This window comes from Juglans regia, chromosome 7 (genome assembly GCF_001411555.2).
Source record: "Juglans regia cultivar Chandler chromosome 7, Walnut 2.0, whole genome shotgun sequence".
Taxonomy (NCBI): Eukaryota; Viridiplantae; Streptophyta; class Magnoliopsida; order Fagales; family Juglandaceae; genus Juglans; species Juglans regia.
The window spans coordinates 3,561,598-3,633,686 of record NC_049907.1 but is presented as its reverse complement, the minus strand read 5'-3'; the positions used below and the strand labels follow the sequence as shown (position 1 = coordinate 3,633,686).

Sequence of the window (72,089 nt, the reverse complement as noted above, 5' to 3'; positions counted from 1 at the left end):
AAGTCCAACCACGCCCATAGCATGGGGCTAATTCTTAAAAGAAAAAAAAAAGAATCCCACTTATCCCAAAGCACCTTTTTAAAACCACCTAGATATGTGCCACTGCCCCATCAATTCATTTGATAGATGAAAAAATTTTCTTATCGATAATTATTTATTATTTTACATTTTATAAAAATTACTCTTATATTATATAAAAAAATTATAAATATTAAATATGAGAATAAATAATGACTGATGATTAAAATTTATCTAGATAGATATGAGAGTTTATTGTGTAAATATCGACGCCCATACGAGATAGCAAAAAATCATAGTAAAACGACACTTAAGTTGTGTTTGGCTGCTGAGACCATCTCATATTACTTTATTACTATTTATAAACAATTTATTATTATTTATAAATTATTTTATTATTATTTATGATGATTTGAAATACTCTTAATAACATTCAAATATACCTTGACCCAAGAAGCAGTGTCATTTTGCCAATATTTTCTTAACCGAGAGTGTAAATTAAGAAAATATAGGTAGTTAGGGTGTAAATTGAAACTTGTAATATAGGATGCAATGTGAAAAATAGGTGATAGTTTGAGGGTAAAAGGTGTAAATTTGAAGAACATTCTGATTGAGCTCAGTTATTGCATATTTTATACATATAGAATCAATATATTTTAATTATTTCATTATATTATTATTAATTTTAGATGAAAAAATAGTTATACATAAATCCGAGTTGTGATTTAAATTAATTTATAGCATAGTTAATGCTTAGTTTTATAATTTGTGATTTAATTAGGCAATATTTCTTCACATGCATAACATATTTTTTATATTTTATTCTTTCTTTTTATTTTTTTTCTGATTTCTATTTTATTTTTCTTTTCAAATCAAAAAATGCAAAAGCATAAGAAAAATCAAAATTCTCTTGGTGTTTAAATTTTGGATGGAAGCAACAAAAGAAATGAAAAATATGAAAAAAGTCAAAAAAGCATTCTCTAGTGTCTGGACTTGACACACTCAAAAGAGAGTCTTTTAGCCTGGGTGGGATGGACTCACACAGAAAAAGCAAAAGAAAATAAAATGCATGCACGCGAAAAAGAAAGAAACGCCACAAGGAAAAAAAAGAAAAAAAATGCAGGGCTTTCTGTTTTTGGACGAACACAACACCGCACAAATAAAAAATGAGACGGGTTTCTTTTCAGCTGGGAGAAAAAAGAAACATATTTTTGGAAGCGCCGCATGCATTTGAAGAGCTCCTTTAGGGGTTCAACTGCCACAACCCAGCCTTCCTCTTCCATTGCCACCATCCATCCTCATTCATTTGACATGTTCTTTCTACTTTTTACTATTTATTTAATTTTAGTTTAAAATTTATGATGTATTTTTTAGATATTTGGCTTAGACCTTTAGACATTTTATTTGCTGTTTATTTACTTGATATTAGTTATTTTTCTTGCTTATTTAATCTTCCATTAAATAGATATTACGATTGTTATGAATTGATTTTGAGAATTTATAATTCAAATATAAGGATGAACTCTAGAATTTTGATTTTAGAGCTTTTCAATTTTCAGTTCATATTGCATTAATTATTTTTTAATCTAACTTGGTTCTTAGTTTAGTTTTATTAATCTTTTAATTCCATTGCAAATTAGGTTAATTAGGACTTAATTAATTTCAATTTTATTAATTAATTTTCTGATCAATTGAGATTGTTTAATTAGCTTATTTAGTTTCTTGATTGTTAATTTCAATTTGTTAGTCTCTGATATTTCATTTCGATATTCAAAAAATCTAAAAATATGAATCTAGTCCATGACTAGTGCCATTTTTATTCCCATTGCACTTTTTCATTTATTGCACATACCACCACTTTTATTTTCTCTTTATGAATATTTTCATCATTTTAAACGAGTTTAATTTTAAATAATTTTTCCTAAGAAGACGATTTAAGAATTTATTCCTAATTATTACGCGACATATTCCTGCACTTGGGACAGTCTTTGTGCTGCTCATTTTTTAAGGAGTCACATTCATAGAGAGAACTAAATCCTTTTGTTGAAGTGGTGTTCAACCAACATGCTCATACATGGTCAGTGCCATTTTTATTCCCATTGCACTCTTCTATTTATTGCACATACCACCACTTTTATTTTTTCTTTGTGAATATTTTCATCATTTTAAACGAGTTTAATTTTAAATAATTTTTCCTAAGAAGACGATTTAAGAATTTATTCCTAATTATTACGCGACATATTCCTGCACTTGGGACAGTCTTTGTGCTGCTCATTTTTTAAGGAGTCACATTCATAGAGAGAACTAAATCCTTTTGTTGAAGTGGTGTTCAACCAACATGCTCATACATGGTCAGTGCCATTTTTATTCCCATTGTACTCTTTCATTTATTGCACATACCACCACTTTTATTTTCTCTTTGTGAATATTTTCATCATTTTAAACGAGTTTAATTTTAAATAATTTTTCCTAAGAAGACGATTTAAGAATTTATTCCTAATTATTACGCGACATATTCCTGCACTTGGGACAGTTTTTGTGCTGCTCATTTTTTAAGGAGTTACATTCATAGAGAGAACTAAATCCTTTTGTTGAAGTGGTGTTCAACCAACATGCTCATACATGGTCGAATCTGCCTCTCTCTTGCTTTGCTTATGAAGAAACCTATAAAGGTAACGAGAAGAGAAGAGAATGGATCTAACCAACACAATGGTGTGGAATACTTTAGAAGAGTTGCTTCAAGAATCTTCACTAATATGCAGCTCCATTTGAGTCGAACATGATCAACTGTAAATCCACCACAAAAATCAAATTGAAGGTAATATGAAACAGCACAGGTCAGAGATTTCCACAAGACATCTAAATAAACTCAGATTTTTTGTTTAATATGTAGTTGAAGTATCACAGTTGTCAAAACAAGAGGTGCATCAACAAAAGGATAACATAATATTATGGACACTCACATTCCCCCCAAGAATAATGGATGTTGCTATGATATCATCTACACCAGAGCCAAACAGATACTCAAAATAGGAAGGTGGTCATCAAACAGAAGAAAAGAGGAACATTGGTTCGATTAAGAGCTTTATATTAGTTCTCTCATTTCCATTAATTTTGTATTCTCTTTCTATCCAGAGTCTTATACTATGTTCAAACCATAATGGTAATTCAGTTGAGAATCTGTCTAGCTTTGAAGGTAAAATAATACCAAGGAGAGAAATGTTCATCCCGGCTCTACCTTCTTGAGGCTCTTAGGATCTTCAATCTCAACCACCTTGGGAGGCTTGGTCAGTTTTGAACAAAACTTCTAGAGGAAATTATGGATTTCCATGAACTGTGGATGGGATTTTGGGGGTTGGGGTGGTAAGATCTTCTGCAAGGTCCTGAATGCTAGGTCTTTCATTCTGAAAGTAAGAGCAACAGTCGGTTAAATGTTGTAACCAAATTATTCATAAATGATTAGATATTTGCTTCAATAGCAACAATCAGGTTGACGGCCACGTTTGTTTTCACAACCATTATCTTTTTATTTCATTTTATCTCATATAATTATTATAATTTTTTTAAATTTTCACGTAAAATAAAATAGACAATTTAATTTTTTTAAATCCTAAAACAAAAATAATATTAAAAAATATATTCAAACAATATTTTATTCAACTTTCAACTTTTATCTCAATTCATCTCATCTCATCTCTTCTGCAAAAACAAACGAGACAACATATTTATTCTGGCACGCTTGGTCACTCTTAAAAAAAAAAATGTAGTTACTACGAGATAAGTATGGAATGGCATTCTGTATGCTACGTACTTTTACTGTAGCATATGCTACCAGCATGAAGTAGATTGCCTTGAACAAATAGTCTTCGTGAGGAGCAAATAATTTTGTATACAAACAACATCATCTTTCAATTGCTTAATTATTAAAACTGAGGTGGTCTAGATGTGAAATTACTACTTGTCTCAAAAACTTAAATTGATGGGAAGATGTAGATTTTATTATTTATTTTATATCTTAACACTTTCCCTCATGATTTGTATGCCAAACTCTCACTCAATGGGTGATCAACACATAGAATATTTAATTAAATAGAGTAGAGTGTAAAGTCAGGATTCGAACTCAGAATTTCTGATCTGACACTCTGTGAAATCACCACTTGACCAAAAAATTTAAACTGATGGAAAGACGTAAATTTTATTATTTATTTTATATCTTAATCTAGGCATGAAAGATATAATAATAACAAAAATAATAATAATAACAACAACATAAACAGAATGAAATTACATCATGTTTTGGTAGATAAATGTTGTTATTTGTTTTAAATTTTTTCATCCCTCAATCATACCAGTTGATGTGTCACATTTTAAGCAGATATCTATTTAAATGATTGAAATATAAAACTACTTCTCTCCCTTCTCTCTCTAGAAAAAAAGCTCTTTATTCTCTCTAAACTCTCTCCTCAGATTCGGCTAGATGGGGTGGGAGCTTTGGCTCCCTTCCCCCTCCCTCCCTCCCTCTCTCCCCCTCCCTCCACCTCTGTGTAGTGGTTCGTTTTGTGTTTTTGTATTTTTTCAGCATGCGCCCTTCCATGGTGTTATCTAGCCGTTGATCTTCAAGACCATTGAATATGGTGCCAAACGAAGCGGTGAGTGGCCCGCATGCGCGGGTTGAAGTTCTCGAAGACGTTCGGCACGTGACTTTCACGCGCCATTGGGAAACCCTTTGTTGATGCCACGCGAGGCGCTTCTAGAGCCCGTGAGTCCAGAACTTCCAAGATCGGTCGTCAGTTTTCCTCCCAGAGTGGCACGTGTACTGCACGCGCCACAACAACCTCTTGGTGCATTGTTTTTCCAATTTTGTGTAGTGTTCACCATTTTATTTTATTTTGTATCTTGTCTTTACTTTTTAGAAAAATAAAAATTCAAAAAGAAAAATAGTACCTTCGAACCTTAGTTCAAATGGAGTGGTCCCCCCTTCCGCTTGGTAGTGCTTATGGTGGGATAGTGCTCCATACTCCACTTAGTCGGGATATGAGGTTTTGTTAACTCTGTCGTGGACAGAGTTGTGCACGACATCTCTTAGACTTAGATCTTCAGAAATCTGTTGTATGGACTAGATTATGTCAATCACGGAAGTGTGCTGGAAAACTATTAACGTTTTGTAACTGACTTGTTTTTAAGTCAAATTTGTATGTCTTCTATTATAAATAGAATGTGGTCTGTTATTATCAAAAAAAAAAAAAAAGAATATAAAACTAATTAAAACTTGCCCCACTGGCAAGCACGACTGGAATGAGGGAGTCTAAAATCAAGAGAAGCATTGCTCTAGATAATGAAGTATAATGCCTTCACAATATTTTCATGTTTTACCTTGATAGGAACATAACCTATCTAAAATTCTTCCTTGCGTTCATGATTGTACATCCGATGTTCTGTTTGGTTGTATGGCCTTTACGGCAATGACCTTTGATTCATACCTGAATTCAACCAGCATCAATATTACAACTCCCATATTGGTAATTCCTTAGTCGTAGCAAGAACAACAACTAGTGGTTGAACAAAAATCAATAACCTATCTAGTGTTTGCCAGCATGTTTCCTGCTATGTTTGGTTGGTTAAGTGATCTCAAACCATCTCAAACTAATCATTGATATGACTCACTATTTTTTTAACTTTTCATAAAAAAATTAAATCCATCTCAATCTACAAAAGAGACCACATCTTCAACAATTGATGTTTCAAATGCCAGTATATGTCATTTTTTTCCTCACAATGGCACTGATCAATCTAAAAATTTTCATTCTTACTATGCTCATGCATTGAAACCAGAAAATTGGTTGTACCCAAACCAATACTTTTTTACAGTTTTTTTATTTTCATGAGGAATCTTCCCCACATAACCCAAATGTCCTAGTTAAGAACTACTACATATAACTAGTTTAAAAACTAGACAAGCAGTCATTCAAATTAATTTGCACATTTCTTGTACTAGGAAATTTTCCCAAAAGCAGGAACTTTTAAAATAGATCGTGAATATTAATGCTACCACACATTTAAAAAATTATTAGATATTCGAGAGTACTAGTGACAAGGTACTTTCATCCTGTAATAAGACGATGTGACATTAATGACATGTCGTTTTATGATAGGTTGAGAGCTTCACTTGTCTATACTCTGAGACTACTTAATTATTTTACTCCAAACATTATGAAACGCTAAGAAGATACATTTGTCTTTTGGTTGACAATGATTATAATCAGTCTATTGTAGAAAAGTATTGATACTGCAAACCCTAAACTACCATCGTATCTCCAAATGTACATTGACAGAAATTACCAAACTTGCAAATCACATGCAACATTGGCAATTTGCTGAGGAAAAAAAATAAAGCAAGTCATGTCTGCTAGTGATAATCACTTTCAAACTTGGCATGACTAGCTGCAATATATTCTCTTTTGTGCCTACAGACCAGTCGGGTGTTTTCCTTCAATTTACACACACAAATTACAAACTGTCACGTAGGCAGTTCAGCAAAATTCATCATACACTTGCACACAGGCGAATTTTTTTTTTTTTTTTACAGCTCTTCCCTCCCTCCCCACCCCCCACCCTCCGCATCACCTGCTCTCCCTCCACCTTCCGTCACTCTCTTTTTTTTTTTACAACAAAATATGATCTGTGTAGAAGCTTGCTTCGAAACAAAGCATAGATGGGAAAACCAAGCACCGAGAGATCTGTGTAGAGGGGAGAACCACTTGTATTCATAGATATCTGTGTAGAGGCTTTCTCCCCTGTGGCCATTGACAAGAGATTTGTGGCCATCGACAAGAGTTTGATTTTTGGTGAGTCCTTTTCGGTCAGTCCAATTCATCCTAAACAATAAACCTTGAGTTTTATTTTTTTTTCTTATTCCTGTTTGGCTGCCGAGAAAGTTTTATTCAATTGAGCATGTTGATTAGAAAAAAAATGCTGATGTGTGTAATGCTGTGTCCAGATTTTGCAATAATGCGTGTAATGTTGATGTGTGTAACACTGTAATGCATATATTGGCCTAGGTTCGAAGAACAATGGGTTCGAGGGAGACGAAAATGGCCTCTGTTGAAGGAGAAGAAAATGGATGTGAGAAGAGAGAAGAGGGAAGAGAGAAGGGAGAAGAGAGAAGAGATAGGGTAGAATGTATTTGATTTCACCGTAACTTCAATAAGTCACCTATATGTTAGAACTCTACTTACAGGTGTAAAAGTTAAATACACACCCGACCGGTTTGAAGTTAATCTATTATCTTTTTCATCCTCTCATGCTAAGAACATTCCCAGCAAGTATCACAAATGTACATTTTTCCTATAATTTGAGAAAAAATTTAGAGATCTGGTTAAAATCCCCTACATCGATCTCTATTTTAGGGAAATGGTTTAAGGGATTAACAGTGGTTTTCCAAATATAAAGAATTACTATTCATCCCCTAAATCATTTTTTATCAATATTTTATTCTAATAAATAAAATAATTATTCTTCCAATTATCTACACTTTCTCTTATACTCATATTTGTTACAATTTTAAATAATAGTTTTAAAAATAATTTAAATAATTACAAAAAATATAAAAAAATTAATTTTAAAAATATTATCCTACCCGCAAAAAAATAATTTAAATTTTTGTTTAAAATATTTACTGGAGTAATAGTTCAAAACATATGAAAAAATATTGAATAGTTAAGTTTGTAAATAGAAGTGAGAGAAAAAAATTAATAAAGAAAGAATAGAGAAATATTATTTTAATAGAATAGAGAAAAATGATAGGGAATAAGATGTATGAGGTTTTTGAAATATTAGTAAAATTTAAGAAAAAATTTTAGAAAATCTAGTTTTTAGCTAAATTATAGAGAATTTTAAAGGAAACCGGATGTGAATGCTCTAATAATAAGGAAATTCCAAAGTCCCGAAGTCCTAAAAAAGGAGGCAATCACCCCATTTGAGAGGGCACTTGGCCTAACCAACCACCCTGGGTGGCAAGAACCATCTGCGTAGGTGTAGGGCTGGGCTCCGACTCCGACGGAGTCGGAGTGCTCGTTTCCGACCTCCGACTCCAACAAGAGTCGGAGCCAAATTGGAGCTCCGACTCCGACTCCGAACTGGAGTCGAAGTCCGACTCCGATCGGAGGTCGGAGCTCCGACCTCCTATAGGAGCTCCGACATAAGATCAGAGCTCGACGTGTGCTCGACGTGCGCTCGAGGTTCGCTCGACTTCCGCTCAACTTTCGTTCGAGCGAACCTCTCTGGAAGAGGTTCGCTCGACTTCCGCTCGACCTGTCGCTCGAGCAGAACTCTTCCAGAGAGGTTCGCTCGACTTCCGCTCGACATGTCGCTCGAGCCAATGTTCAATACAACGTATCCTCGACTTGCGCTCGACACCTCGCTCGAGCGAAAGTGTACAGTAAAAAAAATTTCGGAGTCGGAATCGGAGCTTCTTGGAGCTCTGACTCCGACTCCGACTCCGAATAGATATTCGGAGCTACTCCGAATTCCGATGACTCCGACGAAGTTGGAGTCGGAGTCGGAGCGGAAGTCGGACGGAGTCGAAATTTTCGAAATTTTGCACACCCCTACGTAGGTGGTTCTAAAGCCACTCCTTGTTTTTTTTATTATCCTTAGATATGCTTTACTTTGTTTTGTCATTAATTTTAAAGAAAAATGCTAAATATACTTCCAAAAAAACTTACTTCTCTATATGTCAGTTAATGATATGCTGAAAATTATGAAATTTAAAATTTAAAAGAAAACTAACAACATGAATCTTGTAAGTAAAATTGTAAGTACATGTAGCACTACTTAATTTTAAAAGTCATAACAATAAATTTTAAGCTTAAATAAATTTGAAGGAAGGGTTAGGATCTCTAGAAACTTAGAGCACTAGCATTGGATTCATCAAATTTATCTTCAAATTTTGATAAAAAGTATATGTTTTCCATATATCTAAAACCTCTTTATCCATAACTCCATATTGAATTAGCTATTGGATTCATCAAACTAATAATATAATATTATTTTTTTAATAATAATATTTTTTATTTTTCTTTCATATTTTACAATTATACTAACCACATGTTAATTAATAAATTAAATTATTGTTTCTCAATTAATTTTTTTCCTTAACCTAATTATCCAACATCATGAAGAGAGAATGAGTTGATGCTTCCGAAATGTATCATGAAGAGAGAATGATTGTCATATAAACAATTTTGAGCAACCACATAGTAATACTTCAAAATTATAGAAAATTGCCTACACTGATTCTCAACAACATATGATAATCGAGTACAAATGCAAAATAATAATAATAATAGTCACAAAGTTGAGCCTGATTTTAACAATCACTGCTTGAATAAATACATTGGCTACACAACTCAACAATTGACACCATGGAGTCATATAGGCTGCCTAGACCAAGTAAAACATCAAATGAACAATTCAGATTACAAGTCACAATTCCCCTTCCAAAATCAAGTCACAATTTCATAAAACATCAAGTAAAATTCAGATTACAAGTGGCTGCCCAGATCACAGTTCCCCTCAACAAAATCAGGTCACAGTTCCACAAAACATCAAATGAACAATTCATATTATAAGTCACAGTTCCCCTCAATAAAATCAGGTCACAATTCTACAAAACATCAAGTAAAATTCAGATTATAAGTCACAGTTCCCCTCAACAAAATCAGGTCACAATTCAGATTAACCTTTCAAAAATACAATCATTTATTTAAAACAAAATAAATTCAGATATCATAGTGGCTGCCCAGCCACATGTTTTGGAGCTAGAATTTTATTTTATTTTATTTTTTATTATTTTTATCATAACCAACAGTTAAGGTGTGGATGGAGATGTGTTGAATGTCGAGTAGCTTTTGGAGCCTCGAGGATGCTCGACATTGTGTCATGATCTGTCAGAGCAATAATGTTTACCTGTTATAGGCAAATTTATTAATTAAATTTCAAACATCTTATGATTATTCAAGACAAATATAATAACAGAATAGAAAATAAGAACTAAAAAGCAATCAAATAAAAAATCGATTTAACAATTATAAGTACTACCAAATAGGCTGAAATTTTAAAATCAAGAATAACAGTTCTTGAAAATAGTTTGGACTTCAATCACACAATGCAAGGGTCCCATAACATTAATAGGCGGCATTGCAGGATATTACCAGAGGTTCATTGTGTGGCATCTTCAAGTTGATTCAAGTCTCTAAATTTTGTTATAAAGAAATTGAATTAAATATTCCTTTAATATTATTGTTGTTATTGGTAGCTGTAAACCAGTGGTATTCAAAATCATTTTGCTGACTATAAGCAAGTAGACATCATTTTGCTGACTATAAGCAAGTAGACAATCTTCTTGAAACATATTTTCTGGGTCATAGTTAGATATCATCTTTATCCACCATGCTGACATCGTATGCCTCAAAAACCATATAAAACTGAAGTAGTTATACGACCTAATCAAGCTGTAATACCAATTAATTGGGGTTTAGCTTTGTGGATCCCAGTTATTTATGTCTAATCTAAAATCATACAAATGTAGTGCAAAATTTCTCATACATGCATATATGATTCATATATAAATGAGAGAGTGAACTTATGGAGATGGAGAACGTTAGGAGCAGAAGAGAAAGGAGCGGCAACGGTGCACCTATGGAGGTGATGGAGGTCCTCTTCCACCAGAAACACCTCGTATGAACTTGAACATATGCTTCACAAAGATGAAATGACCACTTTCTTGGCAAAGGATATGATACAAGCGTTGAGAAAAATAGGAGAGGAAATAGAGGGAAGAAACGGAGAGGAAAAAAGGGAGAGGGAGAAGGGAAATCTAGGAATCGGGAAGAAAGGGAGAGGAAGAATCGAAAAGGGATTTGAGGATTTTGGGGTAGAGAAGAAAGCAGAGAAGAGAGGGAAGAAAGAATGAAATCCCAGATTCGGGAAGAAAGAAAGGGAGAGGAAGAATCGAAAAGGGATTTGGAGATTTGGGGATTTCGGAGTAGAGAAAGAAAGCAGAGAAGAGAGGGAAGAAAGAACTGCTTTGCGTGCGAAAGAGTGATTTTCGTAATAAAATAATCCGATGGACGTTGAATAGTAATTCATCAAGTTTGAAGATAAATGAGACTCCACTGTAGCTGAAAGCTTCACATTTAAGTAAAAGGTGAATCCAATGCCGTGTGTTCTGAGCGAAATTCATCAAATTTTAAACATTGGACTCATCAAATGAGTCCAATGTTTGGTGTAGGTAAATTTAAATGCAAACTAAGATTTAGCTAATAATCATACCAAATTGTCAACATTGGAAGAGGCAAATGCATTTTTTTTGCTTACAAACTACAATAAATCTATATATTTGGAGGGTTACTGTTTCACATCTATTAAATATTTTATGAGTTATTTCTCTCTCCTCCGAAATATTATTAGGTTGGCAAAAAAAGATAATTGGCAAACAATAATTTAATTATAAATTAAATTATTAATTAACATATGGTCAGTATAATTACAAAATATGAAAAAAGAACAATTTAAGAAATTTTTTTAATTAAAATATGTTTTTCGAAATGATAAATGTTATAAAGAAGCCTTATACCATACACTTCCATATAATTAATATGTAATTTGTCATTTTTACCATTTTATTTAAATAGACACGTATTTAAATATTAAGATATAAAAAAAATTGATAAATCACATGTTAATTAGGTGATGTGTGGTGTAAAAATTTTACGTAAAATTTCTCTTTCAAAATATATATAGCACATCCAATTGCTCACCATTATTAAAGAAATGGAAGGGACCCTATAGGCAGAGAGCATTGTTCTTGAAAATGGCACCAGAAGTCAGTATTAAGCATGTATGAGCATGAGATCTCCCATTTTTTTTTTTTTCCTCCTCCTCCTTTCTTCCTTCTTCTTCTTCGCAAAGTGTTGAGAGGCTTGAGCTACATTCAAGTACATAGTGTATTACTCAATCTTTTCGAGTGTTTCTACTAGAGAGGAGGGTGGAGCTATGTCTCTCATACTCCTCTCCAGTCCCTTTCCAAAACAATATAGTGTATATATTTTTATAGTAGTGTTTTGTTTTCCTCCTCCCCTCCATCAATTTGGTTTTGGTCAAATGTATTATTCTCTGGCAACCACTTGTTGACACACGCCTCACTATGCAACTCTACAGCTGCTTATCTACTAGAACGATGTGGAACCGTGGTGAAAATGTTGGCACGTGACCCGCACACGCGTGCTTCTGCACGTGGCACTCACGTGTCGCCGCTCTTTGATGAGTCTGCCAGTTACACGCGTCACACCACCATTTTTCCCACCTCGAGATCTTTCATATCTGTCCCACCTCACCTCCCAATCATTGATGATCGCTTTCCCTAATCGATAATCTTGAAAAAGAGACTATGATCTCTCTAAAAAATATCTAAAGACAACAAACTACAATGCACCCACAGCTTATACCGTCTCCAGCGGTGACTTACTTAAAAACCATCATTTAAGATGGCGCCCTCTTTGTAGGGTATGGGTGAGGACCAAGAAATTGATTACAAAATCCATTTTAATTTTTTTTTCCATTACTTTTACATTGTGGTTATAGTAATAGGGTGTTTATTAGAGAATCCTATCCTTCCTTCGTGTATTATTTTTTTTAATAAAATTTGCTTGCTTAGGGAAAAAAAAAAATATTACAGCGTGTATAACACTTCCTTTTTCTCAGTTTTTGGAAGAACCGTCCGTGCTATTCTTCTATGGAGAAGTGAGTTTTGTCAACACACTCGATTGATTTATTTTTATTAGGCACAACACACTCAATCTAAGAATATAAGAGATGCAAGACGAGTGAATTTCGACCACCCCTTTAACTAAAGTAAATGCGCATCTTCCTTCATCATTACTGGATGTTTTCAAGTAATCCAATCAATATCATGCACTAACAACCACTTTCACAAAAGTCAATAAGGTCCGTTTTTAAATTTATCTGAATTTAATTCAGTTTAATTTAATTTTAAATTAAATCTAACATCTAAATACTCAATTCTTAAATTATTAAATTTATCTAAATTCAAAACCTCTTTATACGTAAGATCCATAACCTATTTTAATTCAATACTTATTTATATATATAATCCACAACTTTTTTCAATTTCTTATAAATATATCTAAATTTATCTTAACATTTAAATACATTTCATTTTAGGTGGATCTTACAGAACTCACTCTACCATCTTAACTTATTACTATTTATAAATAACTCAACTCAACTTAAGAGCTTTGCTACACAACTTCCACCACACTTCACACTTCACATTTTTTTAAATTTTTTAAATTTTTAATATTTTTTTAATATTTTTTTGAATTTATTCTTTTTAAATTATTTTAAATTTTTTATTCATTATTCATATAATAAATATTTAATAAAAAAAAATTAAAAATAATATAAAATGTGGAGTATTAGAAAGTTGCGAAGATTTTTGGTATCTATTATATTGGCATGAATTCGGGAAATTCAGGTCCTCACCAAGACGGCTCCTTTGCCTTATCCACGTAGCGTCTGAATTCTTTTTTTTAGAAAAATATTTTAATTATAAAAAAATTATATATAATATTATTTTTATATAAAAATAAATTTATAAATTAAGTAACTAAATATGATATATCAAATTTAATGAATCATATAAAACTATATCAAATTGTGAGTTTATTTTTATAAAATTTATTTATATATGTAGCACTTATCTTTCTCGTATATTTTAAATAAAAAACATCTTTATAAAATAAATTATAAAAATATTATTATCTTATCAAAATATTTATATTTTAAAGCACGATTGGGAAAATATGATTAAATAAAAAATTGTGCGTTTGTTTCATCTTATCAAATTATAAAAATATTATTATCTTATCAAAATATTTATATTTTAAAGCACGATTGGGAAAATATGATTAAATAAAAAATTGTGCGTTTGTTTCATCTTTATTTGATCTCTTTTCGTTTAGTGATAAAAAAAAAAAGTAGAAATAATTTATATAAATCTTAAATAGATAAATTTTGTGCAATTCATTTATAAAAAAGTGGGCACTACTTCAAAAAGTGTAAAAGAATATATTCATTTTGAGTAAGATTTAATCTTTTACAAAAGACATGTGTAAAATTTATCTATTTAAAGTTTGTATAATTACTCTAAAAATAATCTCTCATTAATAGAAAGAAGCCAATATCAAGGAATAAAAAAGTAATACGTGACTTATTTGAAGCCACTTGATGCCACATGATTTATTAAAAAAAGTAAAATATATTTAAAATAAAATAATGTTCAAAAATATAAAAAGATTGAAGATTGAAATCCTATATTTTATATATATTTCTTGTTTGTATTTTTAACTTTTTTTTAATAAGTGACGTGATATCATTACACCATATAATAATGTTACTTCAATGAGAAAAAGTGAGCTGTACAAACAGACATGCATTGCTCTTAAAAAAAAAAAAAAAAAAGCAAATTCAAATTACTGGAAAACTCTACTCCCATGGCGGATTTATATCGAATTTTTCTACTGAATTATCTTTTATTTATTATTATTATTATTTTTTTACTTAAAGAGAAAATATTTTTTAATAATTTTTTTAAAAGAATATTTAAAAAGACTTAAAAAAATATTTGAAAAAAAAGAAACCATAAAATAAAGAAACAAACAATTTACACTAATCGGTACAAAATTCTGTAGGCATCTTCGGTGGCTCTAGCGCCGCTCCTCAGATAATCCACTTAGATATACACAATATTCAAGAACCAGTCCTACTTGGAAGGTAGCCAAATTTAGATTCCACAATTCAGATCCGAAGCTCCACCAATCCGAAATGACCCAAAGCTTACTCTAAATTCACATTGTCAAGAAGCATTTTCAATTTCCAGAATTGGATCAGAGTTTTTCCAGGTTTGGTTCGCATCTGCGCTCATTGGAAATTCCTTGATGGGGAAAGGAGGCGGCTGCGTTCCAAGCAAGAAGAAAGTACCTTCAGCCGTCGCCGCCGCCGCCGCCGATTCCCAGAGCGGCTCAGCACCGATCGCGGTTGAGGAGGAGTCTCAAGATGCCGAGCCCAACTCCGCGAACGAAACTACGACCTCACTTCCAATTGCGAAGCTGAAAATCTTCGTAGTCTTCTACTCGATGTACGGACATGTTGAAAGCCTGGCTCGGAGGATGAAGAAGGGCGTCGACGGGGTCGACGGGGTCGAGGGAGTTCTGTACAGGGTTCCGGAGACGTTGCCGAACGAGGTGTTGGAGCAGATGAAGGCGCCGCCCAAGGACGACGGGATCCCGGAGATAACAACGGCGGAGCTGGCTGCGGCGGATGGCTTTCTGTTTGGGTTTCCGACGAGGTACGGGTGCATGGCCGCGCAAATGAAAGGGTTCTTCGACTCGACGGGGCAGCTCTGGAAGGAGCAGAAGCTCGCTGGCAAGCCTGCTGGCTTCTTCGTCAGCACGGGCACCCAAGGAGGCGGTCAAGAAACCACTGCGTAAGCTTACTTTTACCAATGGACTAAAAATGCTGCATTATCGTATTGGTGCCTATAATCTGTTTGAAGGACTGCCTCTTTGGTGTATGCCATTATAAGCTTCACTTGGATTTTGGAATCGAAGACCATGATGATTGTTTGCTTATGCATAATAGGGTGGGGGTAGGTCTTTATATGATAATATGTTTGTGTAAAGGAGAACAATTTCAAGCGAGGGAGTTTGGTGGAGGATATGATACGAGAGAGGAAAATGGGAAAAATGGCTGACTGAGGTGGAAAGGAGGAGTCATGTGTGAAACAGGATTAACATATTATCGGTATAGAATTTTACTTCTCGGTAAGAGAGTTATTGCTTCCAGTTGTAGATGTTTACGTAAGGTGTCCGGGACATCACTTCTTCCTTCACCGGTGACTGTCTGGTAGGCATGATTTGCTCAATTAAGTGGAATTATGAAATCTGTATTTAAGGAGACATGGGAGTGTGATTGATAGTGTTCAGAAAATGGATCTGTCCTGTGCTGTTAAAGTTTGAGGCCGATCTTAATATGTGCTCTTTGAATGCATTGCAGTTGTGTCTGAGAAAGAGATATATTGAAAAAATATAAGTTATATAAATTGTTGATTTGTGTAAAATTGGGGTCATTGGCTATTCTTCAATATGGATATAATATAGGCTGGCTTTTATTCATATGCAGCTATGCTTAGTGTTTAGCCAGCTTCCTGTGAAGAAGAGGTTAATCCGATTTCCATCACCTTCATGACTTATGGGTTTCGGTTCAACATAAAAATTCCTGGAGGAAAATGTGCGAGTTTTGGAATAAAAGGCATCAACTTACAACTTCAATAAATTAAGTGCCATTCTGTTTTATGGCATTAACCCACAGTTGATGGCCTGCAGTAGAAATCATAAAAATCCACATACGATATTTATGTACTCCACACATGCATTTAAATTTTAATGTCTATGTATACTCCTGACATAGGTTGAAATCATCCATACATATATATGTGTGCGTGTGTGCGTGCATGCGCACATAAGGGTGTGGATAAGGGTACGGACTTTATAGGAAAGAAGACTAAACAGTACCAGCACCCGACCCCCAGAATCAAGTCCATCTAACATACATGACTTGTAGGTGATAAGAATTATTTTTTAGTGTCTTAATAATCGCTGTTTTTTTTTTCTTTCTTTGAATGGGATTTTGCTCTCTATATGAAAGAAAGCTGCCACTTGATTCTGCTTCACAGAAGGTTTTAGACTTTACCACCAAATTCCAAATTTTAAGGATTTTAAGATGTACTTTTTGGTTTTAGCTTGAACTTTTATGTGCTTAAGCTGTGGGGAACCACTTCCACATATAATTTTGCTTGTCAAAGTATTTCTACAAATAGAAATTGAACTATTGTTTCTTTGTTTAAAGGAGTGCATCTGTGCATTCTCTCCTTGGTTTTGATGGTTGTCAAGACCAGCAGAAATGGTTGAAAGAATAGATTCTAAGTCTCTCCATTTCTCCTATTGGCTGCAGCTGGACAGCAATCACCCAGTTAGCGCACCATGGAATGCTGTTTGTTCCCATTGGATACACCTTTGGAGCCGGTATGTTCAAGATGGACTCCATCCGAGGGGGTACTCCATATGGTGCTGGAGTTTTTGCTGGAGACGGCACAAGAGAGCCAAGTGAAACAGAGCTGGCAATTGCAGAGCATCAGGGCAAGTATATGGCTGCAGTAGTGAAGAGGCTCAACGTAGCATGAGGTCCCATACCACAATTCATATGTATAGATTAGTTCAGTCTTTAAAATTTCTGGTGTTCTTGACAGTTCTATGGCTTTCTGTCTGCTGCTACTCCTCCCGAGGTGTCTCTCTCCATTGTTCTCTTTAGCATGTTCTGAAATTCTTCTGCTTGATTCAATACAAAAATAATGCGAAATGAGTCCCGATGGCTTCGCATTTTATACTTTTTCTATGACATGAAATTAAAGTTAGTAGCTTATATAAAAAAGCTTTACTTCTTTTCAAATCACCAAAACTAGGTTTGTTTCGTTTATGTTTCTGAATGATAACAACTGCAGGATGATAGAAGCAGTTGACGTGTTGACGTTGTGATGACGATATGGCATTTACTAGCAAAATGAACAAATTTTTTATATGGAAATTAAGAACTAATCATGTCTTTGCCTTAATTATTATTTGGAAAATTATTTTTACAAGCCAATCTGGGAGAAATACTCTCCACAGGCATGATATGATTTTATTGGTAATAAGATTTAATTTTAAACTAATTAAATCATGCCATCTTAAATTATAAAATTTAAGTAAAAATTAAATTTGATCATTTAAGTGATATTGATAGTGTGCTCTACATACCGACTTAAGAATATGATATTTTCTTTTTTCCTTTTAAATGGCATGACTATTAATAAATAGGGATAAAAGGAAAAAAAAAATCATTTTAAAAAGATTATTATTGTATTTTTAAAATTTTTTTAAACGTATGAATTTGTATGAGTAGTTTTGATTTAAGAACTGCATATAGACTAATTTAAAAGTAGCCAAAAAAAAAAAAATTTCCATCAACTATTTTTATTTTTTTGATGTCGAAAAATCTCTTTAAGGCAGGACTTTTCGAACTTATCCTTACAGAATAAATTTTGATTCGTTACACTATATTCTCAAAAATTTTCTTATATAGAATTAGTTATATCGCTACATTTTATTAAGAGGTGTGACTCTACATATTATTTACATTCAAGAGGATTTGAATCTGGTACCTCGGAAAGCGTACCCCAAGCCTAAGGACTTTACGACTTGAGCCTACCACCAGGTTTTTCGCGTCAGTTGTGCATGGCATCAAGGCAAAAATGATATAATTTACTCCCTGCAAATAGCAATATATGTGTGTATATATATATTATATGAAAAAAATCTATTCTTCATTCCTGAACTCGCTCAAAAACTCTTCATCCGAGAACGAAAAAGCTCGTCAAGATCGCGAAGAGAAGGGAGATCGGGAAAAGTGCGAGAGAGAAACAGAGAGATGGAAGACACTCTGGGTGCTTTGAGGTCTCTAATGGCTTCTTACTCTCCGCCTCTCTCTGCCTTGGTTGTACCTTCCGAAGATTATCATCAGGTTTTGCCTCCTTTTTCTCTTTTATTTCTCTCTTTCCCTAAATCTCATTTCCGTATAATCTTTAGTGATTCCATCATTATTTTCCTTTTTTTTTTTGTATATAATTCTTTATTCATGACTTTCCGATGACTTGGAGAGGAAATCTTATTCAATAATTGGCTGTAGAAAACACATTCTCATTATTCGTGAATATTTGCTATAACCTTCCTGCGAAATCTCTTCGATAGTTATGTATGATATATTATTTATACACTGTGGATATAACAACGGTGCAAAATCGCTTGGCGCCGCGGAATTCGCCTTTAAATTTGAAATTTTCATGGGGATTAGTCGGGACTTTGTTGTCAGACACTCGGTGCCAATAAAAAAAAAATTGAAATTTTCATGGGATAAATACATTTATAATAAGAATCGTAAATTGAAGCCTCCAATTTCATCCAAATCCAATTCCATGCTGCCACATACAGCTCTAGTCTTTTCCTTTTTAATGCAGTCTCAGTTGTAGACAATGTCACTGTTCTTGGCTGTGTCAATAGCACCTTTAGCAGTTCAGAAGTTTGATCTTTCATCATTTATGATACTATTTTTGTAAATCTGTTTCTGGCAGTTGCTTTTTACTCTTAATATCTCTACTGAATTTGACTTTTTTTTTTTGTTGTACACAATTTAGCAGTACGGTATTTCAATGTAGTGATTTTACTTTATTTTTTTTCAATGTGTAATTTGTTTGTTGCTGCAGAGCGAGTATGTGTCTGATCGAGACAAGAGGCGTGAATTTGTTTCTGGCTTCACTGGAAGTGCCGGTCAGTTTTAAGTTTAAGAAACAATTACCACTATAAGTTGGGTTATATATATATATATATATATATATATAAATGTATGTATGCATATGCAATCAGTATGCACTACCACCATACTCTCTTAAGACAAGCTCGTTCATAGAAAAGGCATGATTTTTTTTCATATATATCTTAAGATGTACTGGTTGGGGTTTTTATTTTTATTTTATCATAGCATTAAACTCCTTGTGAATGACGTTCTAATTACTATAGGTAGATGCCTTTTGCATCAAATTCACTAACTTTATCGATTTCATTCAGGTTTGGCTCTTATAACGATGAAAGAAGCACTGCTATGGACAGATGGGCGTTACTTTTTGCAGGCAACAAAAGAACTTAGTGATCAATGGAAGCTAATGCGTATTGGAGAGGATCCAGCTGTAGATGTCTGGTTGGCAGATGTGAGTCAAAATTATATATGAATTATTCTTGGAGGTTAAGCTTCTGATAATCGTCCCTGTTCAAATAGATAAAAATGTAAATTTCTGAGGAGCACTTTAATTTTTGTTCTGAAAATTGTACGAGCCCTTTCTTTGAGTGGATCCTCTGCTGGTCTTTCTGCCTAAACTGCTAATTCAGGCTGTTTATATTTGTTCTGATTCTTTATTTGACTTTTCTTTTGTCATCTTTCTCAGTCTAAAATTTGAATCTCGTGATCATTGTTACTATCATAGATTTTATTTTCTTTCTATAGTCCTCTTTAAATTGGATTCATGAATCTTGGTCTGTAACTCTTATATATCAATCTAACTTCAATCAAAGCATGTGATTCCGATTTGATTTAGAAATCCTATTCAAATGCCTATTTTCATAAGGTTGGACTCACTGACTCCAACCTCACTCTGAAGTCTCTATCTGGTGATCACTTAATTTCACAAAATTCTATAGAATTATTCCATGTACTAATTATTTTGATAGTAAATATGATTTTTTTTATAATATCAATAGATGTAGCCCAAGTACATAGGTCGTATACAGGAAAAACACCTAGTTGCAATTAAAAACTGGTGCAAGGAAGTCGTGGAGACTTAAGTCCATTAAAATCTATGGCTATGGCTCAAAGGAACAAAGTTTTAGAAGAAAGTTCTAAGTTTATCCAGTGACCACTTGCGATCTTTAAACTTTCCATTGTTCCTTTCCCTCTAGATACACCACAGTAGACAAATGTGGACCATCTTCCACACAACTTCAATTTGAGTGTCACCACCTAGTCCTCTCCAGGTAGTCCAGTGATCCACTACCTTGTAGGCATAACCCATGCTAAACTGACTCTGCTAAAGAAATCATACAGCAGAGCGCAAGCAACCTCACAATAAAGTAGCAGATGGCCTACAGTTTCCTTTCCCTTACATTCATATAGCACCAATCGATAACGATAACCGAAGTTTCCTTAGGTTATCCATGGTGAGATGTCATTTAATAATTGGCTGCATAGAAGGAACTGTCCTCTATAAATTTAGTTGTTGCCATAAATATGCATTTTTAGCGTATATTAAATTGCTTTTTTTTGCTGTATCAAGTGGAATTTGTGGTTTTGTTTTTATTAGAATCTGCCAAAGGAAGCTGCCATTGGTGTTGATCCTTGGTGTGTGTCAGTGGACACTGCACAAAGATGGGAGCGTGCTTTTGCCAAAAAACAGCAGAAGCTGGTTCAAACTTCTAAAAATTTGGTGGATGAAGTTTGGAAAAATCAGCCCCCTCTGGAAATTAATCCTGTTAATATACATCCATTGGAATTTGCGGGTTGTTCTGCCATAGACAAGTTGAATGATTTGAGAGAAAATCTCATAAAGCAGAAAGCTCGTGGCATGATCATTACGACACTTGATGAGGTGAGTTTGTATTTTCCAAAACTTATATCCTTTCTGCTCTTACAGCACTTAGGGGCACCCCTTCACACTTTAATAAGATTGCTTTACTTATAAAAAAAATTTCGTGGTGGAGAATTTCTTGAGATTTGGGCCTCTAATGGCTGTTCAGATACTTTATCCTTGATTCTTTCACGCAAAACTTCAGTATATTTGCTATTGTACAGGTTGCTTGGTTATATAACATTCGTGGGAGCGATGTATCCTATTGCCCAGTTGTTCATGCATTTGCTATAGTAACATCCAACTCAGCTTTCTTTTATGTGGATGGGAGAAAGGTGTCTTCTGAGGTGAGATTATAAAATTGAATTTTTACAATCTTCCTGCACTTTCTTTGAAAAGATTAATAAATTAAAAAAGCAAACTTATGAGAATGGTAGTTAATTATTTTCCTGTAGTTATCAAGAAAAGTTATTTTTTTGTAATTAGTGATACATTGTAATCAATCCTGTATCTGATATAGCTGTTGAAACTGTGTTGTCCTTCATGCTCCAACTTTTATTCTTATAGCCAAATCTGACCACGAAGTGTTGATCTAATTAAACTGGTACACTTTTCTGACAAATGTTGTATGCAGGTAAAGTCTTATATGGAGGAGAATGGAATTGAAGTTCGGGAGTACAGTGCAGTGAGCTCAGATGTGGCCTTGCTTGCATCTAATCAACTCAACCCCTCATATACCGTTAAGGGAACTCAAGTGGAAGTCAAGAGTGACGCAAACAATAATCCCAGTGAGTCTGACGGAATGGGAAATGGCACAGAGGGAATTGAAGAAAATAGTTTTGACCTCATATGGATTGACCCCAGTTCATGCTGCTATGCTTTGTATTCAAAACTGGATGCAGATAAGGTTCTTCTGCTGCCATCACCTTTGGCTCTTGCAAAAGCTATTAAGGTAATGTATGCACTTCCTATCCAATGAAGATTATATGTGGCCCTTCCCACGCACAGTTACTTGTACCTCTTTTATATAAATAAAATTTGTTTTCTGATAAAGAAAAAAGTTACTTGTACATCTTTTGACTCTTGCTATTCTTGGCTTGTTTCAAGCATAAAAGATCATGAGCATCATGAGAATATCAAAGCAAATCAAATTATTTTATTTCATCATGTTTGTTGAGTTTTTAAGCACTACAATCTATTTGTATATTACTTATTGACTGATTGTTATAATTTTTAGAACCCGGTTGAGTTGGAAGGATTAAAAAAGGCACACATTCGGGATGGTGCAGCTGTTGTGCAATATCTTGCCTGGTTAGATATTCAGGTATGTAGTGAAACTTCTGAGCCCAGAAATTACTATATTCTCTGGATAGTACAAGCATACACTCTCTGGTTGTCTAAGGCCCTCTTTCTCTCTCTTAGATATTGTAGCTTGTAGGTTTCCATGTAGTTAGTTTTTATTTGCTAGTATATGAGACAAAACTCAAGGCCTGAAATTGATGTCTAATCTTATTTATTGCAGATGCAGGAGATTTATGGTGCTTCTGGTTACTTTTTGGAGGGAGTAAGAGTGAACCAGAAAAAGCATTCGTGAGTTTATTATTCTGATTGATTTTGGTAGCTTTTGTCATGGATTTAATCAGCTGAATCAGGCTGATTTTGAGTTTATTTTATGGCTATTATCTCTGTGAAAGATGACATCATATGACTTGTTGATACCGGATATAAATTTATGTTTAACACGAATAAATTGTTGATACAGTTACATGAACCAAACCTTCACCTTGTAACAGTGAGTATTGTGACAATAATGGATGGGAAGCATTAACTTTAATGCACGTACTGCACTAGCTTCCACTTGAATAGTCATAAATTAATTCTAGATAATTAACTAATATTACGGAAGATGATATCTCCAAACGGAGGGTATAAATTGAGACTTTCGGTAGTTTGAGGGTGGAATGTATCAATTTTGGTAATTTGAGGTGCAAATTGCAAAATGCATGGCAGTTGAAGGGTGCAAATTAATTAATATTACATAAAATGTATCCCCAAAAAAAAAAAAAAAATATGGTGCACTTGACATGATATAATGGGTGGAACTTGTGCTTTACTCATTGACCAATTTTTTCAGAACAGACTGTTCTCAGTTTAAGATTATTTGTTATGCTGTATCGGTTCATTTTTGGGCTCTAGTTCAAAAGGGTCTGAACATATTCTCACTGAAAGGAGTTAACATGTTGCTGATCCATATTTCTGCACGCTGTTGCAATTGACTATGGTAGGGAAACCATGAAGTTGACAGAGGTGACTGCAAGTGATAAACTGGAGGGATTTCGAGCTTCAAAAGAGGTAATGCCCTCTCCACATGAGACTTTTATATATGACTAATTAGATAGCTAAAGTGTGAGTTAAGACATCACATGAAATTAAAACTTTCTGCATGCCTACCCTTTTTGAAGCAGCAAAACCTGTTCTATGTGAATTTGAATGTTCACTTGAAGAAATGCTTCATGTTATCATCTTCTTTGGGCTGATTTTTTTTAATGGTAAGATTTGGTTCCAATGAACCAAGTAACCAAGTTGATATCTCTGATTTTTTTCTTGTTTCATTTTATTTGAAAGCATGATTTAGGCGTGAAATTTTCTTTATAAATTTAAAGCTAACAGAGGTAAAGAATCCCAAACAAATACAAGGATTGAAGTTAAAAAGGAAGGCCCCGAATTGGTTGCTGGAATAGGAACTGTGTAATGCAGTTTATGTTGTCTCAGTGCCTGTGCTGATTTACATTATTGGATTCTTTTTGTGTTATGATTGCAGTATTTCAGAGGCTTGAGTTTTCCTACCATTTCATCAGTTGGTCCAAATGCAGCAATCATCCATTATGCACCACAGGCAGAAACATGTGCCGAATTTGATCCAGACAGAATATATCTTTTCGATTCAGGAGCACAGGTTCATCAAATGTCCCCAACAATTTACTTCAAAAAATGAAATTATCATAATTAGCTTGAAACATTGCCTTAACTTATGTTTTCAATAAATATCCTCTTTTATATTTCAAACGGAAATATCTTGATGCTTCTGTTTATTTATTGACAATGTTGATGGTGTGTTTGAAGTATCTAGATGGAACAACTGATATAACACGAACGGTTCATTTTGGAAAACCTTCAGAACATGAGAAATCATGCTATACTGCAGTAAGTGACTTCCACTTCATTTGGTAGTTTGGTTTGTCCCTAACTTTTATGATTATCATTTTTGTTTGAATATGACTACCCTCCCTGAGTACCATTGATAATCAATGCTGCTGCAGATGTGCCCATTACCGACATTTTGCACCAAAACACTGGCCTGACAACCCATAGTAGCTGTACAATCTTAAGTAGTCAATCACCAGAATTGTTTTATTGTTAACATCAGCGGAACCTACTGTAAATTTTCTATAATAAATTCTTTTTCCATTCTAGGATTAAGAATTTAACTATCCATAAGAACTTGTTCTTACATCATTGAAAACTAAGCAAACAGAATATTAAAGGCTGGTTGGATAGTGAGATGAGATGAGATGGATGATCTGTGAATAGTAGTGAAATGGTTTATGAATAGTAGTGAAATGATTTGAGTTGAGATGTTTAATGGAGTTTTGGAAAATGTGAGAGAAAAAGTTAAATAAAAATATGATAAAGTTAAAACATTATTAGAATATAATTTTTTAATATTACTTTTGTTTTGGGATTTGAAAAAAGTTGATTTTTTTTGTGTGTTTTGTTTGGAAGTTTGGGAAAGTTGTAATGATTAGGTAATGATTAGATGAAAAAGTTGAAAATTTGAAATTGAAAAATGTTTGTGTTTGTAGTGTTTGGATATTGAGATAAGATGTGATGGGATAAGATAAGATGAGATGAGATGAGAGGCTCTTGCCATCCAAACCAGGCCTAAGAAAACAAATATGTTAGTGGTAAAAAAATTAAAGAGTCCAAATGATTAAAAAAAAAAAAAAATTAAAGAGTCCAACTTTATGTTAGTGGGAAACGATTTAAGGATTTAATTTAATTTGTTTTTATTTTTCTATAATTAATTGATCACCAAAAGAAGAAAATAAACATGACGTTAAATAAATCCAAATTAAGGAAAAAAATCTTGGTTCAAGTAAGATTTTTGCATAGTTTAAAAAAACTAAAAGCATAGTTTAAATATGAAAATCCATTATTTTGCATTGGGGACAAAAAAAAAAAATAGTAAGAACAAGAGGACCCTGCTCCAGAAAACTAACGTGAATGAAAGAACCCCAATAAGAAAGCAGCTCCAAGTTAAAATAAAAAGATGCACTCCATGAAGATTCAGTATGTTCAGTAATTTTTTCAACTTTTGATTTATATAGTAACACCATCCAATGCATGTTTCATCACTATTCGGACTTTTGTGTTTTAAATACATAACATATAATTTATAATGTGTCTCGGTAAGTTTTGACAACTATTTTCCTGGGAAGTATGGTTGTTTTACCAATAAAAAAAGTACAGTTGTTTGAATTGAAGCCATAATAATTAATTCCCATTTCTCTGAACTGATTAGTTAAGGTTGTGTCACTTGTTTGTGCTTAGAGAAAATTTCTTTTCTTTTTCAAATAGTTATTTGATTCTCCATTTTCGTTGAGTTTATTGAATGAATTCAACTTTCTTATTATCTGTTACATATCAGACTCTAAAATTCTTTTTGTACCTTGTTTTCTTCTTTTAAATCTCGCTCTCTCTCTCTCTCTACAGATATATGTTCGTGCATGTACATTTATTTATATGTATGAATGTATATATGTATTCTTTTTGGTGAACCATAATTTTGATTTGTAAAAATTTTCTTAATTTGATTCATTTTGTGCAGGTCCTCAAGGGTCATATTGCTCTTGGAAATGCTCGATTTCCTAATGGAACTAATGGTATAACAAGTTTCATTTTTTCCTTTTGTGCGTAACTTTTTCACATTCAAATGAGCAACTTTTAGAGGTCTGTCTGTAAATCTGCTCCATTTGAAGATGAAATAGAAATGTTTGCATCTGCTTGCCTTTTCAGGTCAGGCCCTAGACATTCTTGCACGAGTTCCTCTGTGGAAGGATGGTCTTGATTACCGACATGGTACTGGTCATGGAATTGGGTCTTACCTAAACGTTCATGAAGGTAATGATGAATGAAAAATTCTTGCCTTTGACTATGCTCTACCCAGTTTTATTCTAGTTAATCACCTGCTTTTTTTTCCCCTTCAATGTGCAGGACCCCATTTAATTAGTTTCAGACCACAGGCTCGAAATGTGCCACTACAAGCATCCATGACTGTAACAGATGGTTAGTATTCTTGCCATTGATTATTGTTCTGTTCTAAAACAACAAATCAGTATATACCATTCTTGGGATAGCCACATGGACCACCCATTTTATTTGGTTGATTCGATCTGGGAAATCCAAGCAGAAGGGCAGACGTAGGTGTTCACGCTTAGAAATTCTAATACCACAGCATACTACAATCCTTTATGGCAACCGGTGATAAAATACTCGGGAATCTCAAATTTGTTTTTCTATCATTCTCTTATTTTGGGTTATTGTGCTTTGTTTCTTGCTTCTCAGCCTGCACTGCTGTGCAATCATGCCTGTTCTTTGAGTTATCAACTAGTATTTTGCCCAGGCATTTTTTTAGTGGAAAGACTTTTGGGACTGTAGTCCACACTGGTGGGTTGGTAAAAATGCTCTGCAAGATAAGGAGTCGTTTGACTTGCTGTTATAGTTTAAACTGGATCAGAAATTCTGAATCATATAATTATATGTTGGTTCTGGATTTGTTTCCTCCAACTCAATCTTTTCCTGAGTTTTTACCAGAACATTGCAACTTTTATGACAATGGATCTGAATTACAATTTTCAGAACCTGGTTACTATGAGGATGGGAACTTTGGTATAAGATTGGAGAATGTGCTTATAATCAAGGAGGCTGATACAAAATTCAACTTTGGTGATAAGGGTTACTTGTCTTTTGAGCACATAACATGGGTAAGTTTTTGCGGTTCCTCATACTTTGACGTGGAAAAAAAAATGTAATTTGCCCTTACTTTTTATATTCTGTTCACCCCATTTATTCTATAGCTCATACTTGAAAGGAATGCTGTTGTCAGAGTATCTAAATAATAATAATATTAATAATATGATTTTCCGTGTGTGTTACTTCTACATTTGTGTGTGAAAGACGAGAAACAAATGTGCAGTCTATGCCAAATCAAATGCATCCTTGAAAAGCTTAAGAGTTACGCTACTTTCATGATGTTCTTCTGCATACAAACCTTATACAATGCAAATATGCAATCGGTTTTGTGCAAGTAGAATTTCTCTAGAAGTCTTATACTCCCGTTAGTGGTACTTGAATTTGAAATATTAGTTATTCTGCATTCACTTGGACACAGATTTTTGCGATCCATTCTACGCAATCCCAAGTTTTTATTTAGTGTTTAAATTGGTGGATGTTTTCTGGAATTGAAACAGTTTGATCCGATGTTTGCATGGCTATCTATGTTTTTTCATCTAATATCTGCTGATTCATTTTCTTTTCAGGCACCATACCAGAGAAAGCTGATTGACTTGAGCCTTTTAGTTCCTGAAGAGATAGATTGGCTAAATAGCTACCATTCAAAGTGTAGGGATATTCTCGCCCCCTACTTAAATGAATCTGAGAAGGCATGGCTGAAGAATGCCACTGAACCTGTAGGCGTTTAAGGCTATACCCAACAAAGAATAAACCGGTGGTACAACTTGTCTTTTACACATTGATTTCAATACTTTCCTTGATATCTTTGGGCCATACTATTTCGTATGCTCGGCTCAATCTCCATGGTGTTTATGATTTAGAAGCTTGTCCTTCTATTTATGCTGTTCATGTCACTGGCACTTTTATAATCGATTATGCTTCCGGAGTCCAACTTGACCTGCAAATGGTTTAATATTCCACGTAGAGATGGATGGTCCAAAATCTCGTGCTCCGGGCGCTGCCTGGACACATTCAGGCTGCAGCCACTTTGGAGGTTGTGTGGAATGAATCACAAAGTTACTTGTGTCAATACTCTAAAATTTTTACAAATTTTTGTCGTTTCTTTTATAGAAATCAAATATTCAGACATTTCATCTCATTATTACAATTTTTTTAAATTTTTATACAAAATATAATAAATAATTCAATTTTTTTAAATTTTTAAATAATAATAATATTAAAAAATAATATTATAATAATATTTTATTTAATTCATCTAAAATTATCCATCTCATCTCATCTCTCATCTTAATGTCTATTATGGATGTTGAATTCTATTGCAACTTGAAGAGTGTCAAGCGAAAATCTCAAGAAATCTCGGTACATCATAAATACTCGCATTAATAAGAAAGGAGAAATACAACATGTCTATATATATACATTATTCACGAGACAGGTTTAGATGGATCTTGTCCGCTATGAAATTATAACTCCTTTCGAGGGAGAAGTTGCTTACGGACCCTTAACTATCTGGCTTTGAGACATGGCATTAATCAAGCATTGCTTTGCCATGTGAGACATGGCATTGAAAGAAGAACCACCCTCAACCAAGGCCTTTTCCCCGCTGATTTTAAGTTCCTTAACTCTAGCCCTCATAGCCTTCCCTTCCGGGTCCTCCATAACTTTTCTCACCATCATCTCAATCTCCTCCCTTCCTACTACTCCTTTAGTTGGTGCAATCTTTGGCCGAACTGCCACTCCCACCTCCTCAGCTAGCTTTGTTGCATTCATTTTCTGCTCCGCGTAGAGAGGCCACGTTACCATTGGCACACCGCTCATTATACTCTCCAGCGACGAGTTCCACCCACAGTGAGATAAGAACCCTCCTGTAGATCGATGGCTGAGGATGTCCGATTGTGGAGCCCATTGGGTGACCACAATTCCCAAATTCCCGATCCGATGCCGGAACCCATCGGGCAAGTAATTCAAGGCGTCGTTGCCTCTGCCGTCTTCTTCAGATGAATCCCTCTTGCTGGGTGGGCGTAGCACCCAAATAAACCTCTGCTGGCTCTGTTCCAAACCCCAAGCAAGCTCAGTGATTTGCTGTGCCGAAAGCACCCCAAGACTCCCAAACGAAATATACAGCACGGATTCTATTGGTTGCTGGTCTAGCCAATCCAAAAGGTCGCTCTTCTTCGAAGCTTCAGAGGGTTCAATCTGTTTGATCAGCGGTCCAACTGCATAAACAGGTACCGATCCGAAACCTTCCTCCTCTCTCATGGCCTTAAGCGTCGTGGCATCTAGATCTTCCCATGTGTTCACCAAAACCCCGTCACTCTTCCGCATCTCCGATCCCACTTGTACGAACATGTTGTATTCTTGTTTTGTCCGATCCAGCAGCGGGTTAACCACATCTTCCGGCCGAACGGCCATGCAACCCGGGATTCTTAACGGTTCTTTTTGATCGAGGTATTCTCCTTCTATCTCCTTGTCAAGGATCGGCACGTATAGCATCAACGCTAGAGGCCACGCTGAGGTGCCAAATACGTATTTCAACATGTGAAATTCATCAGCGACATCAAGAACCGGAGTCCCGAAAACATCGACGATGATGGCAGTCGGGCTAGGCTTCAGGGGGGAGATACCGGACCGGAGAATTGGCCGGATTTCGCGCATAACCGCGGTTAGTCTCGTGAAGATCGGAGCATTGGGACCGACTTCGCCGGAGACGTCCACGGGTGGCAGTACGACGACGTGTAAGAGTTTCCGAGTGGTGGCCGATTGGATGAGTTGGGATTCGCCGGGTGAGGCGCCTGGAGATTCGAGGACGACGAAGAAGGTAACGTGGAAATTGTGATCGGCGACAAGGCGATTGCCGAGCTCAAGGTTACAGACAAGGTGGCCAACGCCGGGGCTAGAGACAATAACCGCGTGTGGCTTTGAGGCGTTGTCCATGGAAGCGAAGGAGACGATCAATGCAGTAAGGTTGGTTAAGTTTTTCTATCGAGAGATGTGTGGTGTAATTATACAGATGTTGCTTTTATCGACTTGACTTTTCTCGTACTTCGTCTCCAACATCCACTTTTCTCTTCCAAACAGACTTCCAAAACATTCTAACCTAAATCCGAAGAATCAACCTGTCTTCTCTAACTTTCCTTCCTTACTTTCAATGGCTCGTTAAATGCATTGACTCCCTCGTAACAAAAACAAAGCTTTTGATCTGAAATTATATGGGTCTTGAACTTGCAACAGAAGATGCTCATAAATCCTCTCACCGTCACCTACCATTCCTCGTTCAAGTCAATTTGATAGGGATTCTGTTACCATCCCACGTTGATTAAGTATGAGATTAGTTGATGGTTTATAAGCTCCTAGGCACCCTTCCCTTGTAAGCTAGTTTTCAAGGGTGAGTTCTACCTAGTGGGTTCATAACAAATGGTATCAGAGCCACCCCACATCTAAGGCCATGTTGCGACGGTTGCAATCGTGCGGCAGGGGGGGTGATGCCGGCATGGCAGTGTTCGCCCGGAGCTAGGAAAAGACTTAGCGCACAGCCAGCCCGTGTGAGCGCCGGGACCGCCGTGGACGTCAGTTGCAGAGCGTGGTGGTTGTTACGATCCCACATTGACTAAGTATGAGATTAGTTGATGGTTTATAAGCTCCTAGGCACCCTTCCCTTGTAAGCTAGTTTTCAAGGGTGAGTTCTACCTAGTGGGTTCATAACAGATTCCTTTAGGCTGTGTTTGGCTCTTTGAGACTATATTATTCTACTTCACTATTATTTATAAACAGTTTATTACTTTATTTTACTATTATTTATATGGATAGAAAAGATATCTAAACAAACTGTCAAACACCTACTATTAACTTTCCCGAATCCACAATTCAAACTGTCAAACACCTAATACCATTCAAAGATAGACGAACCCACTTCGGAGATCATGTATGGCGGAAAATATTCCCTTCAATTTGGAGGCAAAATTATAAAAAATGTCCGCGTATGTATTTTTTCTTAGCAAGATAAAATCATTATCTATTTTTTTTTTTTTTGAAATGTTTAGTACCGATTCAATCACAAAACAGAACAAATAATTAAAAAAGAAAAAAAAGAAATTCATAATCTGTTAGGAAGTTCATGGTGTTTCTGATAACATCCTGCAGTATTCATACCACAGTGGTGTCAAAGGCAGTTCGGGCGGAATTATGATCCTAAATTTTCTTTGAGAAATTAAAATTAACCGAAGATAAATAATGTATAATATATATTTTCTATTACTTATAGCATATTTAATACTATTAAAAAATTATACAAATAATTATACATCCTAGATCTTTCTCATTTTATATCTCAAAGTTTGGACACAAACTATAGGAATCTTGATTCGTTTAGACAGCAGCTCATAGTCTCTTGCTTTGAGTGTACTCATCCGGTTAAAAATAATGAAAATTTCCTCGTTTGTATTTACAGATGAGAAGAGATGAGATGAGTTGAGTTGATATTAAAGTTAAAAGTTGAATAAAATATTATTAGAATATATTTTTTTAATCTTATTTTTGTTTTGAGATTAAAAAAAGTTGAATTGTTTATTTTATTTTGTGTGAGAATTTGAAAAAATTGTAATGATTAAATGAGATTAGATGAGATTAGTTGAGATGAGTTGTGAAAACAAATGAGACCTAATATGAAATTAAGGAATATTCTCTATTGAGTCGAATCATCCGAGAGTTATTGTATTTAATAAAACTTAAATTTAAGCTTATGGAAAGAGGTACTAGATTTAGTTATTTGTATTATATTCTTAAAACTTTCCTCTTGTAAATGTCAGACTCTATAGAGTTTACAATAATACAAACGAGAAATTTTTCATTATTTTTAACCGGATGAGTACACTCAAAGCAAGAGACTATAAGCTGTTGTCTAAACGAATCAAGATTCCTATAACTTGTGTCCAAACTTTGAGATATAAAATGAGAAAGATCTAGGTTGTATAATTATTTGTACAATTTTTTAATAGTATTAAATATGTTATAAGTAATAGAAAATCTATATTATACATGATTTATCTTCGATTAATTTTAATTTCTCAAATAAAATTTAGGATCATAATTCTGCCCAAACTGCCTTTGACATGACTGTGTTATGAATACTGTCTTTTTTTTTTTTTTTTTAATGAATACGTTGTGTCTGCTGCTCCTTTCGCAATTCTGGCAAGAGAATCAATATTAATACTATTGCAACCAGCCTGTTAAGTAACAATTCTGCTACAGGTACCCGATGTTGGGTACCTTTTGAAGAATTGGCTGACGTCAGTTGATATTATTTAAAAAAAAAAATGATTTCAGACATTGTTTGCATCTTGGGTGGGGCTACTCTGCCGCCACCTTTACCGCTGGGCTTACCGGCCAGCTATTTTTTTTTATTTTTTTAAAATTTTTTAATATATTTAAATATATTTAAAAAATTAAAAAAAATATATCAATACATTTAAAATTATTTTTTTAATTATTAAATAAAAATAAATAAATAAATAAAATCAAGCGGTCACTTTGAATGATAAAAATAGGAGGCAAAGTAATGTTTTCCTTGCATCTTGGCTAACCCATCTGCACAGAAAAAACTGCGAGAACTTGTTGTCTTCGTGCTGTCGACTAAGCATTGGCCATCAACTTGATCCTCTTCGTGCCGTCGAACCCATCTGAGCATTGGCCATCGACTGAGAAGAAACTGCACCAAGTAGCATGTTTCTGGGAAAAGAAGAGAGAAGATAAAATATAAAACAAGAAAGGTACATCGCCCAAAAAATAAAAAAGTGCATCAGCCACTTCTGCCGAGAGCTCCAGGCACGACACACAGGGTTTCCACTTTCTTCTTCTCCGTTCGATCAGCAAAAGCGATCCATCCCCCCGAAAGCTCAGCCTTCGCTACACCTCCCTCTCCGAAATCCCCATATCCATAGGTAATACGAAACCCCACCAGGCTATGGTCCCAACTATCTCTCATTTCTCTCAACCTTTATTTATTTAATTCATTTTATACTTGTCCATTCCCTTTCATGATTCAATTCAATCTATCTACGAACCGAAAAGATCTGAAACCCAGTCAATTAGTTCGTATTTTACCCCTCTGCATGGCCCCTTTCATTGAGGTTATATTTGCCAATCCTTGACAAGGAGATACGTGGACAATACGTTGATCAAAAGGAACCATTAAAGATCCCGGGTTGCATGTCAATTCAACCCGAAGATGCCGGTTCCCCAATGTTGGACCGAACAAAGCATGAATATCATGTTTTCCTACAACGTGGGTCAGAGATGCGTATGAGTGATGGGATTTTGCTCAACACTTGGGAAGATCTAGATTCCATGACGCTTAAGGCCTTGAGAGAGGATGAAAGCTTCGGATCGGTACCAATATATGCGGTTGGACCCTTTGTTAGGCCGGTTGAACCTTCGGCTTCAAGGAGCAACTTGTTGGATTGGCTAGATGAGCAACCATCGGAGTCAGTAATTTATATTTCATTTGGGAGTGTTGGATTTCTTTCAGCCCAGCAAATCACTGAGCTAGCTTTTGGGTTGGAGTTGAGCCAGCAAAGATTTATTTGGGTGCTGCGTCCACCGTCCAAAAAGAAGAATATGCCCGTAAAGAGGCATGTGCTTGGGGACAAAGGCAATGATGCCCTAGATTACCTGCCCGATGGGTTCTTGACACGAACCCAGGGTTTGGGATTGGTGGTCACACAATGGGCACCACAAGTGGACATCTTGAGCCATCCGTCAACGGGAGGGTTCTTATCTCACTGTGGCTGGAATTCAACACTAGAGAGTATACTAAATGGTGTGCCATTGTTGGCGTGGCCTCTCTATGCAGAGCAAAGCATGAATGCTATACTGCTATCTGAGAAATTAGGAGTGGCAGTTAGCCCCAAAGTTGCACCGACTAGAGGAGTGGTCGGAAGGGAGGAGATTGAGATGTTGGTGAGAAAAGTCATGGGGGACCAAGAAGAAGGGAAGGCTTTGAGAGCTAGAGTGATGGAACTCAAAGTTAGTGGAGAAAAGGCTTTGATTGAGGGTGGTTCTTCATTCAATGCCATGTCACAATTTGCAAAGCAATGTGAGATAAAGTTGCTTCGCAATTAATCCTGGAAAATCGAAGGCACCCTAATAAATAAAGGAGCTACTAGTCTCTCGTATAAGCTACTAGTCTCTGTTTTTTTTCTTCCAAAAACAAATATGTGAGATGGGACCTAAGCTAGAGTGATATCTTTCTGTTCTGTTCAATCTATCTGAGTAGTTTTTCTCTTCCTTTCTAATTTGTGTTTGAGATTATACGGAATTTTTTTTTTTTTAAAAAAGTTGCATCATGGGCTCCACATTAATTAATTTCACTATAAGAAAATTGTTTATTTGTGACCATTTAATTCTAATAAAATGATTATTTATAACTAAAATAAGTATATTTTGATCACAAATGATTATTTCGCCGCAATTAAATAACTACAAAAGCTCATTTTTCTTTGGCGTTTGAACGAAGAAAAGTTGATGCGAGGCATGCAGGTCCCATTAACCTCTATTAAATAAAGTCATGATAATTGTACGTCTCCTCTAGTGATAGAGATCATTTTGGAAAATGAAGTCTCAACACTTCATATAGATGAAAAAAAGAAAAAGTAGCTGGGGGGGCCTATTATAACTATCTGGCCGACATAAACTTTAATCTTAATGGATGATTGAATCATTTTCAAGATATATATGGTTGCCAAAAAAAAAAAAAAAATCATTTTCAAGATGGTACCATTTGTTTTTAGGAGTAATAATATATATATATAATTTTTTTATAATTATATTTTAAAATAAAATGATATTTTTATAATTATAGTTTAAAATAAATGATATTACTTTTATAAATTATTTAATAAAATTGTCTCTAATTTAATACATAATTATATAAAATATTATAAAAATTGTTGTATATTATAACTCAAAAGATTGGTGAGGTTTTCTTTGAAAAACAAGCAATGCCAAAAGATTTATTTTATCTATCTTAGAATAGTATTTTTTGTTAAATACAAAATCTTTTTATGATTAATTAACGCTTTATTTCCTACGGTTTTAAGATTAATGATCGTATTAATCGGTAAAATCTTCATTAAAGAGGTTGTGCCAAGAAATAAAATAATTAAAAATAAAGTCTTAAAAAATGAAGATAAAGAATAAAAATTTAAATTATATATTCTATAATAGATTTGAAAATGTTGTAGAAAACAATGACAGACAAAGCAAAGTAATTATAAGCAAATCAATCACACAATACAAAATTAATATGGTTCGGCAATGTGCTTACGTTTACAAAGCTGCATATAATTTTATTATACTGAATAATCACAAAATACACTTTGAAACGAAATCTCACTATTTTAACTCTCGAAGCCCCTTCCAACTTCTCCAATTAATCCTTCTCCCTTCCTTATTGTGACTCCACCAAAACTTGGAAAACATTAGTTCTATCTCTTTAAGCAGCACTCCAGGTAATTTAAAAATACTCATTGTGTAAGCAGGAATTGCTTGCAACACACTCTTGATAAGGATTTCCTTACCTGCTGCAAATAAGAAGTGAGTCTTCCAACTATGTATCCTCTTCCATATCTTCTCCTTAAGGCTCCCTGAACGTGTTACATTTTGACCTACCTACAATTGTAGGGAGACCCAAGTACTTGTTGTAGTCATCACAGGAAACACCTTTAGCATTTTGAAGAATAAAAACTTTTGTGGCCACAGCCGTGTTAGAGCTAAACAGGAGATAAGTTTTCTGTTTGTTGATTGTTTTGCCAGATACACTTTCATATAACTGCAAAATATGCAAAATTCTAGCCCATTCCTCAATCTTTGCCCTGCCAAAAATAACACAATCATCTGCAAATAATATATGGTTAATCCTTAAGCCCCATCTTGTAACTGCAACTCCTTGAATTCCTTTTTGCAACTCAGCCTCTTATAACAATGAAGAGAGCCCCTCAAGACATATCAAAAAGAGATATGGAGATAGGGGATCTCATTGTCTCAAGCCCCTCAAAGGCGAAATATCATCCCCTGGAATCCCATTGACTAGAACTCATGAGTAGCTTCAAGATGTAACACATTTCATAAGCAAACTTGTCCATCTAGTAGAAAATCCCAATTTCCCAAGCATAGCTTTCAAAAAAAACCATTCAACTCGATCATGAACTTTTGACATATCAAGCATTATAGCCATAGTACTACACAACTTGCCTTTTTGCTTGGATTTCATAGAATGAAGTAATTCATAATGTGGATGATTGTCCGAGATTTCTTAAAGGGTCGTTGAGATTGGAAAAATTGGGTTTGCCTAGTGTTCGTTTTTAATTTATAGGCTTTGTTATTTGGTTGGTTTTTTGGTGTGTTTTGGTTTGATATTTGGGATATTTTTCTTATTCATTATTTGTAAATCCCAAATATCCGAATTGTTACATTGGTTTTCCTCCGCCACAAGTAGGATTTTTTTTTAATAAAATTGGGAGGAGGTCACTCATGGACATGTGATCTTCGTCTTTTTTTTTTTTTTTTAAAAAAAATAATTCATACGCCACCATAATATTATCATAAATTAAACTCTTAGGAATAAATGTGCTTTCATTCCAAGAGATTATTTTTTACAATACTCCGTTTAATCTGTTTGCTAAAACTTTTGAGATCAGCTTATATAATACGTTGCATAAACTGATTGGTCTGAATTGGTGGATTGTAGTAGAGCAGTTAACCATAGGCACCAAAGCAATAAATGTGTGATTTAGGTCTCGAGGCATACAACCATCTTTTAAGAATTCCAGCACAGCTTCACTGACATCAATCCCCACTTGATCCCAATTATCTTTGTAGAAACCTGCACGTTAAATAATTTGAATAGCCAGCTGGTTGAATTAACTATATAATATATATATATATATATATATATAGGTCCCCTCCTACACATGATGTAACGAAACGGGGCCGGGGGAGATTCTTCCGCAAGATAATTGCCTGTGGTCGTGCATATCAGTACGAAGTATATGAATAAATAAATATGTTAATTACATATAATGAAGTGCTTGGCAGTTGGCGCGTCGCACGCACGGTAAATTTAAAAATTATAAGACGGATCGAAGTGTTTTATCTATCGTTATTTATTTATTTTCTGTTTTCTTTGCATGTCTTTATGCTAAAGCATTTAATAATGTAGGGAAATGATAATGAGTCCGTTTTGGACACCCGTTAAGTTTTCCCGATTGTTTGTTTGTTTGTTTTTTTATTTATTTATTTAGTGATTAAGAAAATATTATTTAATAATATTGTAAATTTTTTTAAAAAAATATTAAAAAATGTTAAAAAAATTATATTAAAAAAATACAATCGGGAAAACTTAACGGGAGCCTAAAACCGGCTCCCTATCATTTTCCATTAATGAATAATGAGTCAATCGCATCGCAAGAACAATAGTGCTACATACCACCGGGTGGTAACCCCGAGTTGCCACGTCAGTCGAAAAAAAAAAATCCGAATCATGACTCACGCGGGAGGAGGGAATTCATTTCCTTTTGATTTGAAGAAACCAGAGCCCCCCAAACCTAGATCAGAGCTGCGCGCGGTCTTCGATCCCTTCCACGGTCTTCTCTTCTGGGTAAGAGGTCTTCATTTGCTGCTCATTTGTTGGGTTTTAGTTCCCATTTTCTGGGTTGGTGGGTTTTAGTTTTGTCTTCTCTTATGGGTAAGAGGTCTTCATTTGAGGTCTTTCATCTGCCGTTGGTGGGTTTTAGTTTTGTTTGTATGTGAAAATATGTGCTTAATGGTGTGTACTGGGTTAATTGTTGCTTAGTTGTTTACCGATAAAAAAAAACAGTGACCAGAAGATGGAGTTATAAAATCGAAAATGCTTAGTTGTTTACCATCTACTGGGTTAATTGTTGCTTAGTTGTTTACCATCTTCTGGGTAAGAGACAGTTCACATCCAATCTCTTGCTTAGTTGTTTACCGATAAAAAAAAAAAAAAAAAAAGCCTTTTGCCTAGCAAAATAGTTTAAATTTTGACTGCTAGTAGTGCACAAATAATGTGTGTAGTTATTATGCGTATGTAATCTATAATGCTTTCATTGTAATATTAAAACTTGTGTAGCTTTGTTTTAGCTGTACCTGCTGATGAACAAAACTATTTGCATAATTTTCACCTAGAAAATATCTTTGTTTTCCTCTTATGAGGGGAAGCAACATATGCACACCATATAGATACAATCAAAGAAAATAATTGTGGTGATTGAGATGCTTGAAACATACAGATGGCAGCTGTTTAATTAGCATTGAAAGCATATTAATTGTTTGGGAAAATGTTTTATGTCAATATTTTTTAATAACATCTATTTTCTTACCGTTACTTTCTTCCACTTTGAGTGCACAAGAGGCACCCTCTGCTTGGCTGAATGGTGAGTGAAGATGAATGCATGATTAATTCCTTAATGAGTTATCATGCATGATAGATCTCTCATTGTCATAGACTCATAGTATATATGCTAGTTTATGCGAGATCACGTGTGGCCATCAGATTTTTTGTAAAAAGAAAAAATCTTACTTTTTAGGTGAAAGCAGCCTTGATATGTGCTCAATTAAGTATTCTTTAGTTTTAAGAAAATGAGAGTTGGCCAACTAATTTACTAATATTGCTATAGTGAATCAAACAAGAAAATAGTGAGAGATGGAAGAAGGCAGATAATCCGAACTTGATAACATCTAGTCATCCGATATTTTTGAATTTTCAAAACTGTTGATGATAAAAGAAAATAGATAAAACTAGAGAAAGGGAAGAAAGGAAAAAAAAAATATCTTGGGTTGAAGTCCAATAGTATTATAGCTTTCTTAAATCTAAGCTAAGCTATCACCGCCCTATATATGCTATGAACTGTAATATATTAATGTGCTTTCACTTGGCATTTTAATTCCTTGAATGACATTTTAGCCGCCTTTGCATGATAGTTTATTTTTTTTCCAGCTATAAAAACCCACCTGCTGAATGTCAATTGGCTGTCTTGATAGTTTATACTAATTTTCAAAATGGGAAACGAAAAAGAACAGCCAAGTACGCAAACATTATCTAGCTCAAATCCCCCATCCGAGATATGTATGTTATACGATTTAATATATCAATAACATTGGTATTGTTGAGTCGATATTTATTTCAAAAATACATCAATAACTTTATCTAATAACATGTTAGGCCATACTATCAACTAGTCCAAATATCCCAAATTACATGCCTGGTTACTTTGGACCAGTGCCTACGTGGTCACTGACTTTTCTACCATATCCGGTTGGCAACTAATATCCAATCAACATACAGGTGGTGATAACTGATCAGGATTTATTCTTAATAAGTTGGTTTCTTTGCACCTATTAAAAAAAAATAAGTTGGCTTCTTTGTAGGAATTTAATTGCAGACTTTTTGTGTTTATTGTAGAATGCTGGTTATCGATTTCAACATATCATGGAACCTCCGACTCCTATCAGCAATATAAGCTCCGCCACAAGCAGAATAGTTGGTTCAGAAGATAATAGACCTGAGGGTGAGGAAACTGAAGCTCCATGTGGATCCCCTAGAGCTGAAGAATGTACTGAGGATAGTTGTAATGGTTGGATTTGATAAATTAGTTGTGGATTGGATATATTTTGTGTATTTGAACTTCGGGACTTTGTTGTAATGGTTGGATTTGATAAATTAGTTGTGGATTGGATATATTTTGTGTATTTGAGGGAGAGACTTTGTTGTAATGGGTGGATTGGATTGATGAATAGCTTCAGTTTTGTTTCTCGGACACTGAAAATCATCTTCAGCATCAGAAGAGCTTCAGTTTTGTTTCTCTGTGTTTCTTTAGCCTTTTGCATCTTGTTTGTTAATGTTGGAGGCGATTTTTCTTTCCAAATCAAACGTGTATATGAGAGTAGTTCTCTGTGGCTGAAGAGCAGTTGGTTAAATGTCATCATAGGCCACTTAGTTGAGCCATTTGTCATGTCAAGATATTTGGAGAAGAATTCAAATTAGCAGCAAGTTATTTCCAAAATATCTTGAAGTGTTGGTGTAGGAATGGCCTTATATATATGGCTTCAACAGGTAATTGTTCCTAGGTGGGATCAACAAGAGGAGCGATTAGTCAAAGTATCAGAAGAAGAGGTATGCAATTGTTTTAGTTCAGCATTTGATTGTTTCCATTTCTTTTGTTCTAATGCATAGGATAGGCAGCAAGAAGACCCCTGTCTAATGCATCAAACGTGTACGATTATCCTTTAGAACTTAGTACTGTCGTCAATCAAAGTTGCCGATTAAATATGTATCACAATTTCAGTAGCAAACATACATGGGGTTGGGGTCTGTTGCTCCGTACGGTAATTTTAAACTAAAGTACTTGTAATGAACTCATTTTCTGCGGAATACAGGGAAAAAAAAAAGTTTGATAGGAAAGGAAGCACTTTTATTGATTCACTTTCACTAATTTCACTAACAAAAATTCCAACCAGTCTCTGCAATCTGTTTCTGTTTCACAATCATTCTCTAGCAACCATAAACTGTTTCTCTAGCAAAGATAAACTTAAGTCCAATACAAACTGAAAACAAATGTACAAGTCCAATACAAATTTAAAACAAATGTACAAGTCCAATACCTAAACATAGAACTAACAACAATCTCAAATTACTTATATAACACTAGGTAAAATACATGTACAAATGCAAAACAACAATAAATCCGAAGTAGCGTGCCTACACGCCTTATTTTAGCTTCTTGTGCATTAAGCACCAACTCCTTTTGCATAACCTCGTCGCTTTTATTGGATAGTACCATCTGCACCCTCTTGAGGCGATCCACTATCTTACGCAGCTCAATCTCCCCCTTTTCAAGAAGCTCGAGTATCTTCTCGACCTCTTTCTCTTTCTTTAACAGTTCATTCATTTTTTCTTCAACTTGTAACTCAATCACTTCATTACCATCCAACCACTTGAAAAACTTACAATATGGTAAGCCCTGCTCATTTCATACATATATTGTATTGTATTATAAATGAATGAATTGTACTATATATGAAATTAATATATATAAAAAATGTTTCAGGCAACAAATAATGTAGTTACCTGGGTATTGTACTTTGAACACCCTAAGAAGGGTCGTCTAGAATTTTTTGTAGTAGTTGACCATTTCAATGTGACTTCGAGCTCGCAAAAGCACAATGGTTTTCCCAAAGTACGTTTGGGAAAAGATGAAGAAGATATTGATGAAGATGATGATGACATTCTAAGATGAACCCCCATAAAATAATTGAATAACAGTTTTATAATGATGGAATAAAATTGAATAGCATGAAGTTTTAATTAAGTAACTACTAGCCATCATTCAAGTTGTATAAGTATGCTATGAGTGTTTAATTATTTTGGTGTTAGATTTAATAGGAAATCCTTAATTGCAGTTAACTATTTTCCCTTACACATATGCATTTATGATTGATAAGGGGGAGAGTATGAATTATATCAAAAATGTAAAATGACCAACATTATAGGTAGGCATTGAGCAAGTCATCAGCAAAATCAAAACCATACAGCACATATTTTTGTCAGCATAATGAAGATCCATCATGTTTGTACATAATGTACACGAAGTAGCAAGATCTGAGCACTTTTAGCAAATCCTCTGAAAAAATATGTAGTCGGAGAAGCTTAATTTTGAGTACCTATCTAGTATAACTTTGTTATGTTTTTATACTAGTTTTTCTTTAATTGAGAAAAAGGTGAAACAATCTTGAATGATATTGTTGGTTCCATGATTTCTAAAGTTTGTCACAGTCCTCCTTTAAAACGAAACACCAAATACCAAGGATCCTATAATTAAGACAATCATGGAAGTCGCCAACCAGGTAGATACACTGATTGCATAGAATGGATGATTGGGTTCAGTCCCAATCTCAAATTAGTATGTCCTTATGACGTGGAAGCGTGGGAATAAAGTTTCGCTGAATTAAATGTATTGAGATTCACGTGTTGTATCTATTTCTTTTTAAACCATAAAAGATGTTTGAATATATATATATATATATATATATATATATATATATAAATATAAATAAAATAAAATCTCCCCTTCTAACTAATAATGTAAAAAGCTCACCTTGGTCTCGAGAACAGAATTTCAAAGGAGGAAGTTTCCCATATGGTTCCTAATTATTTCTCTCAATTCCAACAAACAAATTCCAAGGTTGAAGTCAACCAACCCCATATCATACGCATTGACCACTCCCTCAAAACAGCCAGCAACTCAAAAGAGACAGCAGAAAAGGTTGAACCCAACATTGTTACATTAGAATTCAATCTCCCCATTAAGCTTTATATAGTACTAAAACACCCTAAAGAAAATAAAAATTACAAAGAAAATTAACAAAAAGTGTGCAATCTTAATATTTAGCTGCAAAGCAGGGCCAATTAAGAATGAGAAGAACAAGGGGTAAGTGGCCACACAATAGAATCACTGACAAACAGAAGAAAGTTTGTTGGAAAATGGATCCCTTATCACAGTAGAGTAATTCTACTCTTAGGCCTTGTTTCTCCAACACCACACACCCAAATATATTTCTAGCTATTCAAATGACATTTTCGTTTGTACATTGTTTCTCCTCGTAGTTATCTCTTGCACTGCAAAAAATATATTGCAAACTGCCCCATTTAATTCAAATGGAAGGTACAAAGATAAATAAAAAAGTAAAAAATTCAAATTGCAAACTATATAAATAAACGGAATCCAAATCAAACAAAATGTGAAAATCACAAGCACAAATTTGATTCATTAAAGTAAAAGCAAAAATCCAAACAAAATATGAGGGGTTAATTGAGCAGAGGGAAGACCGTGTCCAGTCGCGACCTCAGGGGTGAAGACGACGGGGATGGAGGTTCGGGGGAGAGGGAGGACGACGGGGATGGAGCTTTGCGGGGTCGTGGAGAATCCGTTTCAGTTCGCGGGTTTGTGTGGGTTTATGGATATCAAGGCTGAAGAGGAAGGGTAGATTAGGGTTAGGATTTGTGCGAAACAGAGGGATGCGGGCTCTGGGTTAGGGTTCGTGCGTGGGGGAAGAAGAGAGGGATGGGATGCGGGGGAAGGGTAGATTAGGGTTAGGGTTCGTGCGAAACGGAAGGGATGCGGGCTCTGGGTTAGGGTTCGTGCGTGGGGGAAGAAGAGAGGGATGTGATGCGGGGGAATGGTAGATTAGGATTAGGGTTCGTGCGAAACGGAAGGGATTGGGTGCTATGGGTTAGGGTTCGTGCTTGGGGGAAGAAGAGAGGGATGGAGCTTTGCGGGGGAAGGGAAGAGAATCGAAAGAGAACCCGAAGCTTTGCGGGGGAAGGGAAGAGAGCGAATTCAAATTAATCCATACGTCGTCGTTTAGCATTAATGCCACGTAGGCGCCAAGGCCGCAACGGGTACAAGGCACGGTTGCGTTTAGCATTTTCGGTGTACAAAATCATTTCGACTTTTGAGCTAGCTAGGTTAAGTTTGCAACCAAAAACCAAGTTGCTACGTACCAAGTATCGTTAGTCTTCCTCCCTCTTGGACTTATAGTATTTTTCATCTTCTCGATCCTGCATATCCATGGAGAGCACAAAGCCAAACTTACTTTTATTCCCTAGCCCTGGTGCGGGCCACCTTGTCCCTCATCTTGAGTTGGGCAATCGTCTCGTCTCCCATCACAAATTTCACGTTACGTTACTCGTCATTTTTGAGTCACATTTCTCAGATGGTGAATCCCAACTCATTCAATCAACCATGACAAAGAAACTCATAAACAGCGTTGAGTTCCCACCTGTAGACATCTCTGGTAAAATAGAACTTGATGGTCAGTTTTGCGCACGACAAGCCACCATTACATGCGAAATCCAACTAACTCTTCAATCCACAATCTTTACCCTGACGCTACTCCAACCGCACTCATCGTCGATCCTTTTGCAACTCCAGCTTTGGGTGTTGCTAATGAATTTCATATTTTAAAGTATGTGTTTTTTCCCTCTGCATGGCCCCTTTCATTGATATTATATTTGCCAATCCTTGACAAGGAGATACGTGGAGAATACGTTGATAAAAAGGAACCATTAAAGATCCCAAGTTCATGTCGGTTTAGCCTCAAGATTCCATTTTCCCAATATTGGACCGAACAAAGCTAGAATACAATATTTCCTACAACGTGGGTCAGAGATGCGTATGAGTGATGGGATTTTGTTGAACACTTGGGCAGATCTAGATACCATATGCTTAAGGCCTTGAGAGAGAATGAAAGTTTTGGATCGGTACCAATATATGCAACTGGACCCTTTATCAGGTCGGCTGGACCTTTGGCTTCAAGAAGCAACTTGTTGGATTGGCTAGATGAGCAACCATTTGAGCCAGTAATTTATATTTCATTTGGGAGTTTTGGAGTTCTTTCAATCGACCAAATCACTGAGCTCGCTTTTGGGTTGGAGTTGAGTCAACAACGATTTATCTGGGTGCTACGTCCAGCCAACAAGGAGAACATATCTGGAACAAAATATGTATTTGGAGAGAAAGGCAACGATGCCCTAGATTATTTGCCCGATGGATTCTTGACATGAACCCACGGTTTGGGATTGGTGGTCACGCAATGGGCACCGCAAGTGGACATCTTGAGTCATCCGTCAACGTGAGGGTTCTTATCTCATTGTGGGTGGAATTCATCACTGGAGAGTATACATGGCGTGTCATTATTGGCGTGGCCTCTCTTTGCATAGCAAAGAATGAATGCTAAATTGCTATCTGAAAAAGTAGGTGTGGCAGTACTTAGCCCGAAAGTTGCACTTACCAAAGGAGTGGTAGGAAGGGAGGAGATTGAGATGCTGGTGAGAAAAGTCTTGGATGACCAAGAAGGTAAGACTTTGAGGGCTAGAGTTAAGGAACTCAAAGTTAGTGGGGAAAATGCTTTGATTGAGGGTGGTTCTTCTTTCAATGCCATGTCTCAATTTGCAGAAGAATGTAAGATGAAGTTGCTTCGCAATTAACTCTAGAAAATCGAAGGCACCCTAATAAAGGTACATGCTAGCTACCAGTCTCTCGTGTAAGTTACCAGTTTCTGTTATAAGTGCTAACTTATCATCGAAATAAACTTGTGAGATGAGACCTAAGCTAGAGTGATGATATCCCTTTGTATATAAATTTAAATTCAATCTATGTGAGTTTTTCCTTTTTTAATTTGTGTTTGAGATTATTAATATGGAATTTTTTTTTTTTAAAAAAAATTTGCATCGTTGGGCTCCACATTAATTAATTTGAATGAAGCCAAATTGATTGCGAGGCAGGTCCTAACCTCCATATAAATTTAACAATGCCCATTTGTCTTGCAACTTGATGGTAGAACTCACTACAAAAAAATAGGGCATTTGAGACAAATTATTTGCGACGAGAATGACCATTTGGGATAAAAATAAACTCATTTTAGCAAGAAATAATATTTTTGGCAGGAAATAAACTGTTTTCTTGTAGTGACTGTAAAATGAACAGGTTACTCGATAAGCATCTCGAATTCAATTTGAATCGAATATTAAATGAGTTGTTCGTGAACACTGAAATATGCTTGATTATTAAACGATGCAAACTCATATTAAGTTCGACCGACTCAAATAATGTTCATGAACAAACTCGTATAAAACTCGACTTGTCAGCTCAACTCGTATATATTTATACATATATAATATAATATATATATATATATATAATCATACTATTATACTACGATTAACATAATAGTTTTAGTATAATTAGTATAAAACTATTATACTAATAACGTATATTAACTAAAAAATTAGTATATAACTATATATAATATTATATTATGAGTAATAAATTATAATGTTTGATAAAATATAATGTTATATAATTTTATATAATTAAATACTATAACATGTATTTAATTTAAAACTTACTTTGATTTGTGAGTTCAATCGTGCGCTACGTATGGAGCTATTGTGGTCGTTGGATCTTTAAATCCAAATTTGAGTCGTTGATTCCATACCTTAAAGTTAGGTTACATGATACTCATCTCATTTCTCCTTCAGCCGTTTCTTTTTCTTACTTCGTCACTCCTTTTATCAGAGCCATTGAGAAACCCTAGCCTCCTAAACTTATCTCTTATGCAATCTGCATGGAATGAAGCCTTGATTCTTGATTCTTGAAGGTTGCAACCATCAAGATTCAAGAATCCGAGGGACCGAAAATGATACTGGCTACAACTGTGAGAAACCGCTGATGATGCCGCTAGCGGCCGTATTTTCGGGGAGCCTTGGCTACAATCTCAATCTCAGAGATCGAGCCGGGTCTTGACAAATGGGTCATTAAATGCATGCATTTATGACTCACAACCAACCGAATCCCTGATTTCATAGTTCGTGGTTCTCTGGTTTGACGATTCGTCCATCTATCAATCGATTAGCCATGTTCTTTTCCTGTTTCTAAGTATTTGATTGAAAACTTAGAAGATTTGGAGCCACTTATCTAGTTATCTGAGAATTTTTTAGAATTATGGTTCTCTTCTAACTCTTTGTAAATTGTAGTATTGTAGATCTAAATCTAATCATCTAAGAGTATGCCGAACGCCAAAGTGGTCAATGGTGTGACACTGCTTTTCTATACATCAACAATCATGACATACATGGATGCTTGAATGACTATCTATCACTTTGATTAATAAGTTTTTATTTTTACTTTTATTTTTTAATGGCAAAATCTGCCTTGTTAACTCTTTTTTCATGTTGATTTTGTTATTGTTTGCAAATTGCACTATATTATATGTTTAAAGTTTTATATTATCGTATTACATGTGCTAATTGACATGTGCTCACAGTTAGCACATGCTTTAATTAAATGGTAGTATTTCTTTAAGAAAAATTTGATTTAGGTTTGCTATCAAAACTAGGGTAGCTGCCAAAGATTAGCTAGTCATAGTGAGCCCATGATTGAAGAAGATACTCCAAACATAGCCAATGGGAAAATATGCTCAAAATGAGTAGACCATACTATAATATTTTTTTATAACTTTATTTTAAATTATAAAAAGTATTTTGTAAGGGAGGTGCTACGTACGGATAGCGATGCTTTTGACCTGATAGTATTTTTTTAATATTAAAAAAAATACTATCAGTCAATGCAATATCTGTACCCTAAGCATTTTTAATTTTGTAAAATAATTTATGATCGACTAAATATTACATGACTGAAAAAAACAAATAATATTTATTTTGGCAGTTTTTGTATGATTCGATTCATTCGAAGGAGGCCAGCACGTTAAAACAAAACGAAAAAACTTGATTATTCTTGCCCCTTGAATAATTTGAATAGCCGTTGAATTAACTATGTATATATATACACTAGTAAAGGGCAAACACGTGCATTGCACGTGTGCCCAATTGCATAAATATGAAAAATATTTTTAAAAATAGGAATTTCTTGTAAAAATATGTAATAATAAAAAATAGATTAATATATATAATTATGAAATATAATAGTTTTATCTATATTTTAAGATTTTTTTATTGATCATAAAAATATCACATATACTATCTGCAGAATATCTATGACTACAGATCCAAAAGTGACTATTGGAGTTGATGTGCTATCATCATACATTTCTAAATAAATTTGATATCTAATAATAGTAAATAAATTATTATTTATTGATATTAACAATTAATATATTCTAATTATAATGTAAAAATTTTGAACTCCAGAATATGAGAAAAAATGTTTACCTTGATTGTGAAGTCTCTATTTTTTTGCAACTATAACATAAAACATTCTCATTTTTTTCATATTCAGTTGTTTTGTTGCAATTTTTACATGACATGTAATAAAATGGTTGATGTAATAAAATTTATGTATATGCACAATCTAAAATCTAAAACACAAACATGGGATTTATCAAAATATTGTTCTTTAAAAAGTAAATACGACAAAATATCTTAAGTTTTGGGCTTCACTCTTTTCTCTAGATTCTAATCTTTATCTTGATTGTGACGACTTGAAATCCTCTATATCGTCGAGTATCTCTATGATAGCTTGGTTAATTGTCTCAAGGCATTTCAAGATGGAGGGCTCGGGCGAGCTTATAATCATTTTAGGCACAATCCTTTCCGGAGGAGTTGCTGTCATTTTACAATTTTCCATCGAGATTTTCTAATCCTGTTACAACTTTTATCATTTCAGATGGGGAATAATAGTGAAAACTACCATAGTAAGATTTTGAGAAATCTTAATAAATAAACAAACAACATACCACAAATATCATAGGCATATAAAAGTAAACACAAATAAATGTATGGACATATATGCATGACATAAAACTTTGAGTGTATGCATCATGAACTTTTCCTATAAAAATAATATTTCTCATCTTATTTTTAAACCACTTTTTTTTTCCTTCTATTTTTCTTTTTGCAACTATAAATGGACATATTTATATCTATATTTTTATAATTTTTTTATTATTTACAATACATATTATATACATGATCTGCATAATGTTTATAACTATAATACGACGACTTATAAGAACCAAGTCACAACTTTGAGATGTATGCGGCCGACTTTTATAATCGTCGAGCATCCCAACCTAGCTATCAAAGTAGCTGAATGTGTTTTGTTCCTGGTCTTTGCCGTGCCTATTCACACCAGAGTTCAACATGTTGGTTGAATGAATAGCCACATACATTTTAGATGTAAAGTGTATTTTGAAGTGTATGATATGGCTATATAGCTATTCATTCAGTCAATCTGTTGAACTTTGGTGTGAATAGGCATGGTGAAAACCATAAGCAAAACCCATTCAGCTGTTTTGACACCTAGGTTGGGATGCTTGACGATTATAAAAGTCGACTGTATACATCTCAAAGTTGTGACTTAGTTCTTATAAGTTATTGTATTATAATTATAAACATTATGCAGATTATGTGTATAATATGTATTGTAAACAATAAAAATTTTTAAAAATATAGACATAAATCTGTCTATTTATAGTTAAAATTTCTATGTTATGGTTATCAAGTAGCCAATCTAAATCCTAAGTTGATTTCTATTGTCTTAAACCTGAAATTTTAGATGTTTGAAATCTGGGATGTTAATATGATTTCTTTATGAGATGTGGAGATTTATTTGTTTGTGACACATATGTTTATTATCTTAAACCTTTTGTGACATATTCAAATTCGAATTCTGAGATGTTTGAAGTCTGAAATGTTAATATTATTTCTATGTGAGATGTGAAGATTTATATTTTTGTGACATATATGCTATGATCTTAAATTTGAAATCTTAGATGTTTTGAAATAATAACAAATGTAATGAGTAAAATAACAGATCTACAGATTTACAAAAACACAAGAAAAATCAAAATTGAACCATAACAAACAATCAACATTCTAAATTTAACATGCAATGTTACAAAGCCACAACACAATTCAGAAGTTCCTATTCTTCATCTCCATTTCATCCCAACCAACCTCCAATCTCCATATTTTAAGAGAAGATAAGAAAACAACAATGTGAAAAAGATAATTATTTATAAAAAATAGGAAATATGATTTTTAAACAATAAAATTATACTGTCATTGCTGTATAGATTTCAAGCCTTCGGCAATTTCAGATATTTTTATTAATGGATCAACAGAATTGCCTGAAATTGACGCGCCTGGCCTATTAAAATTGTTTGCAATTATTTCTTCAACCAATGTATTTTCTATTGCCCTGAAAAATTTGAATTAATAATTAAAACAAATTATTGAAATAAGAAGAAATACATGCTAGATATATATACATCGAGAGATCTTAGAATTATTTGTAATAAGATGTAATGTTCAAATTTTTTTTTTTTTAATCTTTAAACTGTTTTATCTTTTCTTACATGCAAAAATACAAAGCACAAAAACAAGATTCTAAAAAATAAACAATAGTACAATTATCTATATTTAAAGCATAAATAAATATCATCCAATCAATAAAATATGCTTAATATTAAAACCAAAGTAATTAATATAATATTGAACTATTTACAATTAAAAATCTTAATATAGATAGTACAAATATTGAGCAATTCTAATTAACTGTCACAATTCCATATATTTGCAAGATGCCTCGTAGAAATAAATGCATTAAATATTATAAAATATAAATAACATTATCTATTTGTATAAACAATAATAAAACGTACCTAGAGATATGGGCAAATAAAAAATCAGTGGAAATAGAGCAAAATAATGAACATGAAGACAAACAAAAATGACAAAACAAAAATGTCTATTCTAAAGAAATATATTATACAAGATCACATAATCATTTTAATAATATATCATTTCATTTCAATAATCATTTAAAGAGGGTAGCTAAAAGAATAATGAGAATAAGAGAAATTGATAATAACCAACTTGAAAAACAATAAATGAACGACAGAAGCAACGAATCTATAAGTTGAAAAAAAAATAGAAAACATTATATCTATATCAATAATTATAGTTCACTGCATATGGCATATATTTATTACTTCCAAAATAAATATATAAACATTTGAACAAATTGTAATATATTACAAATTTTAAAAGTTCTCAAATGTTGTTATTAATTTTGGATTAGGTAATAAAGTAGGAATTAAAGGAAAAAAATGCATAAAAGAAATAGAGTATATTTTTTGAAGACTCTTTTTTGTTATTATAATTTTATGGGTAATTGATATATTAATTTAGGTTTAAAATTATTTTTAACACCTATGTATTTTTCACATCTAAAGTCGTAAACGGAAAAAAAAAAATATGAAATTTTCACATTTAAAACCTAGCCCCTAATACCTCAACCTCATGATGCAAAAAAAAAAAAAAAAAACCTCCCACTCCAATATGACGCCGTTTGCAAGGAGAAACCCTAAATGTAAAGTAAATGAAATGAAATTTGTCTTCCAGAGCTTTAGCAAGTGTTGGCGTGATCGTGTCCTTTGATTTCATCAACTGTGTGACTTCTCTTTGACTTGTTCCTTCTCACTTGCCGCTCTTAAGGTTTATGTGTTCCTTCATTTGAAGTCTTTCCTCTCTCCTCACATTATCTTCTCGACTCTTCTTCTCCGCCCTCTTTTTCTCGTTTTCTCTCGTCTCCATCGTAGCACTACAGAACTCTACTTCGTCCTCTCGGCCAGATCAACAGCAAGAAAACCTCACCATTTTGCCTATCATCAGTTCATTTCTTTCATCTCTCTCTCTTTCTATCTCTCTTTAGAACAGAAGATATTTATTTCGTCTTCATATCTTTATCTTTACTTTTTCGTTAGTCTGTAGGGTTTTTTTTTTTTTTTTTTGGAAATGGTTTTATTTTTCTGCTTTTTGTGCATTGTTGGTATTTTGTACATACGGATAGCAATCGATGTAAAAAATTTTTGAAGTTGGTCCATGTCTGATTTCTTTTTTTCTGTAGTTTTGAATAGATCTTTATAAATTTGAAGACTTGGTATTCAGATCTAAGTAGGTTTTTTTTCCCCTTACAGATCTTCAAATCCGACTCAATGCTCATTTTGTTTTCATTTTTTTTTTTCCTCTTAATTTCTTTTCTTCATACAAATCTCAGTTGGTGTATTTTTTTAATCAAGTCCATTAAATATTTTTTTTTCTTTTATAAATCTGAACAAGTCTTCATATACTTGAAGTCATCGTGTTCAGATCTGAGTGATGTCATTTTTCTTTTTTCACTTTTCTCTGATTGTCGAATTGAAAATGAATTGAAAAACAGGGATAAAATCGGAAAAAACAGTGAACGAACACCTGCTGCTTATTGGCGAGTTCAACTGAAATGCAGGGGCAAATTTGGAGAAAAAAATGGACGAACAACAGATACGCAACATATCAGACGCGGGCAAAACAAACGAAAAGCAGGGATAAAAATGGAAAAAAAGATGGACGACAGCTGCTTATTGGCGCTTGTTATATATAAGATAAGATAGGATAAGAAATGGGTCTCGTACAACACCTGATACACATGATGTAACGAAACAGGGCCGGGGGAGATTCTTCCGCAAAATAATTGCTAATGGCCATGCATATCAGTACGAAGTATATGAATGATTGCATCGTAGTACATGTGCTCACATGCCTACGTACATGCTCCACGTGCAACACCACAATTGTTTGTATTATTATTATTATTATTAGAGTAATATAAATTTTAAATAGATAAATTTCATATAAATTTTTTGTAAAATAATGGATCCCATACAAATAAAGAATAGTTTTTTTTTATTTTTTTAAAATGAGATTTACTTTTTTACAAAACAACTTGTCTATTTCGAATTTGTATAAATTATTTTTGTTTTATATATATATCCGGCCAATTGATGAGCCACGTAACAGCTATTCCAACCAACCAAAGTTAGTATAAAATCATTTCAACCGTTGAGGTTAATTTGCAACCAAAACCAATACAAGTAGCTGCCAAAGATTAGTCCTTTCCTGTGTCTTTCGTCTTCTCGTCCATTTCTATGGAGAGCTCAAAGCCACATGCACTTTTACTCCCTAGCCCAGGCGTTGGCCACCTTGTCCGTCACCTTGAGTTGGGCAATCGCCTCGTTGCCTATCATAACTTCTATGTTACTTTATTTGTTGTTTTTGAATCACATCTCTCAGCTGGCGAATCTCAACTCATTCAATCAGCCAAGGCACAGAAACTCATAGACATTGTTGAGTTGCCACCTGTAGACATCTCTGGCAAAGTAGAACCTGATGCTCAGTTCTTCACAAAACAAGCTGCCATTACACGTGAAATCCAACCAAGTCTTCGATCCGCAATCTCTAACCTGACTCTTTCTCCAACTGCACTCATCATCGATCTTTTCGCAACTCCAGCTCTAGATGTCGCTGATGAATTTCATATTTTGAAGTTCGTATTTTACCCCTCTGCATGGCCCCTTTCATTGAGGTTATATTTGCCAATCCTTGACAAGGAGATACGTGGACAATACGTTGATCAAAAGGAACCATTAAAGATCCCGGGTTGCATGTCAATTCAACCCGAAGATGCCGGTTCCCCAATGTTGGACCGAACAAAGCATGAATATCATGTTTTCCTACAACGTGGGTCAGAGATGCGTATGAGTGATGGGATTTTGCTCAACACTTGGGAAGATCTAGATTCCATGACGCTTAAGGCCTTGAGAGAGGATGAAAGCTTCGGATCGGTACCAATATATGCGGTTGGACCCTTTGTTAGGCCGGTTGAACCTTCGGCTTCAAGGAGCAACTTGTTGGATTGGCTAGATGAGCAACCATCGGAGTCAGTAATTTATATTTCATTTGGGAGTGTTGGATTTCTTTCAGCCCAGCAAATCACTGAGCTAGCTTTTGGGTTGGAGTTGAGCCAGCAAAGATTTATTTGGGTGCTGCGTCCACCGTCCAAAAAGAAGAATATGCCCGTAAAGAGGCATGTGCTTGGGGACAAAGGCAATGATGCCCTAGATTACCTGCCCGATGGGTTCTTGACACGAACCCAGGGTTTGGGATTGGTGGTCACACAATGGGCACCACAAGTGGACATCTTGAGCCATCCGTCAACGGGAGGGTTCTTATCTCACTGTGGCTGGAATTCAACACTAGAGAGTATACTAAATGGTGTGCCATTGTTGGCGTGGCCTCTCTATGCAGAGCAAAGCATGAATGCTATACTGCTATCTGAGAAATTAGGAGTGGCAGTTAGCCCCAAAGTTGCACCGACTAGAGGAGTGGTTGGAAGGGAGGAGATTGAGATGTTGGTGAGAAAAGTCATGGGGGACCAAGAAGAAGGGAAGGCTTTGAGAGCTAGAGTGATGGAACTCAAAGTTAGTGGAGAAAAGGCTTTGATTGAGGGTGGTTCTTCATTCAATGCCATGTCACAATTTGCAAAGCAATGTGAGATAAAGTTGCTTCGCAATTAATCCCGGAAAATCGAAGGCACCCTAATAAATAAAGGAGCTACTAGTCTCTCGTATAAGCTACTAGTCTCTGTTTTTTTTCTTCCAAAAACAAATATGTGAGATGGGACCTAAGCAAGAGTACTGATATCTTTCTGTTCTGTTCAATCTATCTGAGTAGTTTTTCTCTTCCTTGTTTGAGATTGTACGGAAAATATTTTTAAAAAAAGAAAAAAGTTGCATCATGGGCTCCACATTAATTAATTTGAATGAAGAAAAATTTCTTTGAAAACCAAGCAAATGCCAAAAGATTTATTTTATCTATCTTAGAATAGTATTTTTGGTTAAATACAAAATCTATTTTGTGGGTTGTCTTAAAAGTTAAATTTTCTTAGCTTTTTATGATTAAACTCTTTATTTCCTACGGTTTTAAGATTGATCGTATTAATCGGTAAAATCTTCATTAAGGAGGTTGTGCCAAGAAATAAAATAATTAAAAAGAAAGTCTTCAAAAACTAAGATAAAGAGTAAAAAATTAAAGACAAAACAAATGAATTTATAAGCAAATCAATCACACGACACAAAATTAACGTGGTTTAGCAACATGTCTACGTCTATAGAGATGTAGATAATTTTATTATATTAAAGAATTACAAAATACACTTTGGGGCAAAATCTCACTGTTCAGAACACTCAAAATATACTAAACTATTCATCAAGTATATATTTATAGTGTCATACGGCGAAAATCATAATTTTCACTTTTCAGCATTATTCACTCGAGAAGAATGTCGAGCTCGCCTTGAGTGAGATTTCTGTCCAATGTTCGCTCAAGCTACTACTTACTGAGCGAGATTTGAGCAAACTCTTTGTCTGAACCTCTTGTCGCGTAAACGTTGAGCAAACTTTCTGCCTGACATTTTTTCTGATCGCAAATGCTGCCAAAAGTTTTCCCAGGAGACGTTGACCCCATACCCCCACAAAGCTTGGCAATGTTAGCTCCAACTTCTCCCTATCAGTCCAAGCCTCCTTAAAAATCTATAAAACAAATCGTAATGCATTCTTGTCAAGTTGAGTTATCAAATCGAACCGACGTACCAACAAAACCAAACTTCACAAACCGAACTTCTTTTTTGATTTTTTTCTTGGTTCTAGTCCAAAAGAAAACTGAATAAATGATATGCACGGATGGTACAATTCAGGTAGGTCGTCTCCTACCTACTCACTCTCCTCTACATAGTGAATCAATTATTGAAGAAAATACTTGTAATTATGTCATAAATTTTTTATATGTTGATCAGATTTTATAAATATTTTAAAAATCCTCCAATTAAAATAAAGTTGTGAAGAAAACTGTATCTTTATCACTTAAATATTGCAGCCTTTTTAAAACGTGGCACATATACAATATGTTGCCAATCTTGGACTAGCGGATCAGTAGCTCGAGAATAATTATACGAAGTAAATGTCAATATTGTGAAAATATTTGTCTCACAACATGACATTGAGTTGTACGAAATTTGCACGCTCTATTTCGTTCAAATGTCCCGTATTTAAATACGAAGGAATCCTGAAAATTTTAAGTAAATTATATGTAGAATTTCCTCTTTTCAACCAAGCCGAGGTCCAAATTAATCTAAAATTATATGGCCTCGTGTCTGAATTTAGTAACTGATGCATGAGGAAATTGAATCCAACATTGCGAAAACAAGTTAATATACATGTTAATGAAATTATTAATGAACGTTTCATACGTAAAATAAACTCTAAGATGACGATTGAATGGTTACGATCACCCTTGCCGTCTTGTGAGGTGGTCGGCCGCCGTGTTGAATTATTTTTTAATTTATTTTTGTTACAATAATAGGAAAGACGAGCTTGTTATTCTAGTGAAAACATTGTATACTATCACCAAACAAATGAATAAGAATGATAATTCATGTTCCTAGATATTTTTTACTAATTTTAGAAATAAAAATGACCATTCAGCCTTAGTTTAGGTGTGGGTTGCGTGTTCTCCTTGGAAGTTCAGATGTTTCACCACTAAGGTCTTCCCTCACGAGGCTGGTGCTTTGAAGCTGAAATGATTCCCTCTGCAGAGGGAGTAATTGTTGGAATATAAGGTTTTGTATCGGTTGGTAAACTATAGTATCAATCATGGCATAGGGTTGGTCGGCAAGACCCGTAAAAAGGAAGTGACAACGTAAACTAAACCTTTTTATCTTAAATTTTATTTTATCTTTTTAAATAAAATAACATCTCCCCGCGGCGTCTCTCTGTCCCCTACTCCCTCTCTTTCCTCTCTCAGTCTCTCTTCCTTTTGTCCAAACCCCAGTAAGGCTGTACACAAACCGGCCAGACCGACCGCCGCCGACTCAAACCGATCGCCGGATTCAGGAACCGGCCGAAACTGGCAAAGAACCGGTCGGCCGGCGGTAGGAAATTAAGGAAACCGACGTCGGCCGGTTCGGTCTGCGGTTCAATCCCGGTCTAAACCGACAAACCGGCCGACGTCTTATATATATTTTTTTACAATATATTTCTTATATAAAACGACGTCGTTTCACTTATTTAAGTGAAACGGCGTCGTTTTTCTCTTGGAACTTAAAAAAATATATATATGGAACGGCGCCGTTTGGCTTAAAAGCCAAACGGCATCGTTTCAAAATGGATTTAATTGCCCCTCGCCCCTCTTCTTCTTCTTCCCCACGTCTTCTTCCGTTCGCTCTGTTTCACCTGCAAGTTGCAACTCTCTTCTACTCTCTCATGGTAGACGGTGGCATATCCCTCCTCCGTGACAGAGACGCCGACGGCAGACCGAGGAACCGAACCACACCGCGCCGAGACCGATAATATCGGTTTTCTCTCCCCTAGTCGATCGGTTTCGGCCGGTTTTTTCATCTCATGGCAGACATCGATTTGGCGTCGGTTTGGCACCGAAACCGCGCCGAACCCATCAGTTTTCAGCCCTAAACCCTAGTAGCCTTCCTCCCTCTCTGATTTTGGTGTTGGGTTTTGATTTTTTTTTTTTTTTTTTCTGTTGCTTTTGGGCGATGGGGGGTTTTGGGTGAGGGCTGCCGTGGGTGCCAATTCGTCCTCCGACATCCGGACAAGGACACCCGCCCATGAGACGCAGTGCCGAGATTCAGGGGTCCAGATTGTCTCCCCACCCATGCAAGGGGTAGGGGCGGGACCAAGGTGGCCCCCACGGGTACGTGTAGCACCCCTATGGCATAGTTCCCATGGGTAGGGGTCCTCTAGTTTTGTTTGGAGATGGTTATTTTGACCCAGAAAAAGGCAACAAACATAGCGCGTCAAGTGCAAGTGGAAAAAAAAGGCTCACAAATGATCTTATTAGAGGAAGAGTAATGCGTCAATCATAAATTATCGTCATATCATCATCCTTTAAGGCGAGATCAAATAATTTAAAACTATTTGTTAATTTTTACTAATCTACCAATCATTTTATGACGCGTTAGAAAATAATAAAATGATAAATTAAGGAGAGGTTTGGATTTAAATTGAAATAGTCTATGAATAGTAAAATAAAAATTGAATTATTTATTATATTTAATGTCAAAATTTGAGAAAGATATTTTGAAATTTAAAAAATTTGAATTATTTATTATATTTTATGTTGAAATTTGAAAAAGTTATAATGATAAGATGAGATGAGTTAATGTGAGTTTTGAATCCAAACCTCTAAGAAGATGGCGAGTGGTTTTGTCCATCGAGGAAAATAAAAATCTGAAAGTTTCTCATTTTATGCTTCCATGTTTAGAGACAAGCTCAACCCCAATATCCTCTTATGCATCAAACAGATCAACTTTTGTTTTAAGAAAGCTGAGATTTATCTTGAGCACAATATCCTAATGTAAGCAAACAGACAACCTGAGCACCAGTGTCTTGAGCACAATATCCTGATGTTTTAAGAAAGCTGACATTTATCTTGAGATTCGAACAGATCAACCCCAATATCCTATTTTGAATGCAACAAACACAGAAGATTATCTTGAGCACAATATCCTGATGTTTTAAGAAAGCTGACATTTATCTTGAGATTCGAACAGATCAACCCCAATATCCTATTTTGAATGCAACAAACACAGAAGATTATCTTGAGCACCAGTGTGAAATTTGAGGCAATCAAAGGGACTACTCGCTCATAATAAAAAGGAAATTGATTGAAAAACTTCACCTGAACTTATAATAGAAGATTCTAGCCCAACGAAGGAAGAAAGCAGATGGATTTGTTTGCTAACAAGACATTAGCAACCTCTGCCGTTGTGTTTTAATCCCAAATAAAACAAAAATGATAAAGGTACACAATTCTCGGACAACCCCACTGTCTATTCAAATAGGTTCCTACAATAAATCAAGAATTGAAGAAGATACTCCAAACATAATTAATCAACAGGAAGACCTCCAAGTTCACCCGCTTTAGCCTTTCCCACCACATGAATAATAACCTGGGGACGCTTTCCTTCAATGAAGCTTGTCCGAAATTCGATCTTTTCGTAAATGAATCTAATTAATATCCAATTCCGCAATGGCTCATAGGGAGAGAACTGTACACATGAAGAAAGGATAGGGTGCACCACTATCAAATGCAAGTCTCCCTATAGTGGCAGAAGTCACAAAAGATACCAAGCAATGCCACACATCCCAGCAAAGAAAACCATGTATAGTGGGGAATGCACAACTAAACCAACATACAAGGCGAAATCTTCCTTCCTTCTATACATTATCATGCCTTGTCATCAACAGGATGGTTAACCATGGGTCTTGCCACTCCCTAATGTAAGCTCCAGATCATCCACTCCTACTTCATGGATTCTCTCACCCTCCCATGGCTTCACTCTGCCACTCTCAAACTCAAACTCTGAGCCCCTCCCCCTCTCCGCTGCAGCCCCCCAGTCTAGGCCCCTATGTCCATCAACACCCTCATGGAAAGAACCCTGTTGGGCCCCTGGTTTCATTAAATTAAACGTTGGTGAAAGAGGAGGTGCTAGATGTGCAACTGTCTGGAAACTGACCCAGCGACCTGAGTCCACTGTGGATGCATCAGACTCATCACATTCTGGTATTGTGGCAGGCATAATATGGTGGCGCCGTGTTGGGCTTGCAGGGGCAGAGGCAGCAAAGAGAGGTTGGTGGAAGGAGTTTTGGGAGCCATTGTAAAGAGATTCCCAGTCAGGTTTTCGCTTTGAACCTCTAGAGGTTGGTGATGAAAGAGGTGGCGTTACTGGCGCACTATTAGATATTCTAAGAGGAGGGAGATTTGTGGGGATGGAGGCAATGTTGCGAAGGAACGGGAGGAGATATGTAGAGGGGTTTGCATCAAAGCGTGTAGGGCTTGGGAAGGAGGACGATGATGGGCTGGCATGATAGGATGGTATAGGACTCGCGAAATTTGAGGACTGTGGGCTTGGTTGAAGCGAGGAACATGCACTGAGGTTTGTTGAAGTGCCTGCAATCTCGCCAGGGGGTGGCTTGCTTCCCTGTATGAAAGGTATTAGCAAAAGAGTTAGGCAGGAGATAAGATTATATCGAAATGCAATGTTAATTTATTGCGGAAGCAGGAAATATTGATCAAGTTTCATGGTTTTTTTTCTATTTTTTTCCCAGTCATTACCACGTTGAATTGAATAAATGTGGCACCAAGGACGATCTAAAAACACAAGCAAATGAATGATCTGCCAACCGGACAAAGCAGGAACGGTAAACGGACAATTTTTCAACACGATGATGTACATAAATAATAGAGAGATTGAATCAATTTCAACTTCTTCACTGTAAACGCAAACATATGGCGAAGAACCTAAATCTACTTCTAAACCTGGCAAACAAAGCAAACTCAGAAGTTAGATCCTACCCCATCATTCTGATAGACAAACCAAAACAAGTTCTGTAATTAAGACACATTACGCCATATAACATAACTAAAGCGAACCTCAGATTTAGAGAGGGAAATTACCGAACGAACTCACCGGTCAAACTTAAGGATTAGGGAGCTTCTGAAATCCAGAACTTAAAAACAAAAATACAAAATACAAAATACAAAATACAAAATACAAAATACAAAAATTACGGCATCTTAAGATCGAAATGAAAATTCAATGACAATCAGTGCATGCACTTGGGTCTTTGAATGGAAACCCAGAAAATTATAACTCCATTTATGTCTCAGAAACTCCAAAAAAATAAAGAGAAGACAAATAGACCCAGAAAACAATTGGCTAAAACCAAGAACCGAAAAGCAAAACCAGAAGTGCGAATAACACGGCAGAGAGCAGAAAATAAACGAGGAAGGGTGAAAACGAAACCTGACGATAAGTGGTGCCATCGTCTTCGACGATCCAGCCGGCCTCGGCACAGAGCGCCTTCAAGACCTCGTTGTTGTCGCAGTGCTTGGGAAGCTTATAGTTCCCCTGAGCTCTAAGACCAGAGTATATCTTGGCAGCAATGGCTCTTCTCCTTCTCTCCCTCCTCTTGTTGTTCTCCCTCTCTTTCCAAGTCGGCAACCTCCCCGAAGACCCCCCTCCGGCCATTACTCCAACCCCAAAGCCCAACCCCTCTCTCAAGCTTCTCGGTTTTCCCACTCAAGACTTTTGCTTTTTGCTACTGTGTTTTCTCGGGAGAGAGCATTCAGAGGAGAGGAATATCACCGGATCAGATCGGGCAGAGACCAGTCTGCTGCACAAGAACAGCGCTTTCTTTAATCAAGTGAAGAGAGAGAAATGATGCTTCCCTTTCACGGAGATAGAGATAGGGAGGCATCAGGCGAGGATAGAGTTCAATTAGTCAGTCCTCCTCCTAAAGGGCAAAACAGGAACTTCAGGTTATTTTTATTTTAAAAATTATGGAAATTTATTTTATTTAATCTATTTAAAAAAATAGAATGATACAATGCCAAATTATAAAGCTTGGGAATAGTAAGGTAGGACCTACAGAAGACGTGGATGGATTTGATAGAGTTCCCATTATATCAAAGGCACATGCATGGGTTGGTTAGTATGCATACACAGCGTGCTCTTGACCAGGGTGCCGGTGGTGTGGTCCATCCAACGCGGTAACGAAAATGACAGGAGCTGAACCACTGTGCCGCTTGAAGCGGTTAGCCGCAAGTTACCGCTAGTGTAAAAATAATATTTTTTTATTTAACTTTTTTTTTTATTTTTAAATATTTTTAAAAAACATAAAAAATATATTAATATATTAAAAATTATTTCTTTAATTATTAAATAAAAATAAATAAAATTTACTGAGCGATCAAATAAAACGATAACAATTGGGCGATATAGTAGTATTTTTCAAATGACAAAGCCCTCATTCATTTTTTATAATTTTTTTACAATTTATATTTTTAATTATGAATATTATTATAGAATATAATCTTAACGTTATTATTATATACTAATATATCTTTCATTTTAATTCGAATTTAAAAAAAAAAAACTCTTACCTTCATTTACAGCATTAATATTGATTTTATCAAAATTATTTTTAAAATTTAGTTAAGGATTAGTTTGGATTTAGAGATAAAATAAGATGGTTTTAAAAGAAATATGAAAATTAGAAAAAAATATTATTAAAATATTTTTTTAATATTATTATTATTTTAAAATTTTAAAATTTGATAGTGGGAGTTGAATATCGTTTCTTCGTTTATTAATTATGTGATATTTGGTCCTTTCCACGTTGAGTTTTGCACAACATAAGCTACCAAGTTAATCCAAGCAGAAGAAAGATGAGTCAAAATAAGTCATATTTGGATATTTGGATAAAGTCATGCACTCATAGAACAAACACATTCAGAATTTGATTCTATAAATATTTAATATTATGTTAAAAAATTATGAAATGAAAATAATTAAAACAACCTTTTTTTTTTATATACATATTAATAGCAAGTAGTCATCCAAGAAGGTTTTAGAATTAAAAAAAAAAAAAAAAGGAAGCCACATGCTTAAGGTGTTAGACACAGAAACGATTTTATCTCATTTTATTATTATAATTTTTTTAAATTTTTATATAAAATATAATAAACAATTAAATTTTTTTAAATTTTAAAATAATAATGATAATAAATAATATTTTATTTAACTTGTAACTTTTATTTAGAATCATCTCATATCATCTCATCTCATATCATCTCATCTTAATAATATTTTTTAAATAAATAATAAATTTTTTTATTATTTTACAATAAATATATTGTTATTTCATTAAAAAAATAATTTTTTTTATTTTACATAGTTATTTTTTATTTTAAAATAAATTTCAATTTTTTTTCATCACGTGCAATGCCTTGAAATTACAAATTGTAAATCTATAGGTGCGTTTGGAACTCAAACCACTCTCAACTCATCTCAACTCATCATTACAATTTTTTTAAATCTCAACATAAAATATAATAAATAATTCAACTTTTTTAAATTCTAAAATAATAATAATATTAAAAAATAATATTCTAACAATATTTTATCATCTCAACTCAACTCACTTCAACTTTCAAACACAACCTAAACGATGGGCTTTGATCGAACGGGTTGTGATTGAGTGACATAGGCGGAAATTCCGAGGCGATGATTAAAACAGAAATAAAAGATGCCCCTCCGGAATTTGAGGGTTTTCGCTCTCACGGAGTTTCAGACGTTGATGTTCAGTTTGAACGGTACCACATATAGACAAAGCACGTGGGTATGTGGGTCCCATAACAAAAGCATTCTCCACGCCCCCCCGTCCAAATCACCGTACTTTTTTTGCAGCGAGGAGTCGGCTCCACACGTGCGACCCAGAGACCTCAGAAAATAAAAAAGAACTCACGCTGCTGGTGGCGACGTTCAGACCAAACAACACGTGAGTGTGGTCCCCAAGTCGTTTACAAAACTACGAGGGGTACACGCCATGAACTTTGCCGATATGACTAAAATACCACCGTTTAGACAAAAGTAAATGACAGTACTGTCCCCATTGTGATTCTAATTTAGTAATTTCCAGTTTTCAACCTACCCATTGAAGTCCTTCTGATATTTTCAGAATTAACGTACGAACTTTATTTTTAGCCTATTTGTAATAGTTATTTCGTATTTAAGGTTTTCTTTTAAAAATATTTAAGTAATTCGTATTTAATATTAAAATATCTTTAAATATTTTTAAAAAATAAAAAATATCAATATATTAATAATTATTTTCTTAATTATTAATTTAAAATAAATAAACGACCAAATTGAGAATACAAATTCAGAAGGTATAGTATCATTTTTTATTTTATTTTATAATATTTTATATAATTATATTTTAATTAAGGATATTTTAATAAAATAATATTATTTTTATAAATATGATACATTTTTAGTTAATAATTATATCCAATAATTGTTTTTATAATTTTTTTTTTATATTCCTCAAAATCTAATAAAACACTTAAAACATATATATATATATATATATTTTAAGGAAAAAAAAAAAAAAAAAGGAGGCCTTGGTCCAAAGGACCAAAAGACGTTATAGTTGGGGCAATGGGATGGGCACGTGCGGATCCAGCTAAGGTTGAGCGGGACGGGATAGCTAACTGGCTTTAAGGCAAGGAAGGGAACAAGACTTTGACACACGTGCGGGGGCGGCGTGGAAGGGAGACATCGTGGGTGCGGGGACCACCTGCCCCTCTCTGTATCTTTTGTTCTCATTGGTCAAGGAGACCACGTGGGAGTTCCATGATCCATCATTCCCCCAAAAACATTGCCCCCAAACGCTCATTATGTTAATTAAGAACTCGTTTGTTTTAGAAAAATATCTCATTTTATCTAATTATTATAATTTTTTTAATTTTTAATATAAAATAAAATAAATAATTTAATTTTTTTAAATTCTAAAATAAAAATAATATTACAAAATATACTCTAACAATATTTTATTCAACTTTTTAACTTTAATCTCATTTCATTTTATCTCATCTTCGAAAACAAACGAGACCGACAATTAATATTGGTTTATACATATGCATATATAAAATCAAATTTGTATAATATGATTTTAAAATTCTTCATATTAACTTATACATATTTAAATATTTAACTACATATGAATAGTACTTATTTAAATTTGGATAATTACTATTCACCCTATAAATTATATTTTAATTATTATTTCTCTCTCCTCCCACTCTCTCTCACAATCCTTTCATTTTCTCTTTCTTTCAACAACACAATAAACATTCACTTACACATTTATTTTATTATTATAATATATTATGTATATTTTTCATTTTATTATATTTTTAATATAATATATAAAAAATTATATTTTTTATTATTACATTTGTATTATTAATGTCAAATATATGTAGTGGATGTTAATTACAAAATATATAAAAAAATTTGATTTTATCAAAAAATTAATAATAATAAAATAATAATATTTTTTTATTATTTTGTCTCAAATATGTATATGTCAATATAAAAATTTTACTTGAATGACAAAATGGATATACAAAAGAAATGATTTTGTAAGTACATATATATAAACCAATACTACTACTCTAAATTGGCCAATCCATTTTTACTTTCTTCTTTGCTCACGGACCGTCCTCATGACTACCCTCCCCTCCTCTCCTTCACCTATTGATATTATAATATGAGAAATATTTTAATTATAATAGATTTCATAAAAGTATTATTAATATAAATTGGTATAATACGTTAAATTGTATAATTATTTATATTATAAAATAGATCTAATATGTTATATAAAATCATTTCAATTTATAAATTTATTTGTAATTGTAACACTTCTCTAAACATATATTACTAGAAGATATCACTGATTGCCCAGTTTTTGAAATCAGGTTCAATTTTCTATAGGTATTTTGCAACACTAAGCCCTTGTTCGGATTCAGATATGAGATGAGATGGTTTTTAAAAATGGTGTGTTTAGATTATGAAGTCAGATGAGATGGTTTTGACTTTTTAGAGATTTGATAGATGTGGCTCCCACCAAATATTGCATAGTATTTGTAATGATTTTGTTTTATTTATAAATATATTTATAAATAATAATAGTAATTTATAAATTACCTACTCAAATATAATTTTTTATGAAAAATGATTTACACACAACATTTTTTACAACACTTTACACAATCATGTTTTAAATTACGGGTATTTCTGTAAAACATAATATAAAAATAACATTATTTTACAAAAACACTCTCATTTTATAATATTATTGTACAATGTGTTGTGTATATATCATTATTCATTTTTTATAAGATGTTTTATAATAATATAATAGGATGACAATATTTTTATTAAAATATATTAATTTAATAAAATTGAAAATTTGTTTATTTTTTGCCAAGAAAATAATTATATAATTATTTATATATTTATAAAATCTTTTTTATCAAAATATTGTGCTTAAAATCATTTTTCATTTTCAAGTACTGATGGTCATTTTACCTAGCTTTTCCACTTATTTTATGCAAACACCGTATGTATGCACATTCTTAATTGAAAATTACTAAGATTTGTTTTGGAAAAATTATATTCTATAATGTTCTCAACAACTTGGCATAAAGCAAAGAAAATGTTGAATCTATGTATCTATTTTATGGTCTGTCTCATATATAAAATCACTTTATTTTATAAATTTATTATTATGAAAATTAAGTATGGGCCAATCATTTACTAAAATAAATTTTGGGCTAGACCTTCTAAAATTAGCGATGCTAATATGTTTTGAAATGTGCTACAAACTTTCTAGTATATGTAAATAAATAATCTATCACAAGACCCATTAAAAAATATATTTATAATTATTTTTGTTTATAATTATTTTTGTTTTATTTATAAATATATTTTCTAATTAATAAATTATCCACCCAAAGAAAATATATTTATTTATAATTTTCATAGCAAATTATGGATGCTATAAAAATATAGTATAAAAAATAGGAGAAAAAATTTGCTGAAATCAGCTCGCAATTTCTTCTGACGTCGAAGGCGTGATTCATGACGCGGGAGGAGGAGATTTGAGGAACTGCACCTTCGGGTTCTGAGATGAGTGTTTTTGACTTGCTATTACACTGAAGACTGATCGAAATACACTATTTTTTATTGCAAGCTAGGCAAATTAAGTGGAACTTTGATACAGGAGTTGATGATCTTTGTTTAGAAATTAGGAGCTTGTTTGACAGATTTTGTGATTATACTCGGCCAAAATCATTGATGTCTTCTAGAGTTCCTAAGTTGTGAAGTTTTGCTACACTCCACCTGTTTGACAGATTGTGCGCACAAAGTTTTGTTGTCTTCTCTGCTTTTAGCACACACCAGCTTATTATTTTCAACCCTCTAAATAAATTGTACACATTGCTAATTGAATATTATATAAGGAATAGGGATATATGTCAAAAGTCAAATTTATTCTTTTGGTTCTTTAAAAAAATCTAATTTTTTAACAGAGCTATACATGTCTTAATTAAATGCATGCATGCATGTTTGATTCATCTAACCCTCCCTTATTAGATTGTCAATCATATTATACATTCAGCTGTATATATATGCTATTTGTTCGATTCAATGAACTTTGGTTCGTTGACATGTTTATTAGATTGTTGGTGGTATCACACATTCATTGAAAAGAACCTTTCTTCACCAGATACAAGAAGGGGAACAAAGTCATATTAAAGAAACTACATCCCAAAGTTAGAATGAGACCTACTGGCCGTAAGAGAGGCAGGAAACTTCTCTATTGAAGAATATTGCCTACTTGTATCGATTTGTCTCAATACTAGTATGGATGCAATCCATAAGAACAAACAAAAGTACTCCCACAAACTTTGAGAGAGAAATTATAATTACTACATTGAGCGCAAGAGATGAATTATTGTTGTGTTACGAATATAATACTAATAATTAAATCTAATTTTTTCCATCAAATTAAACTTTTAGTATAGGTTATGATTTCACGTAATATCAAAGTAGAGATTATAAATTTGAATCCCGACTCTCCCGGCCCACTCATTAAGGGAAAGTCTTACCCGGCCAAGTGGTGAATTCAGATGTTGACATATTGATTTTTTATCAAATCAGTGATCAGTCTGCATCCAACTTACAACCAACGTTTTGTGCATCCTTAGTCAAAGATAAACGAAGAAATTAAAACAGTGTTAGTAAGCATGACAAGGTACAAGTGTATGGACTAAAGTAAAGGTTAACAAGACTAGGCAAGAGGACAACTACCTTCACCTAATTATCCTCACGTGGATTGGACTTGTCTAATGCGAAATTAAATTTCATATTTATATATATGATAAGAAATCTTGACTTCATGAAACTTCATTACTATGCATGTACCTCGTCATTTGTTCTTCGACCGTTAGTCGTGTGTCATAATGTCGTTGGATTATTAATATCTTCTTTGTCACGGACCAATATCTATGACTTGTGTATGATCAAAAAGATCCTACAACGTTATTACACGCATACGCCACCATGCACGTTGTTTTCACCAGCATTTAATCCTTCATTTGATTTATGGTGCAGTAAATGTATTCAGTGATCTTGTACGTGGCAGGAATATTGGAGCAATTGAATATAGAAACCGCGTGCATTGAAGACCCATGCAGCATATCCTTTCTTTATTCTAAATATCAATATCATCTTCATTTTTTTTCCTCTCTATTGTCAACTGTCCAATTCATGCTATTTATTATGATTCTTGACAGCCACGAGTGGATCGAAATTTTTCAGCATGATTAAAGGATAATGGCCGATACTTTGCATCCACGGCTTTTTAAATTTTAATAATAATAAAAAAAAATATAGCCAGTAGAACCCACCAAATATATATGTAAAAAAAAAATTAACAGATTAGTAAATAATAATAATAATGTAAGTAATTAATTATTTGCTTATTTTATTTTCCTGTTTACTTATTTGATTCTATTTCTTATTTTCTTACTTATAATATGTTATCTTCTTATTTGTACTTGGATGGCTCTATCACCTATATTTATATATTTATTCCTGCTCTTATTTATTAATACGTCTGCCTTCCTGGTATCAGAGCCAAAACGGTTTGGTTGCTGATAGTTGTATTGGTTCTATATCTTCTATTCCTTCGACGATCTTCTTTTGTCCTACTCCTGTATCTAACCCTAATATTGTGTTTTTCTTCTTATTCCCATTGACGCCACCTTTATTGTAAAGTAAATTTCCATAAGTGAACATGAGTAAGGCTTGAGAAAGAGGGCATGAGAGGAAGAGCATTGATAGGGATATGTGTTACGAAATGCAATAGCTGTGAAAAAAAAAAACATGATAAGTATGTATTAATCCTAAGATTTTAGCAAGTTTTTCGATGCATAGAATGTTTAGGTCCAACTCATCTGTTAGCTCCAGATCTAGTAAGCCTCCTAATTAATATTATTAATGAGGAGGAGTACTACTCTTTTGAAGAAAATGATTGTACTAATTGCAAAAAATGTTGTATTTTACAAAACTAGTTGGATTCACTCTAATTTTAAAACCGAGTTTAATGTTAAGATAGTTGAACAGACTTATGCCATTTTTAAAATCCTTCAAAATTTGTATTTGTTTAACAAAAAATCCATTCATGATTTTCTTGTCAAATGATATAAATTCCTACATCTCTATTCAAGTAGTTGTTAAGCCTCTTACACAAAAGGGGATTAATGTTTCTATACTTCTATGCTTAAAAGATGCTAAATTCAAGAAATTTGAAACTAGTATATTTGGTATGATCTAGTCATCTTTGTTTAATGGTCCTGTTCATTTTGATTATTTTTTTTATCTGACTCTTGCTTTAGATGATCTTAACATTCTTAAAGCATTAACTTTGAATATTTTGACATCTGGTTATAATATGGATGAAGGGAGCAAATCCCTTGCTATTTTTTATCGTATTTATTATAGAGTATTAAAAACTAATCTTAATCCCAAAGCTTTTTTGAAAAATTTCGGTAATAAAACTATATTAATCCAAAATTATACTCCTGACGATAAGATCCAAATTGCAAAAATGATTCACTGGAAATATATCACTATTCTTAATGAATGGTTATTGGAACGTGAATCTCAGCCTGCTAAGTTTGTTTTTTATGAGATTAATCTTGATTATATACAGTAATAACTTGATGGTACTGTTAAAATAAGTCTTGACAATAAGACTAATAAGTCTCTATTGATTAATGAAAGAAGAAATTCTTTCACTAGGTCTACTGCCTTAGAAAATCTGGTAAGAATAGACCAAGATCTCAAGGATTTTCTAGAAAGTATTGTTAAGCTTGATTTGAAGTTAAAAGGGATCGCTAGTAAGTACTGCTTATTCTACTACTAAAATACATATTTGTCTAAAAATGATTAACATATTAAAGAAGAAGAAGAGACTTCTTCCATGTCTCATACTGCTTCTAATTTTGGTACTCCTATTATTCACAACCAATTAACTGTGATAAAGAGAGCTTTAGAGATTGATGTGGTTGCTTTGTAAAATGATTATAATTCTTCTAATAATAAAGAGAAAAGAAGATGTTACCATGCTACTTTTGATGAAAAAGAACAATTGCGTGTTAAATGAAAATGGAAAGAAAAGATGCATGTGATCTGCAAAAACATATATTCTTTTTTGACTTTGTTGAAAACTACTATGTTTCAAATGCTATTTCAAAAAATAGTTTGAGCATGGTAAAAAAATCAAATTTTGTTACAGAAAATAAATCTATTGTCCGTTCAAGCCATCCATTGATACCAAGAAGGCGAAAGGCAGAATAAATAAGAGCAGAAAATACAGAGTGTGTGGATCAATCTCTTGACAACCTTGAGGTAGTTTCTGGATCATGTTCGAATATATCACCTTCATAAGGATTACTATATTGACATAGGTTTCAGAGGATCTCTTGAATTTATTGTCAGAATTATCATCATCTTCTTGGAGGGACTGCTTTAATAAGTAAATTAAATATTTTTTCTTAAATACTTGGAGAACAGACTTATTTTTGGACTTAGACGATTTACTGAATTTATCATAAGAAGCAGATTGATGTACTGCCTAGGTAATGGAAAATACAGACGTTTGAATCATAGTCTTAGCAGAAGGGAAATATTCAATGCTTTCTATATTTGGACAAGCCAGAGGGAAATCCCTTATAATATCCTGGGTGCAGGAAAATTTATCCTACCATTTGACACACTTCTTGTAAGCAAGAATATCATCTTTTTTTAACTTAACACCACTTCAGGATCCAAGGAATCTTATATTTTTTGCAAAAGTTGAGGGAAATCAAGAATTTTTTACCATGTCGGTTGGTCTTATAAATAATAGAAAAATATTTTATGACACCATTGAGTTTATCAGGGAAGATTTTTGTAATGGGACCAAATTGTGGCAACCATCTCAAAAACCATAGAGGAAATTGGGAATTAAATTTCTTATCAAGTGATGAACCAAGAATGGGACATTGCAACATCTTGAAACAACATGAATTTAAATCAGGCTTTAATATGATCATACTAACAATAAGTGATATCAAAATTGGTGATCTTTTTCGTAATACAAAGAAGGTTCAATGATAGAATTTAAAACGTAATCATTGTGAGAAATTAGTTGGCTTTGTTGGTTTTATAAAAAATGGGTTTAATAAAGATGGACTGTGTCCGGGTAAGGATGAAGGAGTAATACTACAGGATTTTCTGGATATGTTCAAGGACCCAATGGAAACCAAGAGGAAAATAATCAAAGGCCAATTTCAAGGGGATCAGTGTATATTTTCCTATTGGGTTCAATATAAAACATGTTTTGACAATATTGTTTTCAACATAATCAGTTCTTGGGATAGTATGTTTATCCGGAGCAAAGGGTTGAATATGTTAATCGGTTTTACCAATGACATTAGCATAGGGATTATAAGGGGAGGCCAAAGTAGATGAGAAACTAGGTTTAGCAACAACAATACTGCTAAGGGTATTAAATCGATTAGTGATTTCAATAGGGGAAGAAGGTTCATGTTTTACTATCTATTTTTCAGGGATAGGAACATGAGAAGAAATTTGTTTGTCTTTATTGGGCCTTCTACTTGCCAATGGGGCGCTACAAGAATTCATGAGTAAGGAAATCAAGAATAGTATTTTGGGAACCTTTAATATATTCAATATTAAAAAAAAAAAACACTTAAATAGCTTGTCATCAGGCAAAAATACGTTTTGAATCAACATTTTCAACATATTTTTCTAATACATATTTAACACTATTGCAATCAATACATAATAGAAATCTTTGGTTTAATAAATCACTTTGAAATTTAGAAATTCATAATACTATAGATAAGATTTCTTTCTTAATAGTATTATAATTAGTTTGTACATTATTTCAAACTCCATAATGGAAGCAATCAATTTGTTCAGATAAGCCTGGTGAAACAATTTGTTTCAGAATACCATTATTACTAATGTTAGAGGCATAAATTTCAACTATTTTAAAAGATTTAATAGTAAGAAATACCAAGACAAGACAGAGTCTTGACATAAGTTTTAATTTTTTTAACAAGAGAAGTATGAATGTTAGACCAAGGCGATAGACTAGTTTGTAACCTTTCAAACAATGGTTTATAATGTTTCCTCAAATATCTGTAGAATTCAGCAACATAGTTCAAAAAATTAATAAATTTTTATAACTATGTTTAATTAGTGATGACATTAGGAAATTTATC

The 72,089-nt window shown here is 34.0% G+C and overlaps 6 protein-coding genes and 1 pseudogene across 6 annotated transcripts; 5 read left to right on the top strand and 2 right to left on the bottom strand.

Annotated features, from left to right (window-relative positions):
• Nucleotides 1–14,774: 14,774 nt before the first annotated feature.
• LOC108995308 (probable NAD(P)H dehydrogenase (quinone) FQR1-like 2) lies at nucleotides 14,775–17,539 on the top strand. Its single transcript, XM_018970844.2, has 2 exons — nucleotides 14,775–15,583; nucleotides 17,110–17,539. Exons 1-2 carry the CDS (start codon nucleotides 15,036–15,038, stop codon nucleotides 17,336–17,338), a joined length of 777 nt encoding a protein of 258 aa, XP_018826389.1. The 5' UTR covers nucleotides 14,775–15,035; the 3' UTR covers nucleotides 17,339–17,539.
• An 831-nt stretch (nucleotides 17,540–18,370) lies between these two features.
• Nucleotides 18,371–28,335, top strand: LOC108995303 (aminopeptidase P1). The gene is made up of 16 exons (XM_018970836.2): nucleotides 18,371–18,714; nucleotides 19,454–19,517; nucleotides 19,815–19,954; nucleotides 21,101–21,385; nucleotides 21,589–21,711; nucleotides 21,999–22,316; nucleotides 22,602–22,688; nucleotides 22,887–22,954; nucleotides 23,650–23,716; nucleotides 24,186–24,320; nucleotides 24,488–24,568; nucleotides 26,253–26,307; nucleotides 26,441–26,545; nucleotides 26,639–26,710; nucleotides 27,284–27,408; nucleotides 27,964–28,335. Exons 1-16 carry the CDS (start codon nucleotides 18,622–18,624, stop codon nucleotides 28,123–28,125), a joined length of 1,980 nt encoding a protein of 659 aa, XP_018826381.1. The 5' UTR covers nucleotides 18,371–18,621; the 3' UTR covers nucleotides 28,126–28,335.
• A 406-nt stretch (nucleotides 28,336–28,741) lies between these two features.
• Nucleotides 28,742–31,175, bottom strand: LOC108995304 (anthocyanidin 3-O-glucosyltransferase 5-like). Its single transcript, XM_018970837.2, has one exon. The coding sequence runs from the start codon at nucleotides 30,329–30,331 to the stop codon at nucleotides 28,889–28,891; it is 1,443 nt and encodes a 480-aa protein (XP_018826382.1). The 5' UTR covers nucleotides 30,332–31,175; the 3' UTR covers nucleotides 28,742–28,888.
• A 1,768-nt stretch (nucleotides 31,176–32,943) lies between these two features.
• Nucleotides 32,944–34,647, top strand: LOC118348980 (anthocyanidin 3-O-glucosyltransferase 5-like). The gene has a single exon (XM_035691699.1). It carries the CDS (start codon nucleotides 33,602–33,604, stop codon nucleotides 34,511–34,513), a length of 912 nt encoding a protein of 303 aa, XP_035547592.1. The 5' UTR covers nucleotides 32,944–33,601; the 3' UTR covers nucleotides 34,514–34,647.
• Nucleotides 34,648–44,037: 9,390 nt separating this feature from the next.
• LOC108995290 lies at nucleotides 44,038–45,494 on the top strand (annotated as a pseudogene).
• Nucleotides 45,495–52,875: 7,381 nt separating this feature from the next.
• Nucleotides 52,876–54,526, top strand: LOC108995305 (anthocyanidin 3-O-glucosyltransferase 5-like). Its single transcript, XM_018970838.2, has one exon. The coding sequence runs from the start codon at nucleotides 52,955–52,957 to the stop codon at nucleotides 54,380–54,382; it is 1,428 nt and encodes a 475-aa protein (XP_018826383.1). The 5' UTR covers nucleotides 52,876–52,954; the 3' UTR covers nucleotides 54,383–54,526.
• A 3,998-nt stretch (nucleotides 54,527–58,524) lies between these two features.
• LOC108995355 (BES1/BZR1 homolog protein 2-like) lies at nucleotides 58,525–61,127 on the bottom strand. Its single transcript, XM_018970913.2, has 2 exons — nucleotides 60,685–61,127; nucleotides 58,525–59,859 (listed from the first exon to the last, which is right to left on the bottom strand). Exons 1-2 carry the CDS (start codon nucleotides 60,907–60,909, stop codon nucleotides 59,131–59,133), a joined length of 954 nt encoding a protein of 317 aa, XP_018826458.1. The 5' UTR covers nucleotides 60,910–61,127; the 3' UTR covers nucleotides 58,525–59,130.
• Between the last annotated feature and the right edge of the window lie 10,962 nt (nucleotides 61,128–72,089).

Coding starts and splice junctions, on each gene's coding strand:
- LOC108995308 (XM_018970844.2), top strand. CDS start 15,036: ATGGGGAAAGGAGGCGGCTGCGTTCCAAGCAAGAAGAAAGTACCTTCA. Junction 15,584..17,109: donor GGCGGTCAAGAAACCACTGC/GTAAGCTTACTT, acceptor TATTGGCTGCAG/CTGGACAGCAATCACCCAGT.
- LOC108995303 (XM_018970836.2), top strand. CDS start 18,622: ATGGAAGACACTCTGGGTGCTTTGAGGTCTCTAATGGCTTCTTACTCT. Junction 21,712..21,998: donor GGAGAAAGGTGTCTTCTGAG/GTGAGATTATAA, acceptor TGTTGTATGCAG/GTAAAGTCTTATATGGAGGA. Junction 27,409..27,963: donor CTTTTGAGCACATAACATGG/GTAAGTTTTTGC, acceptor TTTTCTTTTCAG/GCACCATACCAGAGAAAGCT.
- LOC108995304 (XM_018970837.2), bottom strand. CDS start 30,331: ATGGACAACGCCTCAAAGCCACACGCGGTTATTGTCTCTAGCCCCGGC.
- LOC118348980 (XM_035691699.1), top strand. CDS start 33,602: ATGTCAATTCAACCCGAAGATGCCGGTTCCCCAATGTTGGACCGAACA.
- LOC108995305 (XM_018970838.2), top strand. CDS start 52,955: ATGGAGAGCTCAAAGCCACATGCACTTTTACTCCCTAGCCCAGGCGTT.
- LOC108995355 (XM_018970913.2), bottom strand. CDS start 60,909: ATGGCCGGAGGGGGGTCTTCGGGGAGGTTGCCGACTTGGAAAGAGAGG. Junction 59,860..60,684: donor ATGGCACCACTTATCGTCAG/GTTTCGTTTTCA, acceptor CCTTTCATACAG/GGAAGCAAGCCACCCCCTGG.